At 41.4% G+C, this 64,605-nt stretch overlaps 1 protein-coding gene across 1 annotated transcript; it reads left to right on the forward strand.

The window, feature by feature from the left end:
* Positions 1–24,489: 24,489 nt before the first annotated feature.
* On the forward strand, positions 24,490–60,625 carry SLC7A14 (solute carrier family 7 member 14; the record flags this gene model as incomplete). The annotated part of the gene is made up of 7 exons (XM_081329885.1): positions 24,490–24,790; positions 39,668–39,904; positions 40,731–40,948; positions 52,071–52,217; positions 55,085–55,293; positions 56,709–57,586; positions 60,306–60,625. 7 exons carry the CDS (start codon positions 24,490–24,492, stop codon positions 60,623–60,625), a joined length of 2,310 nt encoding a protein of 769 aa, XP_081186011.1.
* Between the last annotated feature and the right edge of the window lie 3,980 nt (positions 60,626–64,605).

A 64,605-nucleotide genomic window follows, 5' to 3' on the forward strand; every position in this document is an offset into this window, starting at 1 on the left:
TCTGGATCCTCATTTTACTGACCTTGGAAGGATGGAAGGCTGAATCAACCTTGCGCCTGTCAAGATCGAACTCCAAGCTGTGGGCGGAGTTTCCTTGCAATGCTGCATTCTAACCACTGCACCACCATGGCTCCTGAGCTTATGACAACAGTGGAGCCCAAAATTTCTGCAGCTGTTAAATGAGTTTCGCCCCATTTTATAACCTTTCTTGCCACTCTTGTTAAGTGAAGCACTGCAGTTGATAAGTTAGTAACACGGTTGTTATATGAATCTGGCTCTCCGCTGACTTTGCTTGTTAGAAAGTCACAGAAGGTGATCGCATGACCATGGGACCTTGCAAACGTCATAAATACATGCCAGTTGCCAAGCATCCAAAATTTTGATCATGTGACCATGGGTGATGCTGCAACAGCCATAAGCGTGAAAAATAAAGTCACTTTTTTTCCAGTGCCATTGTAACTTTTGAGTGGTCACTAAATGAGTGGTTGTAAGTCAAGGACTACCTGTTTAAAAAAAGGTGACTTTGTTTCCTTTGCAATTAATTGTGACTTGCTAAGTGGAGCCCCCGGGCCATATTTTGATAAAAAACTTCTCCAATAGATCCTATTATATAAATTATTATCACCAACAAAATAAATCATTTCTCCTTTTTCCTCTAATGAAATATAACAGTCACAGTGACCTATGAAAGGTCCTTATGAGAACAGTTTGATTGCTTTTTTAAAAAAATTGCATAGAACACAATGTCTAAATCTTTCTGGATATTATTCTGAAAAGACCTTTTAGAGTTCTGGTTTCTCCCTAATCTTGATGCCAAAGCACCATACAAATAGTAACAAAAGCAGATTTCTGCTTGCCAAATTATCTTGCTGGCTCCAAATTAAAGTAAGAAGTTTGGTCCAGTGAAGAAGCTGATTTAGCAAAGTGCAAAATCTAATTATATAATTGTTTTTGGCATGGCTACTGGGCATTTCAAAATAGCTTAAGTTCATTAAAAAAAAGAACTTCACAAAAGCTGGTCTTTCCATGGTGCATCGCTTGTGCATAAAGTTTGTGCAAGATACCTAACCATCAGCAATCCATTCAAAATTAATCAGTTAAGAACAGCATAGGTTTGTGGGATGATTGCCTACTTTTTCAGCTATATGGTGTATTTTCCTAAAAAAGAGAAATAATCCTGGTAAAAAGAAATAATTATATTTAGAAAAATATAATTATTATATTACATAATTTATATGATTATAGCATCAAGAGAATAAAAGAATTGAAATGGAGATGGGGTGGTCACGTAGCAAGAAGAACTGATGGCAGATGGACTAAAGCAGTCGTAGAACGGATCCCACTTGATCAAAAGCATCCACAAAAGAGACCAAAAACAAGACAGATTGACAACATCAGCAAGTATCGTGGGCCCAGCTGGCAAAAGAAAGCTCAAGACCGTATTGGCTGGAAACATGCGAAAGAGGCCTTCATCCTGCAGTGGGTAGACAATGGCTAGAAAGGTGAGGATGATGATTTATAAAGTTATAATATTATATTTATATAATAATAAAATACAATCTAATATAATAAATGTATTGCGTTTATATGACTCACAGTGACTCTAGGTGGCTTACGGATTGTTCAAAACATTTAAAAACAACAACGGTACAAAAACACCGAATCGACACAAAGCAAAGGAAGAGAGATGGCAGAGGAAAACAAAGCTACAGTAGATGAGAAAAAGAACAAAGGAAGAAAAGGAAGGAAGATCCAGGTCTTCAGAGCCCTTCAAAGCACAATTAGGGTGGGGGCCAACTTGCCTGACTTCCAAGTAATAGGCGCCAAAGCCAACCAATTTAATAGCAAATAGTGATAGCATTTAGGCTTACATACCACCACATAGCCCTTTATAGAACTCTCTGGGTGCTTTACAGTGTAAGACTACATTTGCATATTGCCCTCAACAATTTGGGTCCTCATTTTACCAACTGGAAGGGTGGAAGGTTGGGTCAACCTAAGTCAACCTTCAGGATCAAACTCCGGGCTGTGGGCAGAGTTAGCCTGCAATACTACATTCTAACCACTGCGCCACCAGGGCTCAGCAAAACTCCTTGAGGCTGTGTTTGGGGTTCATGGCCACACTCAAGGGCTACCTGAATCTCAGAGGGAATCTTTTTTCCACAAGGCAAGTGCTATGACAGAAAAGCCCCATGTTTAGGGTTCTAATAGATGGTTTTAGATTAATCCTTAGCATGCCAACCCTGCCAGATTGAACCAATAGGGCAAATACTATAGGAGATGGGGATTCCTCAAGTAGCCAGGCCTTATGCCTTTATAGGTAGTGACCAGCACCTTGAATTGCACCTGGGGAAAAATTGGCAACCAGTGCAGCTCACAAAGCAGAGGTGTTACATAGGTATACTGAAGTATGCCCGTTATTGTCTGCACCATTTCATTCTGGATTAGCTGAAGATTCTGCATAGTCTTCAAGGCTAGCCCCCTGCAAGTCAAGCTATGAGATGATTAGAGCCCTCCTTGTATTGGAAAGAGAATAAATGGCATAGCAGATACAGTTGAACAGAGGCCTCCCTGGCCACAGTGGCCACCAGTCAGGTGCTGTGAGTCCAGGAAGACCCCCTCCCCAAATCACACACCAGCCTTGAATGGGGAAGTGACAGCCCATCCAAGGACAATGCTGAAATATCCCCAAATTGGCCAGTAGTCTCTTGATCTTGGTCAGACTGAGCCAGAGATGGTTCCTCCCCATCCAAACTTCAAGCTTTGGGAGAGAACTTCAACAATCTCCACTTGGCTAGCCCAGAGTCAAAAGTCATAATTGGGTTTCATCAAGCATACTGATGGTGATGTACTGATGAAGACCAAATCAGTAGATTACCTCACTGGAGTTACAAAGGAGGGCAGGGAGAATAGAATCCTGTGGCAGCCGATGGAGGAGAGGCCTTGAGATTGATCTCTTCACTTTAACCAACAATGGCTGGAAGCAGCCCCAGAGAAAGAAAGAAAGAGAACAGATCAGAAGGTCGGCAGTTTGGCGGGTCGAATCCCGAGTGCCGCGTAACAGAGTGAGCGCCTGTTACTCGTCCCAACTTCTGCCAACCTAGCAGTTCGAAAGCACGTAAAAATGCAAGTAGAAAAATAGGGACCACTACAGTGGGAAGGTAACAGCATTCCGTGCGCCTTTGGCATCTAGTCATGCCGGCCACATGACCACGGAGACGTCCTCGGACAAGCGCTGACTCTTCGGCTTTGAAACGGAGATGAGCACCGGCCCCTAGAGTCGGAAACGACTAGCACGCATGTGCGGGGGAACCTTTACCTTTTAGCTGGAAGCAGCCCCAGAGAAAGAAAGAGAACTAAGTGAAAACAGTGCCTCCAACCCCCAACCCACAGAGCTGGTTCAGAAGGACACCAGGGTTGGTGGCATCAAAAGCCACCAAGAGATATCTTCTCCTGTTGATAAGGGAGAGGAGAAAGGTAGGAAAAAAACAAAGTAATGGGGGATGAAGAAAGAGCTATCTGTGGACTGTGAAAGAATTCACACGAGTTCAACCTAACAAAGACAGGTCTCCCTGTTAATTTTTGGATAGTGCCATTTCAAGCTTTAGGTTGGTTGGTTTTGAGTATTCTCTGACATAGGTTTTGACTTTCTGTTCAATATAAAGGGCAGTAAGAAAGAACATTTGCATCCCATTTGGCATTTCTAACTCATAGTTTTAAGGTTGTTTAAAGAGTTGCTTTGCTAGTGCAAAGGGAGCAAACGGAAAAGAGATTTAGCAAGAACGAAGTAGAAAAAGGAGCTTTCTTTTGAGGCACTGGTTTCCCTGCGCTATCGGTAAATAAAGCTCACATTGCACAGATGTAAGGATAAGTCCCCTTGAAGGAGATTAAATTCTGTTTAACTGGGAAGAGAAGGACTGGGGGCCATTACAAAAGAGCATTAGCCATGCACTTCGTAAGCAGGGAATTTCAGATTAGGCTCCCATCACCACCACCAGCTCCAATAAAAAAAAAAGGTCCGTTATCCAGCGGCAGAAAGAACACTCTGCTGAGTGCTTGGCAGAATTGATGGGTTGATTGGTTGATTTGAATGGAGTTATGAAATACGTTAAAAAGGAAACAAAACCCTGGGGACAAAATTTGCTTTTGAGGTCCTGACCCCCATTAGGGCGATAGGGAAGGTCTGCCACGAAGGACTCAACCCCCAGCAAACAGCCTCCTTTCCCAGCATCACAGGCTTTAACTGGCTGCCTCCGAGGGCGAAAGCAGGAAGAGAAACAAACACCCTTGACTCAAAGGCTGGGGCACACACACGGTACCCTCGAGACTACAACGTTTGTGGGACGAGGCAGCGAAGCCCCTGGGCTAACGCGTCCCGTGATAGATTTGTTTTTGGGTAGCGGCAGGTCGTGGGAAGGCAGCCGCTGCGGCTATTGTTAACCCGGGTTTGGCGAGTTGTGGGAAGGCAGCCAAAGGAGCGGGCCTCCTTAAGACTTGGGCTGGATGGGTCTCCCGTGGGATGGGAGCCGCCTGCTACCGGCGCTGAGCCGGATCACGTGGCGGCGGGAAGCAGATGGGAAGAGACGGCAGAGGAGCGCTGAATAATTGAGGGACTGCAGCGCGCCGCCGGCCTCGGCTGCCTTCCCAAGCGCAAGCACAGGAGGCCGGCAGGCAGGCAGGCAGGCAGGCAGGCGGTGGCGAGGCGAGCATCTCCCGAGCCCCTCCCCAGCAGCTCCCACCCCTGGTAGTTGCGGACCGGAGAGACGCCTTCTTCTTCTTCTTCTTCTTCTTCTTCTTCCTCCTCCTCCTCCTCCTCCTCCTCCTCCTCCCACCGATCCATCCCACTGAAAGCTGGAGTGGCCGCTCGCTGAGCCGGGGTTCCCAAGCCTCAGCCGGCTTCGCTTCCCCCTTCCCCCCCGCCCGGCTGTCTCCGGAGGGGAAAGCCGCCCAGAGCCTCGAAGCGGCAGGTGCGGCCAAGCCTCTTGCCTCCCAGAGCCGCAGCCCGCGGCGTCCCCGGCCAGGACCTGACGCCATCCGCCGCTTCCTCGGCCCTTCGCCAGCTCCCCTCGTTCCGGTCGCCGTCGCCCGCGCGGTAAGTGAAAGTGAGGGTGGGGGGGGGGTGGGGGGGAGCCGTCTCCAGCCCTCCCGCTTCTAGCTTAAGACGATTATTTGGGGCGGGGGGGTGGAGAAGGGGGGTTTAGAAAATACACTGAAGATGCAATAAGAAAATACTGCATCCCTCGTTTCTCCCTCCCTCCCTCCCTCCCCCCCAGCCCAGCCCAGCCCAGCCCAATTTCCCAGTTTGGAGACGCAACCCGTTTCTGTGTGCGGGACAGGCTGAGTCAAAGCAGGGTGAGGCTGGTCCTCAGGGAGTTTTGAAGAGTTGCCGAGGAGGGGGGAGATGCTGGACCACCACCCCCCCCCGCCTGCCCCGCCTGTCTTCCGGCACTTCCCCTCCCTCTGCGATCCTTAATGTGGGATGGAGGAAGGGTCCTTCAGAAGAAGGTTCGGGGAAGTGGCGGGATTCCCTCCCCCTCTTCAAAACAGGTAGGAGAAGAAGCAGAACTGTTGTTTTTTTTACGTGGACTCTTTGCAGTACAGTGTACAAGTCAAGGCAGTCCAAGATGTTGAATTTTTCCTTAGCGCTCTCTCCCTCCCTCCCTCCCTCCCTCCCTCCACCTTATCTTGTATCACTCTGCGTTTATGTAAGATGTTATGAAGGCTCCAGACACTTCCCGGGGTATATTTTTTTTTAACTTCAGAAGTCTCACAGCCAAGCTTTTGTGGTAATGAGCTGATCGGGGTATTTTCTGTATATTTGCTTGTGGCTGATGTTCAAAGAGAGAGTGTTACGTTCTGTTTTTAATCGTCTTCTTGGAATTCTTGGTTGTTTCACATTATACTTTAACTCATCAACCATTGTGCAAAGAGCCGAGTACACCATCCGTTCATATACGGATAACGGCAACGGTCCTGATAATAAAAGGATGCTGTCACAAGCGCTGTTGGTTTGTCAGTTTTGTTAGCAACTTACACAGCTGGAAAACGTTATGCCGTTCGCAAAAGGGCAGTTGAACGATTTCCCTGGTGACCGAGGGGAAGGATAGAGATTCTCATGAGATACACAGGACATTTTTTTTTGCAGCAGCGGCAAGCCCAAATTAATGTACAGATGGCATAAAATTAGTCAGTGATTACCAAGAGAGACAAATCATAAAAAAGCAGATGTTGGAAATGCTACAATAGAGAAGGCATATTCTACCACATGTGACCATGCAAAAAACCCTCAGAAGAATTGGAAGGGAATTGAAATGTTGAAAATGTTCAAAAAAAATTAAAACATTAAACATGAACCGAAAGCAGAAATATTTTTATTAGAAATAATACCAGAAAACAAAGATGAAAAGTATCACTCATTTATTAAGACGTCTGCTGACAGCTGTAAAAATAAATTTGGCACCATGTTGGAAAAATGAAATTTTCCGAAGATAAAAGATTAGGAGAAGTCCTAACTGGAAACTAGGTAGCAATGGCAAAACTAACAGTACAGTATATATTTATAATAAAAGCCTACTGCTAAGCTTGTAAGCCGCCCTGAGTCTTCGGAGAAGGGCGGGATATAAATGGAATTAAAATAAAAAATAAATAAATAAAAATAATTAAATCCATGCAAGAATTGCTATATGTGCCACATAATACAGCACAGCAAATTTATTTGGAATCTAGTTTTATTTTTAAAAAAAAGATCAGTCAAAAAATAGTTGAAATGACTTAAACATACCAGCAATAACCTCCAATGTTTAATGTACAATACACGTATTTAGTGGTCTTTAGTGGCTGTTGAATAAATGGAAAGGAAGGAGAAAATATATTGCCAACATTTTTTTATAATACTATTATTTTCCAGTTGTTAATGACTAAAAGAAAAGAAAATCCAAATTAATGCAGTCTTTAAATTGAAAGCCAGTCCCTTTCATTGTATAGAGGTGTGTGTGTGAGAGAGAGACAGAGAGAGAGGGAGGGAGGGAGGGAGGGAGGGAAAGAGAGAGAAAGAGAGAGAGAGTGTGTCTCCAAGGGAGGGAAAAATGATTCATATGGCCCTGAACACTTTGGCATTGGTAGGAATATCTGATAGCATACAGATAAATAGCTACCAGTATTCAAGATTAATGAGATTGATTGATTGATTGATTGATTGAAAGGACTTATAGCTCATCCCTCTCTAGAAGATGCTCCTGCACTTGAAATGGAGGATCTATATTGTGTAGTATTTACTCAAGAGATTTGTCTCAAGCCCTGTAGCATATGACTAAATGGAGTATTTTTCTGAGCATCATTGCCAGTCCAAACTGCCTAAGACTCAGGAAGATGTTCTCTGATTTTAAGAAAGCAAAAACTAATAGTAATAATTTTGAACTTGCCCTGGCATCTCTGTCTAACCAGTGTTTCTCAAACATGGCGAGATGTGTGCACCCAGGATGACTGGCTAGAAGATGAATGGAAGCCCCGTGTGAGGGTTGGTAGATAAATATAGGCACATCTTACAAAATTAAGTATTTCCTTTCCATGATTCCTCCCAAAGCTCTGTGTACAGGTGGTCCTTGACTTACAACCATTCATTTAGTGACCATTCAAAGTTACAACAGCAGTGAAAAAAGTGATTTATGACCGTTATTCACACTTACAACCACTGCAGCATCCCCATGGTCATGTGATTAAAATTCAGCCATGTGATCATTTCCCAGGATCATGTGATCACCTTTGGCGACCTTCTGACTAGCAAACCAGATTCACTTAACAGCTGGGTTACTAGGTTAACAACGTATGCCAGGAAGGTCATAAAATGGGACAAAATTCATTTTACAACTGTTTTGCTTAGCAATGGAAAGTCTGGCTCAATTTGGACTACCTGTAAATGTATAGAATCAGGTTACTGTATCCGGTTATGAAACCAAATCAGAAATAGCAAAGCAAGAAATCCTGCAGGAAACAAACATAATGGATGTATACCATGGTTATAAATGGGAGGATGAATGAAAGTAAAAAGTAAAGGGGAGAGAGGAGAAAGAAAGAGAAATGGGAGACATCTGACAATCCACAAATACATTTTCTAGGACTGAGACGATCAGGTAAGTTTGATGTTAAAAACAGCCGGATCTACCATGCTAAAACCAGGCACTGATTCTCAGAAAACAGCCATCTGTATTCTAGTAAAGTGTTTACCACAGAATAATTATTCTAGTTGTCAGGCTGAAGTGTGTTCCCATTGGGTTTATCTCTGAGTAGAGATACACAAGTGTTAAATATTCAGCTCTTCACCGGCTCCATTTATTCTAGGCAAATTTCTGTCTAATCCCAAATTGATTCCTCTGCTTTTGTTATTTCCTCCTATTTGTAACATATACCAAATAAATTGGAATAACACATCCCAGGACAAGTGTGTAGTAAATTCTGAATCCATTGGTTTTTACCTCTCTAGACTGCAGCTTCTAATGTACAAAATATAGAATCAAGATCATGTGTACCGCTTTATCATGCCTTGGTAAGACCACACTTGGAATATTGCATCCAGGTTTGGTTGCCACGATATAAAAAAGATGTTGAGAAGAGTGCAGAGAAGAGCAACAAAGATGATTTGGGGACTGGAGAATAAAACATATCAAGAATGGTTGCAGGAATTGGGTATGTCTAGTCTAGTCAAAAAAAGGACTAGCGGGTGACATGATAGGAATGTTCCAATATTTGAGGGGCTGCCACAAAGAAGGGAAGGGGGGGTCAACCTATTTTCCAAAGCCTCAGAAGACAAGAAACCATGGATGGAAACTAATCAAGGAAAGAAGCATCCTAGAATTAAGGAGAAATCTCCTGATAGTGAGAACAATTAACCAGAGGGAAGACTTGCCTTCAGAAGTTGTGGGTGCTCCAACACTGGAAGTTTTAAAGAAGAGATTGGACAGTGATTTGTCTGAAATACTGTAGTATAGGGCTTGAGCAGAGGGTTGGACTAGAAGACCTCCACGTCCCTTACAACTCTTATTCTGTGATCTGTTATGACGAAAGATGTTTTGAGCAGTCTTATATGTTACATATTAAGAATGTACCTGCTTTAAGAGTACAATATGTGCAACTGCATAATGTACTGAATCAGAACAACAGTCCTTCATCCTCTGCATTATGCAGGTGGATTCCCAAGGAGATTGCTATTAGCTTCCCACCCATCAGTTGTTGCAGCTTTCACTTGTGTTCTTTTTGCCACTCTAGACTTGACTGTTAAAAGTAAGCATTGCTATTTCATTTGAAAGATTATCCCTTCGCTTAAAAGCAAGGAATGGAGCTACTACTTTTAAAAGTTTAAAAGAGGACATAAAGCTAACACAAACTAGTGCAGAATAAAGAGGGGGGGGAAAGATGTAAGACAAAAGTGCAAAGAAAGAAAAGGTTAAAACAAACAGAAAGAGGCTTCCAATTTCCATTGCAGCAAAAATAAAGGTAAAGGTAAAGGTTCCCCCGCACATGCGTGCTAGTCGTTTCCGACTCTAGGGGCCGGTGCTCATCTCTGTTTCAAAGCTGAAGAGCCAGCGCTTGTCCGAGGACGTCTCTGTGGTCATGTGGCCGGCATGACTAGACGCCAAAGGCGCACGGAACGCTGTTACCTTCCCACCGTAGTGTACTGTATGATTATTAAAAAGCTCACTTTTTATTATCCAGGATTTTTTTTTCTAATCGTCAAATCGTCATCATAAATGCATTTTTCTGTTTCACGCAGAAAGTCCATAAGGTCAGCCATAAATGTAGATATTGTCTTTTCTCTAATCAAGCAATTTAGCCATATCTGCAAGTTCCATCATCTTCATCATCCATGGTGGATAGTGGCAAACTTTGCCACTTGGGGGATTACAATATTTTAATGGATGACTTTTCTAGATAAGTTTATTTGCAGGCAGAATTAATGTGGGCTTTCTTACATAGCAAAAGGCTTATGATATCCATTAGTTTGGTTGGTTTGTAAAAAAAAAAAAAAGAAGTAAGCTAATGTATGAAGGATAAGTAGATATAAAAATTATTTAGAAGCATAGCAACCAAATTAAATCTCTATGCTCCAAGCCAGAATACTGTATTTCTGCTTCTACAAGGGCAGAATGTTGAAATCTCTGCCAATAGGCCTGATCTAGTCCATCAGGCTGATTTATCTGGTCCGCAGCAGGAAAGTGGTCAGTCATGCTGTACATCTTTAACGATATTCTGTTAATAACATTCGTAGAAACATTATTTGATTAAATGTGGTGTGTAGAATGAGCCTTTGTTGTAAGACAGCAAGAGGTTTTATTTTTCCCTATCTAGAATCCAGGGGATGGTTTACCTGATCCATTGGTAAAATTCAGTAGTCTATGGTATCTATTGGAGTTACAATATTGATATCTTAGATATATATTTCATCTATTCAGGAGCAAAAGGGACCTTCCTTCCTTTTATTTCCAGAAAGAATGGAATGGAGGGAGGAGGGTAGGAAGGAAGGATTGGTTTCAATGAGAGTCCATTACTTTAACCACTGCATCATACTATTCATTCTATATTTCCTTTTAGACTTAGTGCATTGTCCAATGATATGTAATAAACTGGGACTTCTAATTTGGCTAAACTACTTTTTTCTTACTTGGACTTTTGAAAAGCATGCAGAATCAATTTATTTATGACATTTGGTGCCATTTCCAAGTCTATATACTATTGGATTAACACTATTTTTCAGCAGCTGCATAAATTAGAATTTTCTTGACCTTTTTTTGTTCCCTTTCTCTATTTTCATTTAAGGATCCTTTTTATAAATGTAGATCAATAGAAACTTCAATGTTGGGTGTTTTTTCCCCTCTTTTGGCATTAAGGAAAGAGCTGTAAATTCCTGATCAATCACATGTGTAGTTTGTAGATTTGAAAATTTTCAGTTACCAGGGCTGGGAAATACTTATGCCTGAAATTAAGCAAAGTTGCTGCAAGCTATAGAACTAAAGGGAACATTGGTTTAAATTACTGCATGGTAGCTGCTTATGTTCATAGTATAAGAGCAAAACCTGGCTTGATCAGGCACACTATAATATTGCTATTGTCACCAAATGAATGCTGAGTATATATTTAGCATATTTATTTAGGTAAACATTTCTAGACTGCCTAATGGATCTCAGTCTAGATTACAATATAATAAAAATGCCAGGTGATTATTCCTCACATAACATAATACCAAAAGGCAGCACAAACATGAGTGGCAATAAAATAGTTTAAAATGTTTGGACAAGTCAAAGTGCCTAGTGTTTAGATGCCTGCAGTTTTGGCAGTCACACAAAGATTTGCAGCCTGTGAGCTCTGCATTCAATTTGCACAATATGCCGAACTAGGCCAAAGTGGAGATGGATAATTTATAATTCAACATATGGGAAAACACCCATTTCTGTGATATGTGATGTGAATTAGGCCATCACATTAAGCCATAACACAGTTATTCATTTGAAAAGAGCAGGTTACACCATTTTTCTTAGCCCAGATTTTGGGTTTAACAATGTTGTATGAACTCAACATTTGTGGCTTATACAAAAGTAAGCAAACCTTAATACGCGGATCAGCATTGGATTCAGACACAGCACATTACACACATTGGTCCCGAATAAGCCCAAATAGCTGTATTCACAAATAGATCTGGTAAATGTTACACTTATTTAGTGTAAACCTTGGCTGCTGTTTTTATTACTTACCATGTCATATGAAAATAGCTTATTCTGTTAGTTTAATATGTTACATGCATCCAGAAAATGATTAATTTAATAATTAGATGAAGTAGTAGTGTGTTTTATTCCACAAAGCATTTGTTGGGATGATGTAAACTTCAAGGGCGCTGTCCAAGGTTCTGAAGTTGCTATTCTGATGACTTGGATAGGACAGCAAGAGCATTCATGCTCCTCCCCCCAATATAAAAACTGTATTAGCTCTGTTGGTACTGGGGGGGGGGGAAATCTATGAACACAATATGTCTATGGAGATTCTCAGTCATCCAGGTTATGGTTGTCCCAAAGGTGCTTTTTCAAGAGAAAAGGTGCTTTTTCGGGAGATGGGTGGTATAGAAATTCAGTTAATAAATAAATAAATAAATAAATAAATAAATAAATAAATAAATAAATAAATAAATAAATAAATAAATTGGACTTTCTTGTTTAAACAAGAAAGTCCAGTTGCCTCTTGAAAAAGCACCTTTGGGACATATAAACACAATACCTTTATCAGATAAAACATAAGTTTTTATATGGTGGGCTTGGGATTTCTTTCATCTATTATATTAATCCTGGATTTTTCCACAAAAAAACTAAAAATCTTAGAACCTAAAGATTACTATCCGTATATAATTTTGGACTTTGACACAAGGGAATTTGTGCTAGATTTTCTTCCAGACCACTGACAGTGGTCTGGAAGAAAGCACTGTTATGTGCCCTATTTCCTTTATGGTATTGTATCAATAATTTACTGAGCAGTGAAATATGATGAGCTGAATCAACAGAATAGGATGACAAAATGAAGCAAACATGCTATGCATAACAGTTATTTTTCTTTAATTCAGATGCATGAATAAAATTATAAAGCTAGGCAGGTCTTCCTCCAGACAGTCACAGCCTAGCAGTAAGATGGGAGATTGCTTGCAGAAAAGGACTATGCTATTAATGCATTCTTAATGTACTCAGAGAAATGTACGAAGATGGTAAAAGGCCCAGAGGCTGGATCCTATGAAGAACAGTTAAAAAAACTTAGTATATTTAATCTAAAGGAGAGACAGCTGAAAGGAGAGATGATAGCAGTCTTCCAATATCTGAGGGGATATCACAGTGAAGAGGATGTGGATTATAAATTATGCAGACCAGTATCAATGTGCTTGCTTATTTACCAGCATTTATCCATGCTTCTATTGAAGTTATGAACATAGAAATATATTAAAATATAAAATCAGTTCTGGATGTGAGCAAAGTTGAAAATTGTATTTTTGTCTTGTAATAAAAAAGAGGGAAAAGAAATGAGATTCTCAGAAAGTTTAATTGTATATTTCTAATTGTGAGGGTGGGGTTCTGCATTTACACACACACACACAGAGAGAGAGAGAGAGAGAGAGAGAGAGAGAGAGAGAGAGAGAGAGAGAGAGAGAGAGAGAGAGAGAGAGAGAGAGAGAGAGAGAGAGAGAGAGAGAGAGTTGAGCCCGAAATTTATGTTTTTAAGTGAGAAATTTTTAAGTGAGTTTTGCCCCATTTTATGACTTTTCTTGCCAGATTTCTTAAGTGAATCACTGCAGTTGTTAAATTAGCAACATGGTTGTAAAGTGAATCTGGCTTTGCTTGTCAGAAGGTCACAAAAGGGGATTACATGATCCTGAGACATTGCAACCGTCATAAATCTGAGTCAGTTGCTAAGCATCTGAATTTTATTCATGTGACCATAGGAATGCTGCGACGGTCGTAAGTGTGAAAAATGGTCATAAGTCACTTTTTTCAGTGATGTTGTAACTTCAAACAGTCACTAAATGAACTGTTGTGAGGACTACCTGTATAGGTAATGGCAGACTTTGATCAGATAAAGCAGTTTCTGTCACAAAATGGCCTCTCTCATTTCTAGGACAGCTGCATGTGTTTGTTAAGAGATTTTCCTTTATTTTGTCCCTAAATAAAAGTTTGGGAAATGCTGTGAGGCCATTGAAATGGAAAGAGATTTTCCCGAGCAGAGAGGAAAACAAAACTTTTATCTATGTAATCTGTGGTTCGTTATTGAAAGAGAAAGTTGCTAGGACTCAGCCTACTTTTACTAAAAATAAAGGTTTCTTGACATTTTACCCAGACAAGACAAAATGACGCCTAAATGAAAGGCAATATCTCCAGCACAGAGTTTTCCCTTTACATATAGAAAAACTCAAAATTCAACTCTTCCCAGTTAAAGCAGGGGTGCCCTAAAAGAAAGCTTTACATTTAACCCATGGAAGCTATTCCAAAATTGCTCAGAATTTAATTCTTGAATACTGTAACATTAGCTCTTAAACAGCGGGGGAAGATAACTGAATACATGGGAAGTAATCCTCTTAACTGTATTGACATAATTATTTTCTAATTCCATGACAATGAAATCAGCTTTAGCGTTTTCTCTGAAAGTGTCCATTTTTCTTCCTTTTTCTGCTGTAGCAGCTTCTGGCATAACCCACAAGAGATAAGCGTAACCCTCAGTTGGAGAAAATAAAATGTGTTCCAGCACCTCCGGAAGGACAGGTAGAAAAAAATCAAGATTGAAGATTTATTTTCTTTTTGAAAAGTGCTAAGGGTGTAACAGAAAAGCCTACAATGGGATTTCTAATATAGATGGGCGATGGTCACTGATGGTTATCAAAATATTAAATGCTAAATCCAATCACATTGCAAATACATCTGGGAGATGTTAATAGCTGGATGAGTCTTCTGCCATGACAGTACTTCAGGTTTTCTCCAAGGGCTGTTATCTGAAAAAAAGGTAAAGATTTCCCCTGTCTTTATTGTTGTTAGCTGCGAAGTCGTGTCCGATCCATCACGACCCCATGGACAACGTTCCTCCAGGCCTTCCTGTCCTCTACCATCTTCTGGAGTCCATTTAAGCTCACGCCTACTGCTTCAGTGACTCCATCCAGCCACCTCATTCTCTGTCGTCCCCTTCTTCTATTGCCCTCAATCTTTCCCAGTATTAGGCTCCAGTGAGTCCTTCCTTCTCATTAGGTGGTCAAAGTATTTGAGTTTTAGCTTCAGGATCTGGCCTTCTAAAGAGCAGTCAGGGTTGATCTCCCCTAGGACTGACCGGTTTGATCGCCTTGCAGTCCAAGGGACTCACAGGAGTCTTCTCCAACACCATAGTTCAAAGGCCTCAATTCTTTGGTGGTCAGCCTTTCTTATGGTCCAACTTTCAAGCCATTCATTGCAACTGGGAAAACCATAGCCTTGACTATATGCACTTTTGTTGGCAGGGTGATGTCTCTTCTTTTTAGTGTGCTATCTAGATTTGCCATGGCTTTCCTCCCCAGGAGCAAGTGTCTTTTAATTTCTTGGCTGCAGTCCCCGTCTGCGGTGATCTTGGAGCCCAGAAAAATAAAATCTGTCACTACCTCCATTTCTTCTTCATCTATTTGCCAGGAATTGAAAGGGCTGGATGCCATGATCTTGGTTCTAGGGGGCAGTGTTCATTGCCATTTCTTAGCCAAGGGAGCCAGTGTTGTCTACAGACATTTCCATGGTCATGTAGCCAACATAACTATATACCGAGGTGCATGGAATGCTGTTATCTTCCCACCAAAGTGGTACCTATTTATCTACTCACATTTGCATGCTTTCAAATTGGCAGGAGCTAGGGCAAAAATGGGAGCTCAGCCTGTCATGCAATCCTTGGGTCTCAAACTGCCAATCTTCTAGTCAACAAGCCCAGTGTCTTAACTGCTAGGCCACCACACCACTGTTACCTGAAGTTTGGCTCATTTAATTTTACAAGTGAAAAGCATATGTGTTGTTATTCCTACATGTTGTACAAGCCCACTATGTTTGATTAGTTTGGAGTTTAGTCTGCCACACAAATCTAGAAACTGAGTTAATTGAGTAACCAGGCTGGTCTGAAGTCACCGGTTTTCCAGATGAAATTCTATACATCAAGAAAGCAAATTTCCCCCAAGAGGCTAGTCCACAGCCATGCCCAACAATGAAAATATATTGAATATTTTGCCAAAACATTGATAAACTTTTATAGTATTCTCAAGGGAATCCAGATAGAGTGTTTTCCATAAAACGTGAAAACATCTTTTTAGTATCTATTTCCAGCTTTGATGACAAGCTGTGTTTGGATATATCTGCTACTCCTTAAGCAGATTACATTCATTTAAATCAGGGTTTCCAAATCTTGGCAACTTTAAAACGTGGACTTTAAGTCCCAGTATTCCCCAGCTAGCATGGCTGGCTGGGGAATTCTGGAAGTTGATATCCACACATCTAAAAGGTGCCAAGGTTGAGAAACCCTGACTTAGATAAATGGACTAATGGTCTGACTTAGGTTAAGTCAACATCAGGTGCTCAGCTCAAGTTCACATAAACTGGGTTCTTATATCTTTAAATAATTCTTTAAGTACATGTTGGTTTGGAGAGCAAAGATGTAAGAATGCTGCCAGTTAGTAGGCCTGCTTAGAGTCCCCATTCCGCATGAGATCAAGGGAACATTGGTTAGTTATTCTGTTGTGTCCCTTATTCTGCAAATCCTTGCCCCCAGCATTTTATGCAGCCGCCTCCTCTAAATACTAAATTTCACAAAGCCACCCAAAATAATCCTATTCCACTGTGGTTTTGAGCAGAACTGAACGTTTATGCTAGTTTATTTGGCCGCAGGATAAAAAGGAGGATCAAAGTATGGATCTATCATCCAACATTGATTCTTCCACTGTGCTCATGAAAATAATGTTTAAAGTTGAAATCAGGAAGACCATCAGTTTTCCACTGTCAAAAAGCAATGTAATGCAAGCTAGATCTGTGTACCGAAATGCAATATGCCTCTGTGGTCCTTTTAGTCTCCATATAATTCCTATTTGTAAGGCCATGATATAACTTTTTTCAGGGATATGGCTTTAAAGGCAATCATCTTTTTGCTTAACTCAGCATCCAACCCTGTTCTATCTAGTCAAGGATCACCTACCAATATTAAAGGTAAAAGGTAAAGGTTCCCTGCACATGCGTGCTTGTCGTTTCCAACTCTAGGGGCCGGTGTTCATCTCCATTTCAAAGCCGAAGAGCCAGTGCTTGTCTGAGGACATCTCCGTGGTCATGTGGCCGGCATGACTAGACGCCAAAGGCACACGGAACGCTGTTACCTTCCGACCGTAGTGGTCCCTATTTTTCTACTTGCATTTTTACGTGCTTTCGAACTGCTAGGTTAGCAGAAGCTGGGATGAGTAACAGGCGCTCACTCTGTTACGCAGCACTCGGGATTCGACCCACCAAACTGCCGACCTTCTGATCCACAAGCTCAGCATCCTAACCCACTGAGCCACTAAAACACCACATTCTTTTAATATAGATTTCTCCTTCTGGTTCCCTTCTTTTCCATTTCTGCCTTTACAAGCACAATTTCAGCTGCCAATCCCCTCAATTCTGTAGACAGACCTGTAGATTTCCCATTTGTTTGCATAGCACATTGTTCTCACCAGTGGTGCTGAAAAGCATCCTCCATAACAGTGATAGATCTGTTTTCTGCAGGACCATTCACACTGAGTTCAGTCACACCACTATCCACTGCAAAGTCCAAACATCTCAAGTGTACCTTGACTGCAACTTTCACTCATATTACCTTCATTCCTGGAACATCCATCATTATCATCATCGTCGTCATCATCATCATCATCAAGTTGGAAGGGACCTTGGAGTTCATCTAGTCTAACCCCCTGCTCAGGCAGGAAACCCTATACCATTTCAGACAAATGGCTGTCCAGTCTCTTCTTAAAAACATCCAGTGTTGGAGCATTCACAGCTTCTGGAGGCAGGTTGTTCCACTGATTAATTGTTCTAACTGTCAGGAAGTTTCTCCTTAGTTCTAGGTTGCTTCTCTCCTTGACTAGTTTCCATCTGTTGCTTCTTGTCCTGCTTTCAGGTGCTTTGGAGAATAGCTCGACTCCCTCTTCTTTGTGGCAACCCCTGAGACATTGGGACACTGCTATCATGTCATCCCTAGTCCTTCTCTTCATTAAATATATTTAATATACTTAGGACTTTTCCAAACCTTGCCATAAACACATCTGGAGACATGAGATAGTATTCTATAGAAAAAGCCCATGCATGTATATACAGCACAGAAATAGGAATTTTGTTGGGAGAGAGAGAGAGAGAGAGAGAGAGAGAGAGAGAGAGAGAGAGAGAGAGAGAGAGAGAGAGAGAGAGAGAGAGAGAGAGAGAGAGAGAGAGAGAGAGAGAGAGAGAGATTGATTTAGTACAGTGACCCCCAAACTTTTGAATACCAGAGACTGGTTCTGTGGAGAGAGGTTTTTCCATGGACCAGAGGGGGTGTGGTTTCGTGTGCTGCCTGCATCCCACAGATGTCGCTTCACTTGTTTGTGTGGCCCGATTTCTGACATGCCATGGACTGGTCCCGGTCCACATACTGGGGGTTGGGGACCCCTGATTTAGTACCTAGGATTGCAACAGGTACCGTGCAAACCTTAGGATGAGGTAGGTCTCCCAAAGCTAATATTCTTTCAATGTGATAGATCTTTTTATATAATTTATGCTTGGAGCAATGAGATAAGTTAGAAATATTAGTTTTAAATTATGTGCATTCTGGCTGATGAGTTTCCCAACTTTATTTAAACTACTGTGCATCCATTCTACTCAGTAACAGCAATTCGTATAGAAATAGTACTTTTAGATCTCACCTATGAGAGCCTTTAATTTAGCTTAATGAATACCTTCCTGTCCGAACCTGTAGCCCAGAAAACTACCACAGAAGGCAGAGAAAAGAGGGAATCAGCTGGAAAACCAACTGTTTTCAGGATCAGGGAATTTTGGAAAATATAAAAACATGTAACACTCTATCTAATTAAATATATCCAGTGCCTCCTGTCAATCAAGCTAGAAGCCAGAGTATCTTTAAGACAACCATGGCAACAGAGCAAATCTTTATGAATAATGCAGGATGTTTTCATAGCTCAAGATGATTTGTGCTTGTAAGCACTCAGCTTTATACATCTTGTGTTATGATTGCTGTTGTAGTTCATTTTCCCTAATGAAGAATGCTGTTGTGGTACAAACAGCCTTGCTAATAATGAGCCCACCCTTAGCACTTATTGGTAAATCGTTGATGTATAGGAGACACAAGGGAAAATCCTGCTAGAGGTTTTTCAAGAGGTGGCTGATTTCTTAGTGGTGAAAAGCCCATAGTTGGATCCACGTGAAGGTGAATTCATTATTGAACAAAGCTGTAGCTCTGCTGCTGTGAATAAGTGGGCAATGGCTCCATGTTAAGAAGCCATTCCTGAACACAAGGGTATTCAAGAATTTTCTTTCTGTCATCACCCTTCCTTTCTGCAGGTGAGTTTTGGAAAGGTAATCAGGTTATGACTTTAGATGGCCCTGGGAGAAGGGGATTCCTGGACAGCCTGGATGGGGAGGAACAAGCTCAGGGTCAACTTTAGCAACACTGAGTGGCTATGGATTTGGGACTTACCATCATTGTTCTGAATGGGAAACCAGTTCCCTGTGCAGAAATAATGCACAATGGAAAAATCCTCCCACATTCTCAGCTCCTATTTGAGGAGCAATGCACAAATCATCAGGAATAGCAATTGCATCATTCCTAGTCCAGAAGATTCTATTCACTGCTATTCACACCTCAATCATCTCCCGTTTAGATTATTGTTCTATGTGGGGCTACCTTTGAAGAACTCTCAGAAGCTAGAGTTGGTGCAGAATGGAGGAATATGAATAGTTATGGGCATACCACAGTGAGCCCATGAAACAAATTCAACTTCACCAACTACCTTGGCTTTCAGTGGATTCCAGGTACAGTTCAAGATTTGGCTTATTATGTCTAAAGACCTTCACACTGCAGGATGGGTTATTTGTAGGTCCATCATCGCCAATCATTTTCTCAACCCTTCAAGTCTAACACAGCTGGCTCAGGAATTCTGGGAGTTGAAGTCCACGAGTCATAAAAGAGCCAAGGTTGCCTACCCCTGGGCTAGATGTTTGGATGAGTACTGTTGAGTACTGTGGTTATTTTTTTTTAATTACCCTGGGCATGATGAGTTGTTTTTAAATTGTTTCTTGTTGATTATTTTAATTATTAGTTGCTCAGAGTCACTTGTTAAGCTGTTTACATTAAATAAAGAGATAAAGTAACTGGCTTCTATAAGTTTGGGACTTATGATAGTAAATATGAAATTTGTAGAAATGGATGAATTGAATTAGGTCTGTCAGGCATAAATGATCAGGTCCATACATGAAGGTTTAATTAAATTGATTTATTGGTAAAAGCCTCTGCACAAGAGTCTCCTCAATTAATGGTTCGAACCTGCTTAGAGTTAGATAAGGTTCAACACCACTCAAATGGGGTTGGGCTAAGTTCTCTTGTGGCTAAGTAGTGATTCTAGGCTGATCCCCCTTTTCACTTCACACCTTAGATTTGCCATCCCTTCTCCAACAGTTGGGGGACTTACAAGATTTTGCTTTATGCTCAGAAATTTCCATTTCCACTTCTACTTAGCTAAACTTTATCAGATATGTACTGTTTTTAGAAGTTCATGGTAAAACTTTCCTGGAATGTTATCTCCTAATAACCTCTGAAGCAAAGAAAATTGTAGCCTATGTTTTCTAAAATTTTAAAAAGGCAGTTGTGGTATCCAAAAAAATCACAAAGATATGTTACCATTCACATCATTACTTTTATGTCCAAGGTAGTAAAAGTAATTGCTTTCCAAGCCTCACTGAACAACATCAAAGTAAGCAGAAAAAAAACATATTAACTTTCTGACAGCTAAAATGACTTTTGCATAGATTCCCTTTTATATTTTCTCGTGTCCAGCATTACTTTAATAATTAACTGCTCAAGTCTGACAGATGGTCATGGACAGATGATCTAAGATACCATTCTCTTTCCCAACTCAAAAATAATCTTGTGTCAAACATTTTTGTTGATCAGGAAGATTAATGTAGGAAGAAGTCATACCCCTTATTCTTCAAATCTCTATGCATCATCGTTTAACACTTTTGGTTGGCCATTCAAAAAACAACAATGAATTTTAATGGACATCTTACATTTTATGGCCCTGCCTTGTGCTGGAATCACTGATGTAGTACTGTCATTCACAAGACAAAGGAACATACAGTAGGATCCTTTCTGTTGTGGATATTGAGGTACAGGTAGTCCTTGATTTATGACAATTGAGCCCAAAACTTCCATTGCTAAGCAGGGTAGTTGTTAAGTCAGTTTCCCTCACTTTATGATCTTTCTTGCCACAGTGTTAAGTGAATTACTGCAGTTTTTAAGTTAGTAACACAGTTCTTAAGTGAATCTGACTTTCCCATTGACTTTGCTTGTCAGAATGTCTCAAAAGGTGATCACATGACCCCAGGACATTGCAACCGTTGACAAGCCTCTGAATTTTGATCACGTGACTGTGGGGGATGCGACCGTCGTGTGAAAAAAGGTTATGATCTTTCTTGCCACAGTGTTAAGTGAATTACTGCAGTTTTTAAGTTAGTAACACAGTTCTTAAGTGAATCTGACTTTCCCATTGACTTTGCTTGTCAGAATGTCTCAAAAGGTGATCACATGACCCCAGGACATTGCAACCGTTGACAAGCCTCTGAATTTTGATCACGTGACTGTGGGGGATGCGACCGTCGTGTGAAAAAAGGTCATCAGTCACTTTTTTTCAGTGCTGTGGTAACTTTGGTCACTAAATGAATGGTTCTAAATCGAGGACTACCTGTACAAATGTCTGAATCACAAACAACCATGGTCAAGCTCTTGTCACCCTTCTGCTAAAAAGTTTTCCTGCACTTTATATTTACAAGTGAGCAAATGCAGTTTGTATGGAGAATGCTTGCATTTCATTTAGTCAACTCAGTGGTGGGATTCAAATATGTGAACAACCAGTTCTCTGTGTGGATGCTGCTTCCGGAAGTCTATTCTGGGCCTGGGCAACAAAAAATTAGCTGCCGGTTCTGCCGATCTGGTGCGAACTGGCTGAATCCCACCACTGAGTCAACTGCTTCCTCAGTCCTGGAATGTGCAAGAATTTTGCACATAAAAAATGATCCCAGTTTTCCGGTTCGCACCCCTTAAATATTGGCTGTTCTTTGCTGATGAATTCCAATTGGAAGCCACGCTTGCCTGATTTCTGAAGGACAGTGAAGAGAGGGCTCCAGAGGGCTCAAAAGAGCATAGTTGGAGATGGCCTGCAGACTAATGGACAGAAGCTATAGGATTTCAGGCAGAAGCTTAATCATGTTGAAATTTGACCTTCTGGTATCTTATGTAAGCAAAGCTGTATAACAGCTCTCCTGTTATTATAGCAAGTAATGTTAGCAACTACCATTTCCAAGGATTCTTTCAAGAGAATCATCATAATAATATAGGAGCAAAATGTACCAATAAAACATGCACCAGTTAAATAATGTGTAAATAAAAACATTGGTACTAAGTGTTTCCCATTAATTATTACAGTATTGTAGTTCGGGAACAAGAAACAGTCCTTTTAGCACTCTAAAGGTCTGGTATATTTATTTGGTATTCATGCATTGGACTCTAGTTTCAAAAAAAAGTCAAACTTTGTCTTTTATGAATAGGGCCCTTTCTTTGAAACTCCATTTTAAAAACATAACGAAGCAAAATTTTGTCCATGTCTGTTTGTCTGTTTCTCTTTATCTATCTATCTATCTATCTATCTATCTATCTATCTATCTATCTATCTATCTATCTAATCATCTATCTATCTGTATTCTGCCCTTAATATCTTTAATAACGTTGGTTCTTCAAGTCTTTATGGCATTTTGTTCTGTTTACCATGCAAGAAACAAATCAACAGAGTGAGTGATACTTGTGGCATTTAAGCCTTAAGGAACATTATGCTTCCTTGAGTTTTTTATGGCTTCACAGTGGGATACCTCTAAGTAGAGCTAGACATTGGCAGTTTAATTACAAAGCACTCAGTGGCAAATGTTCCAGATGTTTAAATGTTGCTGTTGTATTTATGAAAGATGTATGCTTAGGGATACTTAGAGGCTGCCCCACTTTATGGGAAAAATAACATCCAACTTCATATTGTTTGCTGTCATACACCGATGCTCATACCTAATCTTGGCCACAATCATCCAATTGATTAAAACACTAATGTGGAAAATTAGAGAGTGGGAGCCCACAACTCGGTGGCCATGTTTTTGCAGCCAAGGGTTATATGTAGTCCTAGGGTTGGTCTGCCATTATCTACCCTGTTATTATAAATTATTTCTGCCTTCAAATCAGTGTTGACTCCTGGTCAAGTCCATGCAGCTTTCTTGGAAAGATTTTGAAAGTGGTTTGCCCTGCCATCTTCTTCTTAGGGCTGACTTTCCCAAGATCACCCAGCTGGTTTTCATGGCTAAAGTGGGACTAGAACTCATAATGTCCCACTTTCTAGCCTACTGCTTTACCCACTGGACCAATCTGGATTATTCCTGGATCAGATAGTTCTATTGCTTGCCTTTGACATTGCCTTTTGATTTTCTTTTAAAATGGACCTCTTTTTGGTTTTGTATGTTCCATGTTAGCAGTTATTGGTTGTCTTAGAATTTTTTTTTGATTAAGATTGCTGTTGGTATTTTCTTGTAAACCAGTCTGGCATCCTGGAGGAAGAAGAGTGAAATAGAAATAGAAATAATCAGGAATATCCTGGTGGGAGGGTGGTGAAAGATGAAACTATCAAAATGGCAGCCATCACTGTGTGACTGAAGCTGCCATCATGGTTTTTTTTTATTCTTCCACAGACACCCATCATTATTATCACAATAGCAATAGCGTTTAGACTTCTATACTGCTTCGTGGTGCTTTAATACACTTTCTAAGTGGCTTACAGAGTCAGCCTATTGCCTCCAACAATCTGGCTCCTCATTTTACCGACCTCAGAAGGATGGAAGGCTAAGGCAACCTTGAGCCGATCAGAATTGAACTCCTGGCTGTGGGCAGAATCAGCCTGCAATACTGCATTCTAACCACTATGCCACCCCAGCTACTCCTTGTCATCATCATGATCATCATGTATAAATCAAACCTAGTTTTGTACCTGCATCTTACAAAGGTATTCTGAATATCCTTTGTCTTGCCCAAGAAAGAGAGAAATGTTTTGGCAGATGTTACTTCTAAAATTACCATCAGCAAATCTACACTGTAAATCTGTAACATACAGTAAGTGGATTGGATTGTAAGAAATGCCTGATTTTAAGACACTATGTTGATCCAACTGGATCTGTCATTCTCCAGGATTTACGACTTGAGTTATTTCCAATTCTCATTGGAAATTCCAGGGATCAAAACTGGAACCTTGTGCTCAAAGCACTATGATGTGGTTCCTCCCCTGCAAAATTACACAGTCTTCTACTAAAATATTGACTAACCTTACTTTAATCTTTCCACATGATTAGCAATTTTATTGATATTCGGGCATTCCTTAAGTTCTCCCTCCTTTGAGCCTACTGTCTCTGTAGCTTTCCATTCACTGTTTTCTTCTTTTTCCTTCTTCCAGGAGTTTGCAAGTTTACAAGGAAGAAGTGTCCACAGAAGAGTAAGAAAAGTTCCTTTTCAGATTAACAAGGATGTGGCTTTGAATTGATTTGGACCTTTGGCGAAGAGAATTGTTTATATTTCAAAATTCACACTGTTCAGTTTTGTTCCCGGAATTAATTGACCTTTGCAATTCAACCTGGTGTTTTTCCTCTCGCCGTTGTCCTCACAATGAGTGGTATTTTCTCATACTTGGACCCCAGGCGGGTCCAGTGGGGTGCCACATGGTATGCCATGCACTCAAGAATCCTTCGCACCAAACCAGTAGAATCCATGCTGGAAGGCACAGGCACCACCACCCATGGAACAAAACTGGCCCAGGTACTCACAACCCTGGATTTGGTTTCTTTAGGTGTTGGAAGTTGTGTGGGGACTGGCATGTATGTGGTTTCTGGCCTAGTTGCTAAGGAGATGGCAGGGCCTGGAGTCATCGTTTCCTTCATCATTGCTGCTGTAGCCTCCATCTTGTCTGGTGAGTATTTATTTATTTATTTATTTAATTTAATTTCTATACCACCCTTCTCCCAAAGGACTCAGGGCGGTGTACAGGGCAATATAAATACAACATACAAAAATTAAAAATAAGATTAAATTAATCTAGCCCTAACAATACATAATTACAAATTACAAATTAAAATACCCCAAACCCATTAGACCAGGCCGGCTTGTTCAAATAAGTAAGTTTTCAGATCACGGCGGAAAGAGCGAAGGTCGGGAGCCATCCGGAGCTCAACCGGTAATTGATTCCAAAGGGCTATACTACACTACACTTACACCTTTATATTATACTTTTCCCAACATAATTATTCTATCATTCTGTGACAGAGACCTTTCTTGAGGCCTCCTCTATTATTTTTGAAAAATTAGTCCATATACTGTATTTTTTAAGACACTTAATTTGAAGGATATATACCATTGCTCTTCTTTACTAATTTATTTATGTAGAATTACTATATGACCATTTATCTTAAATACGTAACTCTATATTTAAGACTCCCTGCCTTGAGTCTTTCCAACTAAATGGCCTGCCATCATCATCTTTATCATTATCATCATCAACATCATCATTTTAATCTTCTCCCTTTCTCTATTCTATGCCTCTGGGATCTCTTGATTATGAGTTTTTCTAAAAACTTCCATAGGGCACTACTTCTAAAGTTCATGGGGCATATGCACCCAATCCCTTTTTTGCTCTGTTCCACCCCACTGCCAAATTCAGCAGCAAAGTGCTGTTCTCAGGGCAGTTAGATAAATGTGGTACATTTACTAAACATCTGGCTTGGTGCTGAGATATGCTTAGACCTCCTTCTTCAGTTAGAATCAACAAGTCCGATAAGACCATTCTAGTAAAGAGTGCTTGGAATTTCTCCAATCTTAAAATTGGGGTGGGGGGAGGGAGGGAGGGCTGAGATCAGAAGGTAGAGTTTACTCATCCTGGTCTTGTTGCTGTAGAAAGCCTACTCCTGCAAATTAGACCTGTCCCATTCCCTGTTAGCTTTTGGGAAGTACCGGTAAGTTAAGATAGATCTTCCAAAAAGCCTTTTTAGCTAGTTAGGATAATGCTGTAGGAATTCTTCATTGCTACTCTAGTTAAGGTTAAAGTTGACTATTGGTTCTAAATGCTTACATTATGATTTGAATCATAACATGATATTTTATTCATACGTATACTCTCAAGAATCACATACTGTAACTGCAGTAGTATTAATCTCGAATGGATGAATAAATAAATAAATGATATATCCTGATTCTAATCCCCTGAATATAAGTCTTAACATTTCTACCCTGTCCTTCTCTCATTGAAATTCTGCCCTATTCACCTGAAAAGCATTAGAGTTTTCTCCCCCAATATCTTGAAAAAGAAGAAGAGCAGTGATTATTAACCTTTTCTTCACCAGGGCCCCCCTTTAAATACCTTTTCTGGCCATGGACCCCCAAGTCTTAAGGTTTAAATCATAATCTTTTTTCAAGCTTTTGCAGATCCCCTGTGATAACAATCTTGGCCCCCCCAGGGGTCCACAGACCACAGGTTGAGAACCACTGCTCTAAAAGTTAAAAATTGTGTACTCTCTTTTATATGGGTCAATTCAGGTTTCATAGTCCAGTCCCAGATTAAAGTCAATTTAAAAAAAAAAAAAATTCCATGGCCAAAGGGAAGTTTTCCACCAATCAGTGTCATGCTCAGCAATTGACTGGATGTGTATACTGTTGTTGGATCTATCAACAGTTATTGTTATGTATGCAGGCACCTGCATAGCAACAGCCACCAGGGGGCATTGGCCTGAACGGTTTTGGCAGGAAACCCAGTTTCGGCGGGAAACCTAGGGCCAACCCCATTGGCTGTCCGCTTACCTGGCTAGGTATTTAAGGAGGCCAGGTAACCCTCATTCCCCAGTTCGCTACCCCCATCCAATAAAGAGCTGAACTCACACACCGGCTGGCGTCTCTTCCTTGCGTCGGACCCACTACACAACAGTGGCGACGAGGATGGGATTGCTGCTGACAAGGAGCTGAAGTCACCGGGGAGCGCTCCGCAAGCTGAAGGGAAAGGCATTTTCCTTCCTTCTCCCCCACGACCGCCAGCCGACCGGACCTGCTGACCGGACCACGCCGGTCACCGCATCCGCAACCGAGACCACACCGCGACCGAGGCCACACCAGCACCGCGATGGCAAGGGCCGGACAACCCCGCAAATTCGACATCCGCCGCCCCGAGACATGGGCCCATTACCTGGCTCACGCCGAACTGTACATGCGGTTCAATCAGATCTCGGAGGACGGCACAAAGGCGGCCGCCCTGCTCTGCATCGGGGGGCCAGCGCTGCTGGAGATCGCCGCAAACCTGTTCACCCAGGAGGCCATCAACACCATCATGTACCGGGACCTTGTGGTCAGACTCAATGCCCACTTCAAGCCCCGGCGCTGCAAAGTGGCCGTGCGGTCGCAATTCGAAAAAAGGGACCAGTGCCCCGACGAGACCGGTCCCGAATTCCTCGCCGCCCTACAAGAAGCCGCCGTCACCTGCAGGTTCTCAAACTTGGAGGAGCGGCTACGGGACCGGCTGATTTGCGGCCTACGAGACAGGCGGCTGCAAGAGCGCCTGTTCGAGAGGGAGGAGGTTTCGCTCCAGGAAGCCGAGGACGCCATCCTAGCCCACGAAGCGGCCTGCGGGGCCGTCCAAGCATGCCAGGAAACCCGGACCGGCAGCCAGGCGGCCAGCATCCACCGACAACTTGCCACAGAGGAGGACGACCAGAGCATCGACCTCCTCCAGTGGAAGTCGACCCCCGACCAGCGAGCCAGATGCCCAGACAAGCCCAGGCCTCCCAGCAATGCCGCCAACCCTCAGAAGTGTATTGGGAACCACGTGCGCAGCCTCTGCAAGTTCCGGTCAGCCATGTGTCGGGCCTGCAAGAAAACAGGCCACATAGCCGCGGTCTGTCGTAGCCGCCACCCCCGAGAGGAGATCCACAAGCTGCAGCCGGAGGAATCGCCATTCGAAGGCGTTCTTGAAGGCGAACTGGATTAGGCACGCCACCTCCACGCCCTTCCATCCATCGACCAACGGGCAAGCTGAACGGATGGTAAGGACGACCAAAGACGCACTCCGGCGCATCATTAGCAGGGACTGGCACCACAGACTGGCGAAATTCCTACTCGCCCAGCACACTACACCATGCGTTGCTACTGGGAAGAGCCCAGCAGAACTGCGATTGGGACGGCGCCTCATCACCAAGCTGGACCGTTTACACCCAGACCGGGTAGCAGCCGAGACAGTTAGGTCACCACCACCATCAGCATCATCATCATCGTCTTCATCGCCATCATCACCAGCACACAGAGTTCTCAATGTGGGGGACCTGGTCTGGGCGAGGAACTATGGGGCAGGGCATCCATGGGTTCCAGGAACAGTGGTTGAGATAACTGGACCCCTCTCCTACATTGTGGGGGTGGAGGGGGACAGACACATAAGGCGACACATCGACCAGCTCAGAAGAAGGGTCCCTGAGCACACACGCCCAACTGGAGAGCCACACCCCAGGAGAGGCCAGCCCAACCGGAAACAACACAGAGCAGGAACCAGAGGAGGAGGGCCTCCTGAACCCAGTTCTGTTCAACCCAGCACAGAGGCCCCAGGAACCAGCTGTCCAAGCCCAGGGCCAAGCCACACCCAGACGGTCCACCCGGCCCCACAGGACACCTGCCTACCTGTCGGACTATGTGTGCAAATGACCCTTACACAGTTGCATTGTTTTTTTATTATTGACACATAGTGTATATAGTTATAGTTAGTTGCAAGTTGTTTCATTGTTATGTGGTTCTTCTCTAAGGGGGGAGGGGTGTTATGTATGCAGGCACCTGCATAGCAACAGCCACCAGGGGGCGTTGGCCTGAACGGTTTTGGCAGGAAACCCAGTTTCGGCGGGAAACCTAGAGCCAACCCCATTGGCTGTCTGCTTACCTGGCTAGGTATTTAAGGAGGCCAGGTAACCCTCATTCCCCAGTTCGCTACCCCCCATCCAATAAAGAGCTGAACTCACACACCGGCTGGCATCTCTTCCTTGCGTCGGACCCACTACACAACAGTTATTAGCCTGAAAATATAGATTCATCAGAGAGACATCAAGGAGAGGACAGTGGTAGTATCCATACCTTGAACTGCTAGCAATCCAGATAGACTTCTGATCCAATCCAACAAGTTTACACGGCTTAGGTGTCCCAGATTTGGTGGTATACAATGCCTTCATTTGCAAGACATGATTAAATGTTAAAAGATGTGCCCATGTACTTCTGCTATTCATACAGGTAAAAAAGAAAAGCAAGCCACACTGAAAAGAGCTTTTGTATAGTATGATAGCAACTACTAATGCATTGCATCTGTAAATAAAACATTAACGATAAATGCCACTATAATAAAATGTTTCATCTAATGTTTTTTTTAAAAAAAATAAAGACTACTCTCTAAAGACTGGTGTGCTACATGTAAAATCCATTAGTTTTTTTATTCTTTTTTTTACTGCCTTTGTGCATGGAAATGGATTTTGCACTCTTTTTTGAGGCTAGAATTCTTATTAGAAATTAGCTGGGATAGATATGAGAAGACTACCAAGCAAAATAAGGTAGAACGCTCATCTGGCAGATTTGCTTTTTTCACTTGTTCCAAATGGCAGGCCCCCTTTGCACATCTGCTTCTTGTAGGAAAGTAAATTGATTTCTCAGTTTCTCATTAATAAGTGACCCTGTGGGATGTAAGAGTCCAGATATTATATCAGGAAAACAAATTGTGCTATCAAGCTAGACTGGTGATAAGAACAAGATAATTCTAAACCCTGGAAAGGATAATGCTCTTCTTGAGACATTTTCAGGATTTGCCCATCAAATTAATATTTGTTTTAATTGTGGTTTGTGGATCAGGCAATAATAGGTGGAAACTCATGTAACAATAACTCATTGTGATTATTCAATAAAGCAGGGATGAGCAGACTTTCTCATCCTGAGCTGCTGCTGCTTCTTCTTCTTCTTCTTCTTCTTCTTCTTCTTCTTCTTCTTCTTCTTCTTCTTCTTCTTCTTCTTCTTCTTCTTCTTCTTCTTCTTCTTCTTTTACAGTATTATTGGGATAGATCTCATGATATACTGAGTAGAAAAATTGTGGATTTGGAGATTAAGGCTTTTAAAGATAGAAATGGATGTGCTAAGTCTCACAAAGGCTTAGCGGCTTAACACATCCATTTTGTCTATTCATTCTAGGAAAAATAAGCTAACAATCACAGCACTGTTTTTGCCACTGAATTTTATTGTTGCTCAAGGCCACAATATGAAGACTGAGATTCCTATGAAGTTCACGCTATACCTAGCATGAATTGTAAATTACAAAACACAAAGAAAGACTGGTTTTACACAACTTCTTAAGTCAAAACTAAAAAAAAAGGAAGAGAAGAATTATGTGAGTCCAGCTACAATAAAGAATACCTGAAAGAATAGGATGATCCTGTCTTGTAGTTACTAAAGCACATGACTGGGCTGTTTCAACCAAAGTACAGTCAGTGTCACTATGAGGACACACTTACTTGTATATCGTTTGAGCAAAACTTCTCTAACTGAACTTAACAGAGTTCAGTTCTGAAAGGACAAACCCTTTTCAGGCTGATGCTGAGTACATGTCTCGTGGAGGTTCATGGCTGAGCTCCGGAAATACATCTGCCAATCTCTGTATCTTTTGTATACCAACCATTCTGCAAAAGCCTCCAATTTAAAACATCACCTGTACAATTAAAAATCTTCAATGCACTTGAAACATTCACAGTTATTTTAAAATGTCCCTAATAGAGTCAGTATCAAATTGTCACAACATAGATAATGACAGCAATAACTTAAGGATCCCATAACAATAGAACTGTCAACCAATTGATAACAAAAACAACATACAATACTGTCTTTCTTCTGATTCTTGGAAGAATTAATGGAATCACCTTCCATTTCAGACCATTGCATTCCTTTTTTCATCCACTGGATCAAAAGCATGGCTGTGAAATGTATTGTTAGATTTTAAGAGGCACCCCAATATCAAATTGAAATTTTATAATCAAGCTTTTAATTCCAGATTTAATGGTGCTTTTACTGAGAGAGGATTATGGTGCAATGTATAGTTGAAAGTGCACTGTTTTTCTGATTAACCATGGGGTTGTTCTATAGGAAGCAAAAGTGCTAAGACGAAACTTCATTGATCTTAGAACAAGTGCAGATTTTATGTACATGCAGTTACAATTTACACTTCTTCAGTTCCCAAACTTATCTGAGAAAAAGGAAAGGAGACAACCTCTTAGAGGAAGAAATTGAAATTTTCCATAAGAAATGTTAAAAACTCTTTCATGTTCAACACTAGGAATAATGAGTAAGTGAAAAGTGGCCTAGATGTTCTCTCATTATTATACAGCAGCTACTTCAAGTGTCAGAGATGAAATACAAATACAAATGAGAAGAGAATATATGAAGCTCCAAGTTGATCTGTGGAATCCTTGGTGATCTTTGAGCTTGGCTCTTTTCTTGCAGATGTTTCATTAACCAACTAGGTAACATCTAGCACTGATGATGTTACCTATTTGGGTAATGAAAGGTCTACGAAACAACCAAGCTAAGATAGCACCCAAATCCCCCCAAAATAAAGATTACTTTTGACTGAGCCTCAAATGCAGTTCTTACACTTAGGAAGAGTATTGTCTAAAAATGAACATTAATAGCAAATAAGGTGTTAACTGCAAAGTTGCTTTTGAAGGTTTTGCAAACTGGGGACACACAGTATTAGCAAAAATGTAATTATTCCTGAGTAGGTTTTGTAAACACTCTGAAGAAGAAACCAGAGTCATATTTTTGAATGTTAACTATCAAAACAACTCTTTGATGGTTTCCCCAGGGAACCTAAAACATATTATTTTTCTTTCACCTGATTTTTGAGCAAAGAAGTTATTGGATGTCATATTCAACTCAGTTAAAATTTCTTGCAATGAAACCACTTAATTCATAGGATCAGGTGAAGAGGTAACGTCTTTTCTCTCTCTCTGAATAAAGGAAAGACTGAAAAATTGGCGCTTGGAGGTGCATTGGCTGTGAAAAAGAAATATTATGGAGAAAGACTCATTTTGAGGTTTTTGGTGTTCTCTGTGCTGGTTTGTGTATTATCCCCGTCAAAACATCACAATTGGCATGCAGACTACAGCTTGTCTGACCCTTAATCCTGCATTTTTGGGGGGGGAAAAACTATTGTGCATATATCCTATATTCCAGTATATCTCCTCTGAAAAGCCATGTCAGGTTTCTTCTCCATCCCCTTGTCTAGAGAAAATGCTAATGGGAAATATGAAATGTGAATAGTGAAGAGAGAATTACTATAAAAAAGGGATGAAAGCAAAGTATTTTTTCCCATCTAGCTGGCTGTCATAGAGCAGGGAGCTGATCTTTATTCACCATGAATGAGCCAATCTGCTTTATTTAGAATAGACTAAATAATTGGTGACACAGCAGGTCATTGTTTCAGAGATATTTCCTTACCTACACAAAGAAACACAATGACCAAAACAAAAGGGTGTGGGTGTGTGGAAGTGACTTCTGTCATTCTGTCAAATGACTGAAGTTGATTGTCCTCTGGCAGCTAATGGTGGGACTGTCTACGTGTCTCCAGAGGGCAGGAACAGTCTATCTGATTTCCAGCAACCAAAGGAAAGGTTGGTCTATCCAGCCTCCAGAGGTATATTGAACTTCTGGTGGTGACTTAGTAGTGTGGCAGCACTGAAGCAACCACAAATTCCACAAATTTCAATCCCATGGGGTCTCCTAAAATGGAGCCTAAATTGTATGCTACTTCACTTCCACTCTCAGGTTTACTGCTTTAAGGAAAGTTGCTGCCTTGAATGAAAAATATTAATGGACACAGGTAGAAACCGGCAAACCTAGTTCAGTGAGAATTCAGATTTTGCTTAAAATCTACCTTGAAATTAATTTCTCAGCCATGTTCTTCCCCTGCAAAAGAAAGTTTTGTTTTTGTACCTTATGTTTGAGGGACTTCCTGTTCAAAATTCTCTTTCTGAGATTACATGAGAAGATGTAACTGCTGGTTTCATTTTCTCTTATCCAACTCCTCATGCTCAACTGTGGTGGCTGCCCACAATAAGATAAAGCCCCAGTGTAGTTCCTTTATGTTCTATTCCTTGAGATTAAATAGTCCTGTAGAAATTCAAAGAGGCCACTGACTTGCAAAGAGATGCTTATTTCATGAAAGACAAGGCATTCACACACATTCCTTGCCTGTCTTGAAACCCCACAGGTATAAAAACACATCAGTCTACCTAGGATGATTTTACCAAAAAATCTTCTCTTCCTCCTCCTCCTCCTCCTCCTCCTCCTCCTCCTCCTCCTCCTCCTCCTCCTCCTCCTCCTCCTCCTCCTCTTTGAAAAAAACTTGTCTGTTACTTGTTTGTTTTATATGGTCTTCTATCTCATAATATTGACTCTGGGTGGGGTGCAAAAATTAAAATCCAACTTGAAGTCCCATTCTGAGTGCCAAATTGTTGAAAGAAAAATCTTCATCAGGGTCCATTCCAAGCCGGGAATAAACAAAATGGAGACTGCTTTAGAAAGAAAGTTGTAGTTTATTGAAGAGCAGAGCCAGACAAAGGGCTCTGGGAAAGTTGACTACATGGAACAAGGAGTGGTGGGTTTTTATACCTTCTTGGGCTTTTGTGTTTGAAGTTGTTCTTGTGGCATTGACCTGAGGTTCAATGTGCTTTCTGGTATTCTGATGGTGGTGGGTTAATCCTATTATGTCCTAAAGGTCATATCCTACTTCCCTGAGGCTGGGGCTGATAGCTATGTCCTGTGTTGGATTTTTTGGGGTGATTGTTATTAGCTCTAGGGATCTTTATCTTTCTAATCCCATCAGCTCTAAGCTTCCTGGTGCGTCTTTCTGAAAGGATTATCACATCTGCATTTCTACAGAGCTGGTTTCTGCTTGGGGGAGGGAGACTTGGGGCTATTAAGAAAAACTGGGCATGCTTTTCTGCCTTTTTAAGATCCTTTGAGGAAATATAATATTCTGCCTTTTAAATATTTCCTTCTCTGGGGGGAAGGACTGACTTCCCACACAACAACTTCCCAGGCTGAGTTTTAATTGGGGGTTTTAACTGGGGTTTTATATTTTTTCAGGGACTTAGTTTAATCTTTTTAAATTGCTCTTAATTTTGTATTGATTTTTTTATATATACCCTGTAAACCGCCCTGAGTCCTTTGGGAAAGGGCGGTATATAAATTAAATTAAATTAAATTAAATTAAATTAAATTAAATTAAATTAAATTAAATTAAATTAAATTAAATTAAATTAAATTAAATTAAATAAAATAATTAAATTAAATTAAATTAAATTAAATTAAATTAAATTAAATTAAATTAAACAATAACCCAGGTGCCCCAGATAAATGACACCTTCCAATCATAAAACATATCAAGCGCTACCATGGAGAAGATATGATTCTTGGGTCCAACAAGATGATATTGTTTAATTGAGGGGACTCAGAGCATGCTGTCTCTGCCCGATCTGGTGAGTCAATAAAAAATAATGGGGGGGAAAAGAAAGCTCTGTAAATAGCCTGGCCCAATTGAATTTTCTCTTTTTGCAATAATATTTAGTTTATTCAAGGAAAGTTAAAATATAAAACAGCAAAATATTACAGCAAGAAACAAAACAAGGGGGGGGGGAAAAACCCCACCACAAACAAGATGTTGAAAAGAAAAAAAAATGTTCTGGGAAAAAAAGATTAACACATACTGTGTACACATAACATCCATTAATATTGTTGTATTATATTAATCAGCATTCAATCAGGGAGGATGTTACATGAATTAATTTCAATTAAATCCTCTTTCATCAGATTGAAGGGAACTGCTGGAAAATACAGTAAACTGCAGAGATTTATTTATGCATACATGCATTGCACAAGAGAAATTATAAAGTAGCAGGTGCCCAATCTAATGAAATATTGGCTAAGCCGTGTGTTCCTTTAATAGCTGACAAATGTGGATGGAAATTGGAGTCCCTGTCTTCTCGCCTTGCAGTTTGTCTAATACAGGACTTTCAAAGAAAGAAACTGTCAAAGTGGGGACAAATGGCTCTAAGAGTTGAAGAAATATAAATAAACATAACATCTAGAACATAGCTGCATGATAAGATGCTATGACCAATATTCAATAAAACACCTTTTGCCAAGCAGGTTTGATTTTAGATGCATAGAGCCAGGAAAAGATTAGGGGGAAAATGCTCTAAAGAGCCAGGATTTTTTAAAGTTATAGCCAGCTCGATAAAAAAAAACAACTAAATATGCAGCTGTGTTTATTGTCCCCGAATATTATCACACTGATTATCATACCAACCATGTTTTTGTGATTGCTTATGATTTGAGACAGGGAAAGAATGTAAATGGTCCAATTTCCATTTCCAACCAAATGATCTGAGGGTCTGTTTAGATTTTGTTAAAAAAAGAAAAAGGAATTACGCCAAATTGAACAAATCTGCTCCTAATTTGAAAGAACATTACAGAGTCCCATTAGAGTCCCTTGTTGGAAGCTCTGCTGTTGTTTTTTTTTTATAAAATGGAACAAACCTTTGCAGCCCACATGAATGCTGAATAGACAGACCAATAATCAAAAGCTGTATTCCTTTCACATAACACCGAATTACTTGGTTGCAGAATAATTGGATTTCTTGCACATAATACCTGGCATCCAGGTATTAGGTTGTATAGACCTCCTGTTTTACACAGCAGGTGAGGAAACTGGACTTCTAACAGAAGTCAAAGTATATTTTTGCTCTGTAAGAAGATAATTGTTTTAAATACATTTGCCTTTTTTAGTAATAGACAACAGAATTCTTCACAAATGAAGGCAAATATATGTGTCCCGGGTTAATGTTACACAGGATCCAGTCTGGGTTGGGCACCAGGACTAGAGGCTTAGTCTTCTGAGCTTTCGGACTGGTGCTGGAGCCCATCCTCAGAATTTATCTCTAGCAGAGCGTGTGCTTTGGGCTACTCTTTGGGCTATTCCGTGTGTGGTAAATTAGGCATTGCAAAGATTGCTTGGAGGTGGGAGATACAGTTGTTGACTTACAACACTTCGTTTAGTGACCGTTCAAAGTTACAAGGGCACTGAAAAAAAATGGCTTATGACTGTTTTTCACACTCACAACCATTGTAGCATCCCCTTGGTCATGGGATCAAAATTCAGATGCTTGGGAACTGACTCACGTTTATGACCATTGCAGTGACCCAGGGTCATGTGATCACCTTTTGCAACCTTCTTGCAAGCAAAGTCAGTGGGGAAACCTGATACACTTAGCAACCTTGTTACTAATTTAACAACTGCAAGTGATTCACTTAACAACTGTGGCGAGAAAGGTTGTAAAATGGGGCAAAATTCACTTAACAAATGTTTCACTTAGCAACAAAAATTTTGGGCTCAGTTTTGGGTCGTAAGTCAAGGACTACCTGTATTTCCAATGTAACCTACTGGATCCCCTACATGGATTGCCCCTGTGACCTTGTAGGACAGACAGAGAGGAAGCTAACCACCAGATTGCAAGAACACAAGCAAGCAGTCAGACGAGGAGACCCAAACTCATTAGTACCCTCACATTGCAATGAACAAGGACATATGTTCAATTTTGCGGCTACTAAGATCGTTGGATGAACAGGCACAAAAACAGCCAGGGAAGTGATTGAAGCCTGGGAAAGGGACCACTCATAGTTAACAGGAGTGCTGATTTACCACCAGCTTATCAAGTACTTAGGAGGCGAGAGCTTGGCAGCACAAGAAAACCAAGAGTCAATAGCCAGCCATCAACACCCCAATCAACTACTAAAAAGCCACACACATACAGGCACCATATAAATACCACACAAAAATAGCCCAAAGCACACTGCTAGAGAGAAATTCCCTGAGGATGCGCTCCAGCACAAGTCCAAAAGCTCGAAAGACTTTGGTCCTGGTTACCGACTAATTTTTCTCTTTCCCCCTCTTATTTCAGTACAGTTTTTCGGACCTCTTTTTAGAGGTTGAGTGCTATTAGTTAAATGGCATTTATGGCTGGTGGCTACTGGCAAATGTAGGTAAATGACAGATATGAAAAAAGCACATTAGGAAGGACTGCCTTGTTTTCTCCTTCTCTCCTTTTTATCCTCATCGCAGTGCCTCCAGATCAGCCTCATCCCTCCCTACTTCTAATGGACTTGTGATTCAATTTTTAAATTAACATCCGAAGGCATCCAGAGGAAATCTGCTTTAATTTTTTTTCCATTTGTCATTAGACTCACATGAGGTCATGTCTCTTACTAATTTTAGATCTCTGCTCAGAAGCTACTTTTCTGGAACGGCCTCCCACCATCTTTTTCTTACGGAGAGGAAAATGTTTCTGTTCTGTTATTTCTGCTGGCTTGAACTTTTGATCCCAAGCGTATCAGGTCTTTCCACTTCTCTAGCCATGTGCGTGGTCAGCCATGGCGATGATAAAGATCAAGATGATGGTGTCAACACCTTTAATTGAGAGTGCACAAAATTAGTCCAATATTGTCAATGTCTTCCAGATGCCAAGTATTTGCTAAAATATGGGTTGTGCCTGATACCCTCAGGTGGAATGGAACTGTTTATTTATAGTTATCTGGTAAATTGGTTTGACTACTTATTCATTATTTGTGCAACCTATGAACTTTGAGTACCGGTAATTGTTGGGTGAGCTGAAAGGTCTTTGCAGCTCTCTCTTTCAGTCTGCCTTTCCAAAAGGATCGGACAGGCATGGATTTTCTCCTGGAGGCCATTTCTTGTACCTTTTGGAGCAGAGCTTTTGAGGGAGAGAAGTTTACAGGTAGTCCTCGACTTACATCCATTCATTTAGTAACCAGAGTTATGATGACATGTTAAAAGAAGTGACCTATGGCCATTTTTTTCACACTCATGACAGCTACAGCTTCCCCATGGTCACATGATCAAAATTTGGACACTTGGCAACTGCCATGTACTGTATTTATGACAGTTACAATGTCCTGGGATCTTGTGATCACTCTTTGAGAACTGCTGACAAGCAAAGTCAATGGGGCAGCCGGATTCGCTTAATAACCATGTTACTAACTGAACAACTACAGTAATTCACTTAACAATTCTAGCAAGAAAGGTCATAAAATGGGGCAAAAGGAGCCAGGGAAATCAGGAGATCCAGGCAGTTCAAATGGATATACAGATTTATCGTAATTTATCATTACAATAATATTTATTTATTGTAAGCTTAAGCTTCTTCTACAAGAATCTGAACTACTAAAGGTCAAAGCAATTTGGTGGTAGATAAGGAATTCACGGAGAGCTGGACTTAGATCTCTTGTGGGTGTGAAGGGACTCAAGACTGATGATGCCTTTGACCCCTCCCTCAGGCTCAGCCTGGTCATTTCCTACATAAAACTTACTTATCAACTGTCTTAGCAACAGAAATTTTGGACACAATTGTGATCATAAGTTGAGGACTACTTGCATGCAAATGTTTCATACAAAAACTCTAACCAGCCCCGTAGTTTCTTCTTAAAGAGCACTGAATTTTAGTAACCGTATCATCCACATAATTTTCTCAGCAACATTGCAGAAGGGAGTTTGGTAACCCTACTCCCGTGCATTTCTTTTGTCTTTTTAGCCTTCCATCACAGCACCAACTAGATCCAATCCTGTTTTGATTATGCACCCAGATAAGGTACATCTTTCATTAAACCTTATTTCCCCACAGCCAAAAGTTAGTAGCCAACTTCATTTTTGACTCATAACAAGTCAAAGCTTGGAACTGAACACCTATGGCATCTGTTTCATAAATCTTTCAGACACTGTTCTTCCCTTGCATTTGTAGGCTGCATGCATTTTTAATCATCTTTGAATATTACTTTATATGCAAGCCAGTGTTTGCAGGGTCAGCTGTGGGTGAGAGGTGATGTGAATTGGTGGGGGTTTTTGTTTTGTTTTCTTCTCTTGCTCAAACTCCTTTGTCCCTGAACACCATTGATAGAAATAAAAGTCTCAAATATCCCTTTGAAAACGGTTATTTCCAAGAGTACATTTAAAAAGAGATTGAGATGTACCAGGTCTTTGGCAATACGAGCTTATACTATAAGGAACCATTAACGTCTGCACCATTTAATACACTCAGTGGCCTTATTGCAAGAACGGGTAAAATAAAATTGCTGCAATTCCATCTTATTATTGGAGAAAAGTCCCAAAAAACTAATTTGGGGAGCAATGGGGCAGTGGAGAGTATTATCAGAAGAGTAGATATATAATTTAGCATAATCATAATGCTTTAAACGTTTATGGCATTATTTTGTATAAGAAATGGCTATTTGTGACCCCATGTGCTTTTGAATGCCAAATCATATTCAGGGGAGTATTTGCAGGCCAATAATGTACAGATGGTATGTTTTGGAGAAAATGCTCCCCAACTCCTTAAAATTTCATTCACCCTGCTGCCTCACCCCACTTGCATTACTGGAGCATTCTAGGTACATGAAAGACTAGCAAGATAGCAGAATTTACATTCAAAGTAACCCAGATTTCAGATAAGGTGGCCATGAGTGACCATCCCTATGTGTGATTATTACCTTCTTTTTCTTACAAGAATTTAAAACTTGATTTAAGAATGCCATGTACTTCCCCAAATCGAATTACTCTGCAATACACATTTTAGATGTTAGGATATTTGATAGGATTTGAGTTTTGTTTGCTTTATTCTGTCTGCAGTCTAATTATTGATGGTTGCCTCTATTTCTTGTCTCCGCTCAGGGGTTTGTTATGCTGAATTTGGAGTGCGGGTACCAAAAACAACAGGTTCTGCCTACACCTACAGCTATGTGACGGTGGGAGAGTTTGTCGCTTTTTTTATCGGATGGAACCTAATCCTCGAATATCTGATTGGCACAGCAGCTGGTGCCAGCGCTCTCAGCAGCATGTTTGACTCCCTGGCCAATCACACCATCAGTCACTGGATGATTGACAGCGTTGGGACTTTGAATGGATTGGGTGAGAATGTCCTGAATATAAACTATTTTTGATGCCTGATCATACTACTTGGACTCTGAAAACCAGCTGAATCCTTGCTGGAAAGTACATATGCCAAGATGCTGCTAATAATTTCAAGGGTCCCATTTCAGTGTTTGTAGACCCCAAGTTATTATGAAATACATAGGATTCTGCCAATATATTGGGCAGAATGAGACAGATGTTTCAGATAGCAAGGTTTATGATTGAGAAGTATATACCAGACATGGTGTATCTGTGTCTCTCAACATAGTCTTTTGACTTTTTCGACAACAGAAAGAATATTGTCCTCTCACCAATGTTGGAGAAAGATTCAACTGCTATTGTGGCCCACTTCTGTGCATGGCATGGGAAGGGCATCACTTTGTCCTTTCCTCTGGAAAAATAAAATTATTAAACAACACTTGGAGTTTGGGCATGTGGTTTTTTTTAAAAAAAATAAGTTTTCTAAGGGTCACACAGAAAGATGGGGAAAAACCCACAGAGAAACTGTGAGGACAACTATGTGATTTCATTGTCATGTAGCTGTCCTGTTAAATGTAAATGAGTGTAGCTTAGCATGTTAGCAAATTCCTAGAGCAGGGGTCTTCAAATATGGTCCTTTTATGACTTGTGGACTTCAAGTCCTAGAATTCTTCAGCCAGGCACGCTGGCTGAGGAATTCTGGGAGTTGAAGTCCACAAGTCATAAAAGGGCCAAGTTTGAAGAACCCTGGCCTAGAGTGAAATCTTCTTACAAGTCATTTTCTCTGCCATTAAATTGATTCTGTCTAGATTTCTGGAATCACTGATCGTTTTTCTTTTCACAGGTAAAGGGGAAGAGTCCTACCCTGACCTACTAGCTTTGGTTATTGCAGTGATTGTAACTATCATAGTTGCTTTGGGAGTGAAAAACTCAGTAGGATTGAACAATGTGTTGAATGTGATCAATTTGGCTGTGTGGATCTTCATCATGATTGCAGGATTTACCTATGTGAATGGAGAATACTGGGCTGAAGGGCAGTTCCTACCATTTGGATGGTCAGGGGTGAGTGGACATTTTATGACAATTTGATAAAAGGAAAATTGGGAAATGGCGATAGAGCTCTAGAATGGTTTTTCTCAACCTTGGTACCTTTATGATACTAGAGCTCTAGGTCAGGGGTGTCAAACTGCTGGCCTGCGGGTCAGATGCATCATAGCAAAACTGCACCCACCCCATTGCCAGCAATGGCAAAAAAAAGTCATGATATGTCATGACATGTCATGTGACGTTGCAAGTTTGACACCCCTACTCAAGGTAGTTGACAGCATATTATCAATGGTTTTGATTAGATGAAAATGCCATAAGCCACTTAAGGAGACTTTGCTACAAAACCCATCACTGCCCCATCATTCTTCATTAGAAGAAGGTGCTTTTTTGAGGTGTTAATGTAAAGTTGTGTGGATTGTCTGAATTTGGAACCTAAGCAGAATTCTTATTGGCTAGTATATCAGTGAGAGACAATCAGAGAATTCCTAGTATAGGGACAAACTAGGAAATTGGGGGGGGAACACCCTCATGATAGCGTAGCAAACTCTTCTGCTATTTTTTCCAGAAAACTGTGGACATATTTGTGAAATGATTGAGATTTGAACTTGATTCAAAGGAGCCTTTACTTTTTATGTGACAAATGATACATGTTAGGGCTTTGTTTGTTATAAGAAAGCATAATAATTCAAATTATACAGAGGACAATGTAGAACAGATTGCAAATTTATATTTACAAACAGGAAAAAAATCTTTATAATATTAACTGAATAAAATACACTAAATATGTTAATTGTGCATAAATCTGTTCAACATCCTCATGAGAACAGGTTTTTGGATAGATTTTTATTTAGAAAAACAAGCAGAACAAACTCCGTTTTGAAAGTTGACATAATGGAAGAATTAATGAGTACAGGTGTCATTCACCATGATCACATTTAGATAACAAATATCTTCATTAGAGTCTGAATTGCCCAATAATAACATTTTTTTTTTTAAAAAAAAAAGCATTTCCTCTAGAAATTAGGCTGCTGAAGGGTTTGGGGTACACTAGAAGTGGCTTATTTGTCATTCAGCTTATATCCCATTTCTTTTTTTAAATATAATGGAATAACAATCACAATATTTTGTAGCTGGATGTGGATCTGTACTAGAATATCCTAAGGTGTCCTGGGATGAATAGATATACACCTTTAACCTGTCAGTAATGAGACAGAGGCAATATTTTGCAAAGCATAATCCAAACTATGCATGTTTCCATGTTCACAGAGCCTCCCTTCCACCTGTTCATTTTAATTTGGTTGTTTCAATGAAATATAAAAATAGTGATGTCCGGTTAACCTTTTGGACTCAAGAGCCACCATGCCTGAGTCTGTATTGTGGGCACAATGCCCTGAAGGTCCATTTGAGTCCAAAACACATTGGACTGTGGAACAATTACATTTCTTTCAATTGCAGGTAGATTTTTTCCAAACTGTTTGTTAGGTTTTATGTTATTGTGCTGTTCATCCCTCCATGGGGATTCATTTAAGAGTTGCAGCATCCCTTGTGCCTTCAGTATATTCTCCAAAGAGTTGGGAGCTTCAGAGATTGAAATGCTTGCTTCTATCAGTAGGAGTCAGTGAGGTCCCTAGCCATAATACATTTCACAGCATTGCTAGAAAGACCATAGCTGACTTCCAGAGGTTGCTTGGACTGTAGAACCTACCAACTTTGGTTAATACATCCAGAGTTTGGGGATGATAGGAATTTATTTGTGTACAGGTAGTCCTCGACTTACGAGCACAATTATGCCCAACATTTCTGTTGCTAAGTGAGGCATTTGCCAAGTAGGTTTTGCCCCATTTAATGACCTTTCTTGCCACGGTTGCTAAGTGAATCACCCCAGTTGTTAAATTAATAACACGGTTATTTACGTGAATCTGGCTTTTGTGATCTTCTGACTTTGCTTGTCAGAAGATCACAAAAGGTGATCACGTGACGCCAGGACACTGCAGCCATCATAAGCATGAGTCAGTTGCCAAGCGTCTGAATTGTGATCATGTGACCATGGGAATGCTGCAATGGTCATAAGTAGGAAAAAACAGTCATGAGTCACTTTTTTCAGTGCCATTGTAACTTTGAACAGTCACTAAATGAACTGTTGCAAGTCGAGGATTATCTGTAATTATTAAATGTGTAGGTTGGCCAGCTCCATCACAGTTCTGAGCAGTGTACAATATCAACCATTCAAACCAATGCAACAAAAACAATATAAAGAGAAAATGGCGGGGAAAATGATGCAACTTCTAACAAATATCCCCCAAGGGATCCATTACCCCTCATAACCCCAAAGCCCTCCTGTGGGGGGGCCATACAAAACTTGGGGAGTGGTAAGGAAATATCCTTCGAAGGGACAGGAACTATGAAAGAGAAGATCCATCCTCTGAGTCCTATCAGGTGACACTATTTAATGTATGGGACTTGGAGCAAGCTGGCTCGGCCAGTTTGTAAAGGATGAGCAAAACTACAGAAGACAGACGATCCCTGAGGTAACCATGCCCTATGCCATAAACGGCTTTATATGTGATAGCCAGCACCTTGAATTACACTTGGAAATTTATTAGAAGTCAATTCCTTTTTTTAAATTTTCTCCCTCCTTTTCTACACTTTTCCTTTACCTCCTGTTTTTTCCTGCTATTTGCTTTTACGCTTTTGTATTTTATATTATAAATTAATTTTAAAAAACCGTAAAATCAGAACTTTATTGGTAACCATACAAGCCACAAAGCAGAAGTGTAATATGGATATTTTGCAGCATGCTCATAATCTGCAATAATCCAAATCCAAGCTGACCATAAATGGGTGCATTTGAAATACAGGTAGGCCTTGACTTATGACCAGTTGCATTAGCAGCCGTTCAAAGTTACAATAAACCCCCAGAAAGTTACTTATGATCTGGATTTGAACTTCCAACGGCTGTGCCCTTGTTAGTCACATGACCAAATTTTGAACACTTGGCAACTGGAACACATCCATTTGTATCCATTTGCGGCATCCCATGGTTCCACATCTAATGGCAGAAAGTGAAGAAAAACTAAAGAGCCTCTTGTTGCGGGTGAAGAAGGAGAGTGCAAAAGTTGGGTTGAAACTTAACATAAAGAAAACCAAGATCATGGCATCCAGCCCTCTCAATTCCTGGCAAATAGATGGGGAAGAAATGGAGGTAGTGACAGATTTTATTTTCCTGGGCTCCAAGATCACTGCAGATGGGGACTGTAGCCAAGAAATTAAAAGACGCTTGCTCCTCGGGAGGAAAGCCATGACAAATCTAGACAGCACACTAAAAAGCAGAGACATCACCCTGTCAACAAAAGTGCGTATAGTCAAGGCTATGGTCTTCCCAGTTGCAATGTATGGCAGTGAAAGTTGGACCATAAGAAAAGCCGAGCACCAAAGAATTGAGGCCTTTGAGCTATGGTGCTGGAGAAGACTCCTGCGAGTCCCTTGGACTGCAAGGCGATCAAACCGGTCAGTCCTAGAGGAGATCAACCCTGACTGCTCTTTAGAAGGCCAGATCCTGAAGTTGAAACTCAAATACTTTGGCCATCTAATGAGAAGGAAGGAGTCACTGGAGAAGAGCCTAATGCTGGGAAAGGTCGAGGGCAAGAGAAGAAGGGGACGACAGAGAATGAGGTGGCTGGATGGAGTCACTGAAGCAGTAGGCGTGAGCTTAAATGGACTCCAGAAGATGGTAGAGGACAGGAAGGCCTGGAGGAACATTGTCCATAGGGTCGCGATGGGTCGGACATGACTTCGCAGCTAACTACAATAACCATGGTTCCACAGCTGTGATTTACAGTGTTTTTGTTGGCAACTGGCAGTCACTTCCAGTTCCCTGTAAAAAAATACACCCCAAAATAAACGTAATGACCACACTGTTTGATTTACAATCACCATGTTCACTTAACAACCGCCACAAAAAAGTAAAATCAGACACAGTCATGTGGTGACCTATTTAAAGACCATCATAACTTACACCAGTAATTGAGTCCTCCATTATGGCCATAGGTGGAGGAGTACTTATACTAGATGAATTTGTGCAAAACCTTTTCTGGCCACAGCTGCCCTGGGCTCCTGAAGCAGGAGCTAGGAGACTAAAAGACTCCCAATTTGTACACAAATGCATCTTGGGGGATGTACTGTCATTCAGAACTAAAGATGGAACATCTCCAGATCTGAAGGGTCCAAATACAACCACTTGGTCTTGTCAAAGTTGAGTTTTAGCCTATTCCTCCTTGTTCAGACTCCCAACAGCCTTCAGACATCTGGACAAGATCTTGGCAATGGCAGCTGATTGAACCAAGGAAGTAATTGATGCTTGAAGACAGTAGGAGAAAGTGGGAAGGGGGAATGGAAAATTCCATGGATCTTCACAGGCTTTAATTTTACTTAATATTTCAAGAACATGCATACATAATAGAGGGAAACAAAATGGAACTGATGCCATAATGAAATACGCTAGGTCACTCCCATATATATAAATACAAAATCCTAATTTTCATCTAGTTCCAGGTTTTCTAAGTCTCCAACTTTTCTCCAGGTGAGGTGCATCTCCCTGTGATGGAAAGCAAAAAAAACTGAAGCAAAATGGAACTTAGACCAGTTTTAAGAGCTCATTGATGAGAGAGAATGACCTTTCTGCTTCAAATTAGTTGCTCAGAATTTGAATTTTCAAGGTTAGGCCCATTTTTCTCCTCAATCCAGATTGGCAGGTTTAGACTGGATTAACTCTTTCCGGTTCGGAATTCCCTGACACATATACACAGCCCTCAGTTCCTCCACTTCTCAATGTTTTCTTTTCCTTTCCTTACGGAAATGTGCTTCTCTTTTACTGCTCATTTTCAAATTAACCCTCCTCTGATGCCTACCCCTGAATTTTATTCAGGTAAACCCAAAAGACAACACTTCTTTCCTAAGTTGTCAAAATTGAAAGGGCTCCAAAGGAAATTACTCAGGAGGGTGATATTAGCAATTCATAAACATAATTATCTTGCTCTCTGAAGAATTGAGGCCTTAACAAACTAATTAAGCAATGTATGATTAAACTGCCTGGCATCAAGAGGCAGATTATTTATTTATTTATTATTTATTAATTTAATTTATATACCGCCCTTCTCTCAAGAGACTCAGGGCGGTGAACAGGGCAATACATAAAAATTAGATACAAAAGTTAAAATTAGATTATTAAAACATAATTAAACAATGCCCAGAGATAATACAAATTTAAAATTGAAGTCGTTAATAAAAATCCCACCCCGTCCCATCAGGCCAGGCCAGCTTGTTTAAAGAGATAGGTTTTAAGGTCGCGCCGGAAGGAGCAGAGATCAGGCGCCATCCGGAGCTCAACCGGAAGATGGTTCCATAAATCCGGTGCACCCACAGAGAACGCTCTCCCCCTGGGGGCCACCAGTCGGCATTCTTTGACCGGCGGCACCCTGAGGAGGCCCTCTCTGTGGGAGCGTACTGGGCGGAGGGAAGTTGACGCCGGCTGCAGGTGCTCCCCAAGGTATTCTGGACCCATGCCATGGAGGGCTTTGTAGGTCATTACCAACACCTTGAACCTCACCCGGAAGACAACTGGTAACCAATGCAGCTCGCGGAGCAGAGGTGTAACACGGGAGTATCGGGAGACTCCCAATACAACTCTCGCGGCTGCATTCTGTACCAGTTGGAGCCTCCGAGTGGTCTTCAAGGGTAGCCCCATGTAGAGAGCGTTGCAGTAATCAAGACGAGAGGTCACGAGCGCATGAGTGACTGTGCGCAAGGCATCCTGGTCTAGATAGGGCCGCAACTGGCGCACCAGGCGAACCTGGGCGAACGCCCCCCTAGTCACAGCTACAATATGATCTTCTAAGGAGAGTTGTGAGTCTAGGAGGACTCCCAAGTTGCGAGCCCTATCTACAGGAGGTAAAGACTCACCCCCCATAATGAGGGGTGGGATATCCTGAATATCCCGAGATGCCGGTACGCACAGCCACTCCGTCTTGTCAGGGTTGAGACGAAGCCTGTTCCTCCCCATCCAGACCCGGACCGCCTCCAGGCACCGGGACATCACGTCGAGGGCATCACTGGGGTGGTTTGGGGTCGAAATGAAAAGTTGGGTATCATCAGCATACTGATGATACCCAACTCCAAAACCACGAATGATCTCACCCAGCGGTTTCATGTAGATGTTGAACAGAAGGGGCGAGAGGACCGACCCCTGAGGGACTCCACAAGCGAGAGGCCTCGCGGTCGACCTCTGCCCTCCTGCCAACACCGACTGCGAGCGTCCCAGGAGATAGGAGGAGAACCACTGAAAAACCGTGCCTCCCACTCCCAATCCCCTGAGACGCCGCAGCAAGATACCATGGTCGATGGTATCGAAAGCCGCTGAGAGGTCTAATAGGACTAGAACAGAGGAGTATCCTCTGTCCCGAGCCCTCCAGAGATCATTCACCAGCGCGACCAATGCCGTCTCCGTGCTGTACGCGGGTCTGAAGCCCGATTGGTACGGGTCTAGATAATCCGCTTCATCCAGGACCAGAGGGAGCTGATGCGCCACCACACTCTCAACAACCTTCACAAGAAAGCGAAGGTTGGAGACCGGACGAAAGTTATTCAAAACAGCCGGGTCCAAGGCAGGCTTCTTGAGGAGAGGTCTCACCACCGCCTCTTTCAAGGCGGCGGGAAAACTACCCTCACTCAGAGAAGCAGATATAACCGCCTGGAACCAGCCTCGTGTCCCCTCCCGGGCTGCATAAACCAGCCAGGAAGGGCACGGGTCCAATAAACATGTGGTGGAGCTCAGCCTCCCCATGATCCTGTCCACTTCCTCCGGAGTCACAGGATCGAACTCCTCCCAGGTGACATTGACAAGACCGCTCGTGTCCTGATCGTCCGATACTGCCCAGTCGGAGTCCAAACCGGTCCGAATCCGAGCGATTTTGTCCGACAGATGTTGACTAAATTCCTCGGCCCGCCCCTGCAAGGGTTCCCCACTAACCTCCTGATTAAGGAGGGAGCGGGTCACCCTAAATAGGGCGGCCGGGCGATTATCTGCGGACGCGATGAGGGCAGCGAAGTAGTTAGATCTCGCTACCCTCATCGCTGCGAGATAAGACCTAATGTGGGTTCTTAGTCGCAATCGGTCGGATTCAGATCGGGTGGACCTCCAAACGCTCTCTAGGCCCCGTCTCCGACGCTTCATCTCCCGGAGCTCCGCGGAGAACCATGGAGCCCATTGGGATCTGCGCCGGGTCAGGGGCCGCAAGGGTACAACTCGGTCAAGTGCCTCCGTGGCCGTCCTTTCCCAGGCTTCCACTAAGGCATCTGCCGAGCTGTGAGCTGAGGAGGCAGGTGGGGACCCCAGCGCTGCCTGAAACCTCTCAGGGTCCATTAAGCGTCTGGGGCGGAACCATCTAGTTGGCTCAACAACCCCACGGTGGGGAGTGGCAAAACGGAAGACCAGCCGCAGGAGATGATGATCGGTCCATGACAGGGGCATAACAATTGGGGAGCCCCCACCAAGATCATCTAACCACCGACCAGATAAGAAAACCAAGTCAAGGGTGTGACCTCCCTCATGAGTCGGTCCAAGAATTACCTGCGTCAGGTCCATGGCCGTCATGGAAGCCATGAACTCCCGAGCTACCTCAGATGCTCCTCCCAGGGATGGTAGATTGAAGTCTCCCAAAACCATAAGTTTGGGAAACTCAATCACCAGCCCTGAGAGGATATCGAGAAGCTCAGGCAGGGCTGCTGCTACGCGACTAGGCGAAAGGTACACGAGCAGCAAGCCCAACTGCGCCCTGGGACCAAACCTCAATAAGAGAGATTCACACCCGACTATCTGAGGAACGGTGGCCTCCTGCGGACATAATGTCTCCCTCATAACCACAGCCACTCCCCCACCCCTACCCTGAGTCCGAGGCCAGTGTAGCACCCGGAAGCCTGGTGGGCAAAGATCAACCAGGGGGATACCACCCTCTGGGCCCAACCAGGTTTCCGTGATGCAGGCCAGGTCCGCTTGCTCACCCTCGACTAAATCCTGGACGAGGGGAGCCTTATTAGCCACGGACCTGGCATTCAAGTACACCAGTCGGAGCTCAGGTGGCTGCACATCCCCGCTCCCAGAACCTTGGGTCGAAGGCAGAGGGTCGGAGCGCCTCACCGCTTGTAGGTAGTTGCTCATTGAGATGAACAGTGATACAAGCAAAAATCAAGTTTTGTTAGGAAGGGCTATCTAATAAAACATACCCAGGTCTTCTCTTGTTATACAATCATCCTGGTCTATTCACAGAAAATGGGTCAAATTCTCTTTCTCACCCTGCCATATCTTCCTTTTAATTCCCAGGGGATTCTCTCCAACCAGCTTGACATTCCTGATAGAATGAGGAAAGGGAGGATTAATCTTTTTATATATTTTTTTTAAATTTGACCTTGCCCAATGATTCAGTTTATGTAAGAGTGAAGTTATCTCCCACACCAACATTTGCCTTGGAAAATTCACTCCCCCTTCAAGATGGGGAGAGAGGAGAAGATTTACTCCAATTGGTTCTTTCCTCCCACAGGTCGTTCAAAAAAAAAAAAAGCATTCAGCAGTGTTAAAGTTACAATGCTGTGGCAACTTTTGCAAAAACAAAACTTAGGCTAGGAAGAGATTTAGCATCTACCAGAGTAGAAATGTGTTCATTTGATCTGGCCATTTTTGGCTGGCATAGAGCTGAGGTCCCCAACCCCCGGACTGTGGATCGGTACCGGGCCGCGTCATGCCAGCAACCAGTCTGCAGAAACAAGAAAAGCCCCATCCACGGGATGCGCACACAACCACAACCACACCGGTCCACGGGAAAACCTCTCTCTCTCCACTTAACTGGTCCCTGGCGCCCAAAGGGTTGGGGACCTCTGGCATATTGGACAACATATACAGTTGCCCAATATGAATTTACTACATTTAGCCTTTATTTCAGATGAATTAGATAGGACTCATGTTGGAGCTAAATATAGGCAGTCCTCAACTTATAACAGTTCATTTAGTGACCATTTGGAGTTAAAACGGCCCTGGGAAAAAGTGACTAATGACTATTTTTCACTCTTGGAACCATTATCACTTCCCCATGGTCATATGATCAAAATTCAGACTCTTGGCAACGGACTCAAATTTATGATGGTTGCAGTGTCCCGGGTCATGTGATCACTTTTTGTGACCCTCTGACAAGCAAAGTCAATGAGGAAGCCTGATTCACTTAACAACTGTGTTACCAATTTAACAGCTGCAGTGATTCACTTAACAACTGTGGAAAGAAAAGTTGTAAAATGGGGCAAAATTCATTTAGCAAATGTCTCAGTTAGCAACATAAATTTTGGGTTCAATTGTGGTCATAGGTCAAGGAGCACTTTGCTTTTTCTGCTATCACTTTGCAGCCAGAAAATGAACAAAAGGCATCCCTTTAAAGTGGATGAGATACTAACAGATTTGATTTGGCTGCTTGTGAGTAAGAGAAAAGAAATGGGGTCCAGCATGTTTGCTTTGAATTCTGCCTAATGCTGCTAGGTTGATGCTTATGGCTAAACTTTGTTTACTGATTGCTTCAACCATTCAAAGTTAGAATGGTGCTGAAAAAATAATTTTGTAACGAAGAGATGCATTTGTGACTTTTGCAACCTCTCTCTCTCTCTCTCTCTCTCTCTCTCTCTCTCTCTCTCTCTCTCTCTCTCTCTCTCTCTCTCTCTCTCTCTCTCTCTCTCTGTCACATATTTGCCATTACAGTCAGTATGAGTTATCCTGTGCCTGACCTTTTTTTTTTGGTTCCCTCCTTCCACCTCACAGTGGAAAGATTGGAGAGAAAAGGATTACAAAAGACTAAGCAGACACACAATGGGGAATACACACTGAAAGCAATGCAATGGCACAGCTGTTTGCCTAGGATACTAGAGCTTACTCTCTTGTAATCTCTTCTTCTCCAATGAATGTAAATTACAATTCCCTTAGTAATTAACCAAACACTTAGGTGAGTGTTGTAAAGGGTGAGGGGGGCGGGGGAAGCTGAAATATAATTGTAAGCATACTTGAGATTACATGACTTTCCAGTTAGCAACCACCCCACTTAGCAACAAAGTTGCCTGTCTCAGTTGTGCTTGCTAAATGAAAACTACCTATATTTAATGTATTGCAAGTTGAATCCCATGACTTTTTAAAAATCAAAAAGTAATTGAAAGGGTAGCCTATGTAAACACACTTTAATGCTTTCTCTTATATTCTTTCCCAGTGAAAATCCTCCTTCTAATGTTGTAGTCTTCCTGCTATGATTATTAGACTTATCTTCAAGTATACTATGGCACTGAGTCTTAACTTCTGCTGCAGTTGCTTAAAAATATGCACCCCTAGCTTACAAACTTTGAAACTTTAAATAGTCAGTAGCTGGTGCCAAATTAATTTTTTTTACTATAGAACTGCACTTCTGCTGGCAAACTGAGAGAGCTTACTGAAGTACAGTATGTTCTTAAATAAAAAAATTGTAGTTTGCAAGATTTTACATTTGATTTGCATATGGTTTCATCTAGTTCAGGCATGTCAAACTCACAACGTCACGTGACATCCCATGATGTATCGGGACTTTTTCCCCATTGCCGGCAATGGTATGGGCGCAGTTTTGGTATAACACATCCGGCCCACAGGCCAGCAGTTTGACATGCCTGATCTAGTTCCATGCAGTCCAACTATTCCATCATCATCATCATCATCATCATCATTATTATTATTATTATTATTATTATTATTATTATTATTATTATTATTATTATTATTATTATTATTATTGTTATTAATTGGAATAAGAGAAAAAACAATAAGTGAAGCCATTCTAGTCAACCCAGGGAAATTTATGAAAGAATGTAACAAGGGGGCTACATTGATTTGCAGAGAGTGCAAATCTGAGCTTGGTTCTCATTGATGGTGCTGATGACATTACCTAGTTTGGTAATGAAATGCCTACAAGAAAACAACCAAGGTCAGAGAGCACCAAGGACCCCAAAGGAAACTTTTAAGTAAAGATTCAATAAGCTTTAATCATCATTGTATAGCATTAATGGGAAACATTATATAAATACTTTGCAGGTACTACAAGGGGCAGCCACTTGCTTTTATGCCTTCATTGGTTTTGACATCATTGCTACTACAGGAGAAGAAGCCAAGAGTCCCAATACATCTATCCCATATGCCATCACTGCTTCATTGGTCACATGCCTTGTAGCATATGTATCTGTAAGTAACAAATTTTTGAGTGAAATTTCTCAATAAAACTTTCTGCTTTGCAGGAGAGAAAAGGTGCACATGAGGGCTGTTTCCACACCAAAAAACTGTTTCAAATATTTGTCAATTCATCACTGCACTATGAAGTTAATTTTCCCAACCAGGTAACCAGGACAAACTGGATTACAGCTCCTACAATTCTCAACTAGCATCACAATAATGTATATCTCCAAGGGGAAAAAATCGGAGTGATCAGCTTTTCTTAAAGTAGTTTGGCAGTCTGTATGAGGCTATCATGGGTCCAGAATACCTTGGGGAGCACCTGCAGCCGGCGTCAACTTCCCTCCGCCCAGTACGCTCCCACAGAGAGGGCCTCCTCAGGGTGCCACCGGTCAAAGAATGCCGACTGGTGGCCCCCAGGGGGAGAGCGTTCTCTGTGGGTGCACCGGATTTATGGAACCATCTTCCGGTTGAGCTCCGGATGGCGCCCGATCTCTGCTCCTTCCGGCGCGATCTTAAGACTTACCTCTTTAAACAAGCTGGCCTGGCCTGATGGGACGGGGTGGGAAATGACTTTAATTTTAAATTTGTATTAATTTATGGGCATTGTTTAATCATGTTTTAATAATTTTAATTTTTGTATCTAGTTTTTATGTATTGCCCTGTTCACCGCCCTGAGTCCCTAGGGAGAAGGGCGGTATACAAATTAAATTAATAAATAAATAAATAATATCATATCAGTTGGGAAACACCCAACCAAGTGGGGGGGGGGAAAAGCATCAAGTCTGGGATTAGCTTTGAGTCCTTGCACAGCTGCAAGAGGTCCAGAGCTGACCCTCCCCTCCTTAAGCTCTATAGAACCTTAACTACTGTTCCCAGGCTAAGACTGGCAGTCTGGGGAGATTCCTGTATAATAGGCAGACTATAATAAACCATTGAGCTTGCATGTGTAGTTCTGGTTACTTTGTCTGTCAATATCCGGGCTATAAAAAAATCTAGAACAAAGCATATTTCTGATGAATTTAACCAGCCCAGATACAGGAACTATAATTATATAGTTCTGGCAGGAGCCAGAATTTTGTATCTCCCTCGACACCCAAAGCAGGAGGAGGAGGAGGAGGAGGAGGAGGAGGAGGAGGAGGAGGAGGATATGAAAGTAGATCTAAGGGTCCCTTATTTTTCCTGCATCATCTGCTGTGAACCTAGTCCCATCAGAAGTCTCAAAAGCACAGTGATAAATTAAATAATCTAAATTAGCAGAAAATATATTTAAAGTCTTCACACTTCGCAAATGTTGGCAATTACAAAACTTTTTAAAAGGAATCTATCAGGGGGCAAAAACCAGCTGGAATTCTGCTCTGCTAATATGGGGATAATACCTTAGAGTATTCAAATTCAATGCATCAAAGGAATTTTAACTGATAATTGAATGGGAATTTAGTTTATTATTTTTGCAGTTCTAGGGCCAGAAAGGAGAGAAAGACATTTGTAGGATTTTCTGTCTGAGAAAATAAAATAGCCAGAAAGATGGTAGGGAAGGAGTAATTTCCTGTCCTATCCAGGCAACAAAAGATCTTAGTTCAGTCTTGCTAACAAAGAATGAGATAAGTTTGCTATTTCTAATCTTGTCTTTGCCTATTTTATATTCACATTCCATTTTACACACACACACACACATACTTTATACAGAAGGCACATGCTGCTTGGATTACATATTGTCCCTGGTGAAATAATCCTCCCATGCACATCTTTCATATGCTTACAGTTAACTGTTGTTGTAAAATGCTGCCTATCCAACAACTCCATTTATTCTTTGGCCTTGCATACTGATGTGTGTGGTTTTTTTTAAAAAAACACTGAACTATTGGAATACTCATAAACATTCCACAACTTCTCAGTAGCTGAGCCAATGGCAAAATGTGACTCCTTTCAGTCAATGAAGCCAGAACTTGTTCACCAATAATCATAAGGGCAGCTAACGTTTTGTTGCAGGTTAAACTTTCTTTTACATTATGGAATTACGGTAGCTTCTTTTTAGATTTGCGAAACTAAAAGTCTTGGGTTTTTTAAAAAAAAATAGTAGGAAATAGTAAGTAAAGGTAATGGTAAAGGTTTCCCCGCACATGCGTGCAAGTCGTTTCCGACTCTAGGGGCCGGTGCTCATCTCCATTTCAAAGCCGAAGAGCCAGCGTTTGTCTGAGGACGTTTCCGTGGTCATGTGGCCGGCATGACTTAGATGCCAAAGGCGCACGGAACGCTGTTACCTTCCCACCGTACTGGTTCCTATTTTTTTACTTGCATTTTTACGTGCTTTCGAACTGCTAGGCTGGCAGAAGCTGGGATGAGTAACAGGCGCTCACTCTGTTACGCGGCACTCGGGATTCGACCCGCCAAACTGCCGACCATCTGGTTGACAAGCTCAGTGTCCTAACCCACTGAGCCACCACGTCCCTTAGGAAATAGTAGTACTAAAGATATATTTAATTTAGTGTAGCACAGTTTAGAATTTCACTATTTCCTTATTTTTTTGTATTAATTCGGTTTAGAGGACCATCTGATTCCTAATCATTCTGGATGGCTCACAATTTTAAAAAGGTAACAACAATGCCAACCCCTCCCCAAAAACAAGATCAGCTCAAAGATAAATATATAGACAAAGAAAAAAACACTATCTGACTGAAAAGCCCTCTGGAAGTATCAATTTCTTGCTGTTCTCAAACAGTTTTGACCAAAAAAATGTCAAACACCAGCATAACTACTGTATATAAGTTGTTAGTCATTTGAAATAAGATACTGAAGTTCAGTATTAGTGGAAGCTCAAATTTTTTTTCGTCCATGTCCCTTTCTCTAACTATCTGTCTTCCTGTTTTCTACAATAGGTGAGCATTGTCTTAACACTGATGGTGCCATACAAAGACATTGATACGGAATCACCCTTGATGGAGATGTTTGTAGCTCATGGGTTTTACACGGCCAAGTTCATTGTTGCTATTGGATCTGTTGCTGGGCTCACCGTGAGTTTGCTGGGCTCCCTCTTCCCGATGCCTCGGGTAATTTATGCTATGGCTGGTGATGGACTTCTCTTTAGGTAAGATATTAACCTATATCCACACCACATCGATAATCAGAGTGCAAACAAGTACAAGTGCCTAAAATACTTTAAATCCTGACAAGAAGGTTGAGGTTCTTCTTGGGTGGTGGCTTTCTTCCGTGCTGAGATAACATCTCAAAGCAGCTGTGCAGAAACGTGTGTGGATCATTTTCAGACAACGGGGTGAATGTGAGGGCTCCACGGCCTTCCCATATTCTTCTCATCGTCTGTCAGCTTCAGTGGAGAGAAGTTTGTGGTTTGTATCTAATTCAAGTTTCCCACTAAGTTCAAACCAGAAAATTCTAATTTTATTTTATCTGTTTAGAAAATGCATATGGCCACCCGCTCACTAACAGTGACTCTGGCAGCTTACAAAAGTTAATTAAATAATCAAGATAATAAGCCAGGATCTTCTCTAAGTTCTTTGGCTCAAATGTAATGGCAATTCTAGTTTAAACTGGGATCTGCTCACTGGAGAAGTCATGAAGCGAGAGGAGGAGCACGTGAATGGATAGGAGTACAATCCTTATCCATAATTCATGAATCATGAATGAATTCAGGGACAATTACCCACTGTCTATTGCCATGTAAGTCTTCCACAGTCACTGTGGTTCAATGAGCATATAATTGAATTTTAACATATTTGGCCTACATCTCAAATCTAAACAATATAAGAAGCTTATTTTAGAGTTGAAAGGTTCAGTATGAAGGGACGTGCATCAAATCCAAATTATGAATATTGCTATGCCAATAATGTGAGGCATGCAGGGTCAGCCATTTCATGTAGAGAAGCCCAACTGAGCTGGGTTTTGACTCATTTCAACATTGCAAGGGTCTTTCAGAGGGCAGAAAGCTAAATTAGCAATGCAAAGCAGGCTATCTGCGAAACCCAATTCTGTAATCTAAGAAAGAGAAATGATGAAGAAGTTTAGAAGGAATAGCTGGACATCATTCTCTATTTCCCGACTGTCTTGATCTGCTAAATGTTAAGGCAGGCCTGTGTGTATCCTGGAGGAATTGGGTTAGTTTGTCTAACAGTTTCCCTTGCAGATATTTTCTTTGCCACATAAACAAATACAATAAATAAAGTGACACTGGAGGTAGGATTGACCTTACCCCCTGTTCTTCACTGAAAGTTTTCAGGACGTTTTCAGGCTTTTCTCCTGTTGTGTAACATAGTACAGTTTCTTTCTTCAACACATTGTCCTCCAGATGTGTGGAAACTGTAACTTTCAGAATTCCAAGTCAATATAGCTTTGATCTGTCTTGGCTGGGAATTTATGGTCTACCTCAACACACCTGAAGGACAGTAGATCATGAAATCCTATCCCACCCAACTGTGTGTGGTGTTGCCTGTCTGTAAAGTTAAATATGAAGTTGATGCTGAGTAACTTTCCTTCTTTTCTCCCTAGATTCTTGGCCCATGTAAGCTCCTATACTGAGACCCCTATAGTAGCATGCATTGTCTCAGGATTTCTGGCAGCACTCCTCTCCTTGCTAGTCAGCCTGAGGGACCTGATAGAGATGATGTCCATTGGTACTTTGCTTGCCTACACCTTAGTCTCTGTATGTGTCCTACTTCTGCGGTATCAACCAGAGAGTGATATTGATGGCTTTGTCAAATTCCTTTCTGAAGAACACACAAAAAAGAAAGAAGGGATTTTAGCTGACTGTGAAAAAGAAGTTTGCTCTCCAGTTAGTGATGGGGAAGATTTTGCAGGACCCCCCGCCAACACCTGTGGTGCAAAGAACCTCCCTTCCTTGGGTGACAATGAGATGCTAATTGGAAAATCAGACAAGTCCGCCTACAACATCAACCATCCCAACTATGGCACAGTTGACATGACCTCAGGAATAGAAGCAGATGAGTCTGAAAACATCTATCTCATCAAGCTGAAGAAATTAATAGGACCACGATATTACACTATGAGAATCCATCTTGGACTGCCAGGGAAAATGGACAGGCCTACAGCAGCTACAGGCCAGACTGTTACTACCTGTGTACTCTTGCTGTTTATCCTTATGTTTGTCTTCTGCTCTTTCATTATCTTTGGAGTGGACTATGTTTATGACCAGAGCTGGTGGGCAATTCTTCTGGTGATCCTCATGGTCCTGCTGATTATTATGTTGGTCTTTGTTATCCTTCAACAGCCAGAAAACCCCAAAAAGCTACCTTACATGGCCCCCTGTCTGCCTTTTGTTCCTGCATTTGCTATGCTCGTGAACATCTATCTCATGCTGAAACTTTCAAAGATCACTTGGATACGGTTTGCTGTCTGGTGCTTTGTGGGTATGTCCTGAATTTGAAATGGGAGTAATCAAAGCAGCCTTTCCAAAAATAGGACCATCCAATGTTGGACTGAAACTTTAATTCCTATCTTCTTCAAGGTTTTTCTTGATTTGATGGTACCTTCAAGGTTAGGAGCCATGCTGGTGCACTGGATAGAATGCACTATTGCAGGCTAAATGCCCGCAGTCAGGAGTTTGATCCTGACTGGCTCAAGGTTGACTCAGCATTGTAAACCTCCCAGAGAGTGCTGTAAAGCACTGTGGAGCAGTATATAAGTCTAAGTGCTATTGATATTGCTATTTGGAAGCACCTTGTCTCAAAATCCTAAGTAGCCAACAGTGAAAATGTTCAGGCAATTCTCCATGGCTTTGCAAATCACAGTTTATAAAGCCATGAAGAAACACCATGTCAGCTGTCAGTAATGGGAGCTGCTGTCCATTCAGCTTATCTTCAGAGTATAAGAGAAACCTATTTTATTAGAGAAAGGAAATAGCTGAATCGGCTTTTCAAAAATTATTTGACTCAATACCCTGAGGCATAATGTGATTCCAGATACAAGTAATAAAACATGATTTATGACTTACTCTACATTGTCTGAACCTGCTCCTTAGGTCATAGTTAAACAATGACATTAATTAATGAATTATGGACTGCCTTCACATAACTTCACTAGGTTGAAAAATAAATTATCTGGGACTATTCCAGACTACATTTACATGGTGAGCTATTGGAACTTTAAGTAAAATGGCCTCTTGTTTATTCACATCCATTATTTACATTTTAAGTCCATTCGCAGATTGTTCATTTCAATGGCCCTTTTTAATCTCTATTTTTCTATGGCTAGTTTTTAAAAAAATAACCTAGAGAGAGTGGATAGCCTCTCTGATTTTTAAAAAATTTAATTAGGTGATGCATGTACTGTAGCTTGTTTTGATCATCTTCTTATGAAAAACATACAAGTGGGAAAGCTAAAAGAAAAGGAAAAATAGACTGTCCGTCTTCAACATTGTTCCTTTTCTGCCTGGGTGTCTTGTTTTGTAGCTGAACAATGTAATAAATAATACATATTTTGGTGGGGAGAAAGAATTCATTGTGGAAGAAACAAGAACAGAACTGAGCCAATTATATAACTATCCGGCAGTATATATATTCCATACTTGAATTATAAATATTATAAAGTAAACTATTCAACATTATAGCAGTGAATACAGTGGATCTCTGTGAGTTGCCTTCTCTAGGCACTCAGGAGGTGACCTTCTTCTCTGTAAGGCTATGAGGTAACACAATTTGCAGCAGCAAGGCGCTTCTTCTTCAGATAAACAACACGCAGTTCAGGTTGCCTGAAGCAACCTCTCCGTGTCTGTGGAAGATGTGTAAAATCTTTTTCCAGGTCTTGGGACTGCCAGGAGAGAACTCAGAAGCAAGGCGAAGTGAAACAGTATGACTGCCTTGTCCCAAAGCTGCTTTTCAAAAGGCAACTAGACTTTCCCGGTTATTTTTTTTTCCTTGAAAACATTTCACACTTCTCATCCAAAAAGCTTCTTCATTTCTGACTGAATGGTGGGGAGTAGAAGGATTTGTATTCTTTGCAGTTATCTGGTGATCAGCACTCAGAAGGTCAGTTGTTAGCTCTGTGTGGAGGCCACTTGGGGATTTATCTGTACCCTCAGGGTCACCTGAATCAGAGTGCAAATGGGTGTGAAACCTTCTCGGGACTGCTGAAAGGCTCCACACCCATTTGCACTTTTTGATTCAGGTGACCCTGACGATGGAGATAAATCCCCAAGTGGCCTCAGTGACTCTCAGAGAGGTACCATTAGAGTGCTAACGACCAGATGACTGCAAAGAATGTAAATCCTTCTATTCCCCACCATTCAGTCAGAAATCAGGAGGCTTCTTGGATGAGAAGCGAAATGTTTTCAAAGAAAAAGCAAAAGAAGAAAGTCCAGTTGCCTCCTGAAAAAGCACCTTTTGGACAGCCATGACCTGGAGGACTGAGAATCTCCGTAGACATATGGCTGCCTTACTTTGATTTTAAAAAGTAGGAGAAAAAAAATCCTGCGTTACTTCATTAAGCAGCTTGGATGGGTTGTTTCACTTCAAACAAATGTCAAAGTGAGATCCTTCCAACGCTTTGTGTAGTCCTAATGTAGGTCAGCCTTCTTCTTTAGTAAAAGCAGATCAAAAACAAGGAGAAGACAGAGTTTGATCAAATATACTATGATGACTTTTTTCATCTACAGGACTTTGTTGCTCAGTGTCTATAGAGATTGTCAGTCATCCAGGTCATAGTTATCCTAAAGGTGCTTTTTCACGAGGTAACTGGACTTTCTTGTTTTTCTTTGAAGACATTTTGCTTCTCATCCAAGAAGCATCTTCAGCCCTGACTGGATGGTGGGGAACTGGCAATACTCAGGTGACCTTGACAACACAGATAAACCTCCAAGTGGCCTCAACGACTCTCTAAAAGAATGCAAATAACCAGCTGTCTGTAAGGAATATAAATCCACTCCCCGCCATCCAGTTGGAGCTGATGAAGATTCTTGGATGAGAAACGAAATGCCTTCAAAGAAAAAAACAAGGAAGTCCAGTTGCCTCTTGAAAAACCAGCTTTGGGTTCTCTCTTGCTCCTGGCATTGTCAATTGATCATGATTACAGTAAATATGGGGGACTTGAACATAGCCACTGATGGGCCAAATTCTCTTCTTTTTTCCCTAGGGCTGCTGATTTATTTCGGCTACGGCATATGGAACAGTACACTGGAAATCACAGCTCGAGAGGAGGCTTTGCACCAAAGCACTTACCAGCGTTACGATGTTGATGTGGATCCATTCTCCATTGAAGAAGGATTTGACTCTGCTGGGAATGAAAAGCACCAGGACTGGGATCCTGCTGATGACAAAGGTTTCTCTTATCAGCAGATGGCTGAAGGAAAGGAAAGCAGTCGGACAAGTAGCAAATCAAAGAACAAAGCCAAACATAAAAAGAACTCAGATGCATTGATTTCTAATGATGAGTTAGACTACTCACCAGAGTAGGTGCGATAGAAACACAACCATGGTGTTTTTTTTAAATTTTATTTGGTCACTAAGCTAACACTTGGGCTGAAATTCAGGGGCAGTATTCACACAACCTGTTCAACCCAGTTATTGGATTCACCCATTTGGGGAGATTAATATTATGAACCATGATGGCCTAACTCAATAAGCATTTCCACAACATGGCAAGCTTCATGAGCTACTAGCAAGCTCAACATATTGTGCAAAGGCATTTGTTAGGTCTTTAACTGACCCGGTTAAGAGTGTTGTGTGAATTGAGGCAGCAACTTCATTTCAACCATTCTTATCAAGGTTTGGATCCTTCTGCCAGTAATTACTTCACTCACTCTCTGCTGCTCAGGATGGTTCTGTCAAGGGTTCATCCTGAATCCACTGGAGGTCCAACTAAAGGAATCAAAACTGATTTCTCTACACACACCGTCCCAGCCCTAATGTTCTTTCATTTGATATTGACAGCAACTGATCCTTTACACAAACTAGGAGAGCTTGTGAAGCCTTTCTAGGAAACCCATGCATGAAATGCCTCCTGTTTGCACTGACTTAAGCTTTCAGCCGAAAATGCATCCCAAAAAAATATCAGCAACATAAATTGGGTTCCATTGGTAGGGAAAATGTTAATATTTCCAATGCTTTCCTCAAGAACAGACAATCTTTTTGCATTCAAGGACCACATTTCTTTTCCTTCTCCTCCCCTCTGTGGACTTCTGATGGCATGACAGTGATTTTGTGATGTCATCCTAGGGTATCAAGCTACAATATTGCTGAAAAAGGAGAAGGATTGGAGGCACGGGAAATAACTGTAATAGATATGTTGAAATTAATGGCATCTTAATTACATCAATTCAGTTTTTTGTTTGTTTTCTGTGAAAAGTTATGTCCTGGTGGAGTGAAAAGAGGGCTAGAGGGCATATATGACCACAGGATATGGGCTGCAGACCCTTGCTGTAGAAAATGGCTCATCAAGTCTTCTGGCAAATAAATCAGAGTTTCCTTTATTTAAAGATAAGATTGACAAATCATGTTGGCATGCTGAGGATGGTACTATAGTATGTTCCCAAGGAATATGACACAGAGAAAATAGAGATGCAGTGGTTGGGTAGAACAAGTGCATCTTTTCACATACCAATTTAACTTTTTTCCATTTGCATTTTGATTCCATTCTTTTTTTTGTTTGTGACATCTCAGCTAATTCCCATTGACCTTCATTTGTTTCCTGATGAACCAGGGTTCTCCTCAGAGTATGGTCATAAAAGTCAAGATGGCAGCTGCATTGGTGCAGCCAAAGTTCTGCCTGGTTTGTATTTGCATTACATTACCCATGCCGAGCTTCAGTTGCACCATCACATTTGCCCATCTTGACTATGAAGACCATTCCATGAAGATACCAAAGTGATTAATTATGATACAACATTACATGATTGGACTAGATTTGCATCTTGGTAAGATTTGGGGTTGGCTTTCCTTTCACTGAAGGAAATTTGGTTATCCATATTCTCTGATGTAAATTCTATAGGTCAGAACAATGCAGACGCCGTACAACGACAATAAAATTTCAATAGAATGACAGTAAATGCTGAAATTCAGTAGAATTACACAGTACTGTTCTTTTTTTATCCTATACTAGTTTAAATTATGGTAGTGGAAAACACAGTTGATTACTTCCTTACAGAATAAAGTTTCCTGCGTGGACATGTCATTAAAACTCTTCTACCATATAATTTCCTAAGCACAAGAAGCTCCTTATTTTATTGTCAGAATCAGAACTATCTCAGTGCAACATTTTGTTTCTCACACTGGCCAACTAGATGTCTCCCAGATGCTAAAGCAAGTGATAGAGACACCCCCTTCTCCCACAAATTCTTCCCTGAAATTCATATTTGGATGCATCCAGCTACTAACAAGGAAGTAGCATTAATTTGTGAAGACTAAATGCCCATAATAAACTGGACCTGTATACATTTATTCAACTATCCCTAAAACCATCTAAATCAGTAGTCATCACCGTGACATGTGGCAATCAATTCAACATGTGAATGAGTTGCTGTATGAAGAAAGTGCTTTCTTTTGCTCTTCAAAATCTCTTTCTCACCAGCTTCATTGGATGACCTCTAGTGTTTTCAGAAAGTGTGGGACAAAAGCTCCTTGTCTCCATCCATGCTTGCTTTTGTGTAGCTCAGACAAGATCCTCCCAGATGCTTGTTTTCTATGCTAAGGTTCCAAATTTCTTTTTCCTTAGGGAAGATGTTCAAGTCATTTAGGTTGTCATCTTCTGCCTGATTTTTCCAGCTATATTATATCATTTTACAATGTAACTACCAGAACCTTTTCCTAATATGGATTTAATATGGAGTTATATAAAAGCATCACAATATATTACATTTTCTTTTTTCCTTTTATTCTTTATTTTTTCTTTGTTTGGTCTACCTTTATCTTGCCTTCTTAATTGTTGCTGTCCTTCTTAACTTTACAGGCTCTTGGGAATTATTAGAGATCTTCTGGAACTGGATTGACCCTCCTGATATTGTAGAATACATTCTAGTTGAGTCTTAATTATTATGACTTTATATAATGTATGATTGAGTGTGTGACCCCCTTAATCCTTCCTTTCCATCTTTTATTCACCAATATCCTTGGCTTTAGTTCTTCCATTTTGTAGTCAGATGTAATTGCATCAAACCCTGCAAGCAATTTCCCAGTTGGATGTAGGGTATATGTAAGAACAGTTTGTTCACTGCTTCCTATCATCTCTACAACACTTAAGTCTTATATGAGATTACGCTCATCATTGTGGATTAAATCTAGGTTTGCTTTTCCCTTGTTGAGTTCCAAGATCAACTGTGTTGGTCACAGTCATTTGGGAAATGTTAACTTCTTACCCTATACATGAATGCATTCAATCTCTAGTTAGATTCCTTGGCCACTTCTCCATTCCCCAATAACATCAAGCAGCTTCTCAGAACTGTGCATAATGTCTCTAGTCTTCATTAAAAAGACAAATTAACACACAATCTATACATTAATCACTTAACCCACCTCTGCTTCTAATATCAATTGCACAACCAAAAAAATCTGCCTATCCCTGGCAGAGTATTCAGGTATGAGAGAAAGGGAATTTATTATCCAATGATTGGGTCCTTCTAAAAGGAATATCTTCTTTGTTCTCGAGATGATATCCTTCTTCATAAGAATCCTCCTTCACCTTTGTAGCAAAAGAGCTATCATCCTGAGTGTGAGATGAGGCCGTTATATCCTATTAGACCTCAGCAACCCTAACCCTAATCCTCTGAGCATCTCCAACTCAGCCACCTTGGCTTCAGAGTAATGGACTTGTTCTTGAAAACTGAAAGCTCACTACTCTGAGCACAAATCCATAACATTACATCCAATAGACAGCTAGTCAAACATTTTACATTCTGTGTGATAAATTAGAAAATAGTTCCTTTCCTAAGGCTTTTGACACTTAGATTTATTGTTGACAAGCTTGGTTTCGTTCTTCTGTGGAAACTATTTGACCAAACAACTAGCTCTTCTGTTATGCTTGGCTTCATCAAACAGTGGCAAACCTAACTTGATTTCTTTTTCCTCTGGCAAATTAGTATGATCCTTCCCCACTAAACCTACTTAGAAAATTCCTCTGTTTTCTTGTTTTCTTCTATTTATTTGCTCTGATAATAAGTTCCCAAGTGCCTCTTCTTTTTCTAAAAGTCTTGCCTGAGGCTGAGATTGTTCCTTGTAATTTTTATAAAATCTCCTACAAGTGTCTCCTTTGTCCTGCTGTATGATTCTGCTGATCACAGAGCCTTGGTGGAGCAGTGGGCTAATGCCTCCTTAAGTAACACCAGCTGCCTGCAATTAATGCAGGTTCGCATCCCACCAGGCTCAAGGTTGACTCAGCCTTCCATCCTTCCGAGGTAGGTAAAATGAGGACCCAGATTGTTGGGGGCAATAAGCTGACTTTG

This window comes from Vipera berus (assembly GCF_964194415.1).
Source record: "Vipera berus genome assembly, chromosome: 5".
Classification (NCBI taxonomy): Eukaryota; Metazoa; Chordata; class Lepidosauria; order Squamata; family Viperidae; genus Vipera; species Vipera berus.